This window comes from Ammospiza nelsoni, chromosome 16, assembly GCF_027579445.1.
Source record: "Ammospiza nelsoni isolate bAmmNel1 chromosome 16, bAmmNel1.pri, whole genome shotgun sequence".
Lineage (NCBI taxonomy): Eukaryota > Metazoa > Chordata > Aves > Passeriformes > Passerellidae > Ammospiza > Ammospiza nelsoni.
Window position 1 is genome coordinate 2,741,839 of NC_080648.1, and position 70,042 is coordinate 2,811,880.

A 70,042-nucleotide genomic window follows, 5' to 3' on the forward strand; every position below is an offset into this window, starting at 1 on the left:
GGGATGGCAGCAAAGGGCACGGGGCTGCCGAGGGTTCCTGGGGACACATCCCTGCTCCCAGGGAGGGGCAGCTGAGAGACCCCCAGGCCCCAGCACGAGGGGAACCCCTCAGGAATGGGGGCTTGGATCCCCTCTGAGGGCCCTGCAGAGCCCTCCTCCTCAAAAGGAGTCCCTGCAAGGGGAGGGGAAGCTGGGAAGGAGTTCCCACAAGGGAACTCCAAGTTGGGAAGGAGCCTTGACCTGGTGGTCCAAGCACAGCGAGCCCAGAGTTGAGCAGGATGAGGTGCAAGGCTGTGTGTGAGCCCAGCACAGCCCAGATGTGCCACAGCTGTATGGAACCCACCAGAGAGGGGAACAGCCCTACCCTGAGCCAGGAAACCTCCTGGGATCATCGGGATCCTGTGCAAAGGCAGGCAGGGAAACCCCACAGCCAGGGCTGGAGGAGCTGGGCTGGGAACAGCCACAAATGTGCCTGGCTTGGAGTGACCCAGGTGCTCCCTAAGGGTCTGAAATACCACAAAACCCCCGGCCATGCCTGGGAAAGGAGCTGGTGAAATGGAGCAAGTCTTCAAGGAGTGGTGGTGGAGATGGGAGGGGGTCCAGAGAACTTTGATGGGATTTTCCCTGATTCCCATCTTGGCTGGTGAGAGGTGCAGGCAGCCTTGGAGCTGGAGGTGTTTCTTCACTGAAATATTTGGGTTTAATAATAGAATCAATCACAGAATCATGGAGTGGCTTGGGTTGGAAGGGGCCTGGAAGCTCCTCCAGCTCCAACCCCCTGCCATGGGCAGGGACACCTTCCACTGGAGCAGGATGATCCAAACTCCATCCAACCTGGCCTTGCAGGAGTCTGGTCTGGGGGGAAGTGCTTTGGGGGCTTATCCCCCTTGTCCTTGTGCAGGAACATCCTCAGGCTGGCAAACAGGGAGCCAAGAGCAGGGCAGGGAGGCAGGCAGATCCCAAAGCCTCCCCAGATCTTTCTTCCCCTGAGGGCGCTCAGGGGGAGGCGTGGGAAGGAGCAGCCAGGCCCAGAAGCAGCCGGGTTTTCACACTTTTATTGTAAAGCTTTAGGAAGGGCTAATTACAATGGAATTGGTCATCTTGACAGCTCAGCAAACGAACGGAACAGGGGAGAACGGAAAGAAAGGGGCATCACGACGGTGTCATGCTCACGGCTCCGAACAGAAAGGGTTACAAGGGAATCAATTGTGCTCACAGCGCCCGGGGAAAACCAAGCCCAAGGCCCAAAGGCTTCCCCGCACAGGGAAATGCATCACACATTGAGCAGTACAACCTTAGCAAGAGGCGTCGCCTTAGACATAGGGCACCATCTGAAAAATAGTGGGGGGACTTTACTCTGCCATAGGATTTCTCCTTTAGAAAAGCTACACCTGCATGTACATAAAACTGTACAAAAAACAAGGCATCACAAGCAAGGAAATGAAATCTCGTATAAATAGAACCAACACTGAAGAGCTACAAAGGGGTCGCTTAGATCCTTCCCACGCAGCCCGCCTGCTCCCTGGCTCCCACCTTTGGTTTTCCCCCTGGCTTGTCCTAGTGCAGTGTGAGATACAGTGAACCCTCCTCCTCCTCCTCCTCCCTGTGCTTGTCTGGACTGGAGCCCGTGGGGAGCTGTCCTCCCCCCACGCGCACAGAGGCTTTATCCTTCTGGCTTATAATTGTGCAAATGAGCTTCTTCCCACAGCACCTCTTCCTCGCCCTCCCCCAGGACTGATCCCCAGCCACACTGGCAGCTTCCCCCCGGGATGAATCCCCTCAGACCCCTCTCCCAGGACTGATGGCCGGCACCCTCTCCTCCCCAGGCACCCATCCCCTGCACCCCTGGCACCCCATTGAGGCCCTGCTCCCATTGCCCCCCTCACACCCACCCAGTGCCTTGAGACCCTCAAGCCCTCTGCACCCGCAGACACCCAACTCTTACCCCACCGTGCTCCCCTTAAACCCCCCCAGCCCTCTGTGCACCCCCACAGGACTCAGCCACCCCCAAACCCACTCCCAGCCCCATCCCCGGGGACCCCCTGCGCTCCCCCCTCCCTCCCTCCACACCGTGCTCGCACTGAGGACCTCGCCAGGTGCTCCAGGAGACAGCACAGCAATTCCAGCCACAGGAATTCCAGCCTAGGGATCCCTCTGGAGACCCCAGCACAGGGCAGGGACCCCCCCCGCCGGGATGAGGTGGTCTTGGACAAGCCCCCCTCGGATGTGGCTCTGCCGGGGGTCCCCGAGAGGGGCACTGGACACTGCCACTGCCTGGGCCCAGGGGAGGCGTGAGCAGCTGAGTTGGCAGTGGAGTCTAAGATCGTGGCCAGCGCGGCCAAATTGCACATTCTGCCCAGTTTGGCCCTGAAACTACAGAGCTACAATAAAAACAAGGTCAGGAGCGGCACCTGCTCCGGCAGCCAGAGCGGGGGAGCGCGGCCCCGCAGGGCAGAGCAGGAATCCCGGCCGGGCCGGGCGGGGCAGGCCACCGGATCCCACCGGGAAAATCCCGGCCAGGCCGGGCAGGCCGCTGGATCCCACCGGGAGCACCCCGGGCCGTGCGGGCCGCTGGATCCCCACCCGGAGCAGCAGCTGGAGGAGGGTCCTGCCTCCTCCCAGCCGGGGCCGGGGCCGTGCGGGGTGTGTGGCAGCGGTGCCACCCGGGGAAGGCAGGGCATGAGGGAAATGAGGGACACGAGGGACACGAGGCAGCGGTGCGAGCAGGCCCCTTTTGCCACCCTTCCTCTGTGCCCCGGGCTCGGCTGGCACCGTGTGCCCTCAGGGAGCCGTGAGGGGAGGTGGCTGTGTGTGCCACCGCCCCATGGGGGAGAGGAGCTGCTCAGAGCTGGGGGAGAGGCTGGGCAGGGGGTCCCGGCAGGCACTACAGCTATGGCAGGGCATAGCCCCAGCCCTGCGGGGTCCCTGTGCCCCCGGAGCCCCGTGCCAGCCACAGGAGAGCCGCCCTGCCGGCCTCGCTCCCTCGGGAAGGTGCCAGAGCTGGAAGCACAAGGGTGCAGCACGGCCCCTCCCGCGGCCCGGAGGGGAAGGGCTACCCAGGAATGAGGCGCGAGTCGCCCGGACCCCTCTGGCCAGGGGTGCACCCCAAAACCAGGGCTGTGCCCCGCTGCCAAGGGAGCAGCGGCAGAGCCAGGGGTGCCCCTCAGGAAGCCCTGTGAGGGGCAGGGGCTCCTCTGACCCTGCACGGGAGCTGAGGACGCCGGGGCAGCAGGAACCTGCCGGGAGATCGGTGGACCTTTGACAATGGAAGAGAAAGCTGGACCCCGTGAGAGTGGCCCTGGGGCCTAAGGGCAGCGGAGTCCAGTGGGCAGGGGCTCGGCGGCCCCCAGTGTGACCCTGAGACAAAGCTCCTCCTCACAAAGGCAATGGTGGCTTTACAGGCGGATGGGACGGAGGTCGAGGGCACGGCACAGCCTGGCCTCGTGGGCATCCCCTGCCCCGGAGGAGGCCCGAGGCGATGGGCTGAGAGCCGGGGCCGCTGGCGACCTCCCTGCCAGCAGAGGCGGACTGAGGGCTTCTCCGGACCCAGCCGGTCCCTTCCTGGGGTCATCCCCTCCCCGGACCCAGCCGGTCCCCTGTCTGGGGGCTTCCCCACCCCTCCTCCACCCGCCAGGCGCAGGGCCACCACCGGGACCCCCCACCCCCAAAGCAGCCCCCACCTATGGCACCGGGCAGTCCCTAGGGACCCTGCAGCTTGTGGGCACAGTGACAATGTTCAGAAAGAGATCCAGGCTGAAAAACAGCAAAGTCCCTACAGTCCGGCCAGGATGCTGCCCCTCTCCTCCAGCTCCCCAGCTGCTGTTTCAGGGACTGATCACATCTCTATTTACAATATAGAACACGAGTGCGGGCCGGACGCTGCGCTCCCAGGGGCTCTTCCACGCAGGAAACCATTCAAAGCTGGAACTTGCTTCCTGTGGTTTGTTTTTTTTTTTTTTCTCTTTTTTTTGTTTTGTTTTTCCTCTTTTTTTTTGTCTGCTTTTTTTTTTTTCCTCATTTTGTTTTGTTTTGTTTTCTCTTTAAATGTCTTTTTGTTTGTTTCAAGGACAATAAAAAGTTGCGATCAGGCAGGACTTCAATGTCATTCCTATAAGATTCATATTTACAGGAGTCTACAGCAAAGAGACAGGCAGCTGGCTCCCCGTGCTCGGGGACACTCCTCGTCCTATGCCCCAGGAACTCCACCAGCTCTGCGTGGACCTTTGGTACGTAAGCCCTTCTCTCCCTTCTCCGTGCCCTCCGCACCAGGAGCCTGCCCAGCCCTCCCCGGCAGCAGTTTGGGATGCTCGGCAATGGGGTCGGGATGCTTTTCACCTTCCCACCCACCCCCAGCCCCGGGCAACAGGGGGTTAAAAAGGCGCTCCTCTCATCCCTGCCTCGCCCTGCCCTGCTCTCCGCAGAGCCCCCTGCCTGGAGAAGCCGCCGGAGCCATAAAGCATCGAAGTGGAAAATGTTCCTCTGGCCTCAGCTCCCTGCCCCTCATGCCCAGCCTCACAGGTAGATCTCCCTCTTGGTGGTCTGGGCTGAGGGGGTGGTGGCTGGCTGGAAGTCCGAGGTCTGGGTGAGAGGAATTTCCTCCATGGGAGAGTCCTTGCAGGGCTCATGGCTACTATTGGAGAAGGCACTGTACGTGGGGAGCAGGCGGAGGTTGGCCATTTTGGTGCTGCGCTCTTCCGACAGTCTGGGGCTGCCGTTCCCGACTTGCTCTTGACTCCCTCTGTCTTGGTAAGGCACAAAAGTGGAGAGTTTGAGGGCGTTCTTGGGCCTGCGGCTGGGGGAGGACTGGCCAGGCATCCAGCAGGTATCGGAGTGGCCGAACTCTGTGCACTCCCGGGTGCAGGTCCCAGTCATGGCTACATCGGGCAGAGGCCGGAGATCTGCGGGGAACAAGGGACAGTAATGTTAGCCCCAGGAACCTCCCTCAGGAACCTGCCTCAGGAACCTGACCTTGGGAACCCCACCCTGGGAATCCTGCCTTGGGAACCCTTCCTCAGGAACCCTTCCTCAGGAACTCTGCCTTGGGAACCTCACCTTGGGAACCCTGCCTTGGGAACCCTTCCTTGGGAACTCCACCTCAGGAACCCCACCTTGGGAACCCCGCCTTGGGAACCCTTCCTCAGGAACCCCGCCTTTGGAACCCCCTCTCGGGATGCAGGGATGAGCAGCAGAGACTGGACATCTCCGTCCTACCCGTGCTGGGACAGACAGATGGACTCACGGACACCCTGGGAGACAGACCCACAGACACCCCAGGAGCTGAACCCATGGATACCCTGGGAGCCAGACCCATGGACATCCAGGAGGTGGACCAATGGACACCCCAGGAACTGGACACATGGAGACCCAGGAGCTGGACCCACAGACAAAAAAACGGGAGCAAAGCAGAGCAGGGAGGGAAACCCAAAGCCACAGAGAAACAGGAGGCAGAGCACAGGGCAGAGCTCCCCGAGCCCCTCAGGAGACCAGGATTGCACAGGGAGGCTCCACAGCTTGGATTTGCAGAGCAGGATATGAGCTGCCATACCAGGCTTGTGATCCCAGAAGGTGAGGCACCACCTGGAACCTGCTAAACTCCAGGAATTCCCATTGGGCACCACCAATGGCATCCCATGGCATCACTGTGCAGAGACAGAATTGCCTTGGACTCAGCCCCGAGACACAGCCGTGTGTCCTGGGCAGCATCCTTGGGCATCCCTGCCCTGCTCCCACCAGGCATTCCAGGCCACATTCCAGCCTCCCCTGGCACCCTCCAGCCAGAAGTCCTGGTCTCCTGTGGAGCCTGCAACCCCCAAGCACACTGAGGCAAAGCCATGCCCACCCCGAGAGAGGCTGGAGATGCCGTGGGGTGCCCTGTGGAGATGCCGGGGTGCCCTGTGCACCAAATCCCTGCCCCTGAGGGAGCCCAGCACCCCAGGGCACCACAGGGCACCACAGCTCCCTGCTCCTGGCACAGCAGAACAATGAGCACCAGTTAGACCAGTTCACATACTGGTGTCCTCACACACCAGCCACCCCCTGCCCCAGGTGTCCCTGAGCCTTGGCCAGGTGTCCTTGGCACAGGCAGCACCTGTCACGAGGCTTCTGAGGTTGGAATTTGGCACTTCCATGCAGAGCTGAGTGTCCCTCCCAGAGCCATCCCAGTCACAAGCCATTCCTTGATTTCTGCCCAAATTTGGGACATCACAGAGTGCCCCAGGACACGTCACTGCCTGCTGCCACAAGCAGATCCAGCCTGGTGCTGATGCTGGGGTGGAAGTAGGTGATGCTCATGACCTTGAGGCTGCTCAGACTTCCAGATGTCTCTGTGGTTCCCAGAAATCCTCTCCATGTCTCCACCACTGTGGAGCTCTCTGCATTGACAGACTGATGGAGGGAGATGCTGAGGAGCTCTGGGGACTTGCAACATGTGGAGCACCCCCTTCACACGGGACACACATTGGTCCACACAATTCCCTCATCCCAAAAGCAGGGCGGGCCCACAGGCGCTCCCTCAGCCTGGGGAAAAAGCAAACCAGAGCACCACAGTGGGGTTTCTGCCCTGGCCAATGCTCCCTGCTGCCACCAGTTTGGGACTGCCACACACCCGAGTCACCCTGGCACAGCTTTCACACACAGGATGCAGGAGAAGGCTCCAGACAATGCTGGGAATGCTTGACACCGGCATGGACGAAGGGGCAAAGTCAGCAGCCAACCATGGTGTGAGCACATCTTGCCCTAAACCAGCCCCCAGTGACGCTCCCCAAACCCTCAGCTGGGGGCTGGGGCCTGTGCCCACACTGCATCCCTGGCACCCACTGGAGCTCCCCCTGGCAGCTGGGACATCCTGGCAGGAGGCACATGGACATACCTGATGGCAGCCCCCATTCACAGCCTGCTCCGCTCAGGGGACTCTGATGAGGGGCAGAAAAAGGACGACAGCGTCACATCAGTGCACAGCCCCGGCCTCCACACCCCCTGCAGCCTCTGACACCCCTGTCCCCTGGTCCCCACTGCCTCCTTGGCCTCTCCTGGCCCTGCTCCAGCCTCCTGAGGCCGCTCAGCCACTGCTGCTCCTCCCTCATTCCTGGCTCCAGCTTCATCCTGATCCTCCCTGGAGCCCAGCATCCCTGGGAAGACTCACACGGGGACACTGGGAGCCACCTGGGTGGTGACACCAGAAACTCGGGCACATGGAGGGGTTGGGGCTGTGCACACACACAGGGATACACACATGGATATACACATGGACATACATGGACACACACACATGGACACCTTCAGGGATACACACATGGACACACACATGGATATATACACATGGACACACACATGGACACACATACAGGGATACACACACCTGGATACACACAGAGATGCACACACATGGATACACACGCGTGGATACACATGTGGATGCACACAAATGGACGCACACACGGATACATACACAGGGATACACACACATGGACACACACACAGGGATACACACACATGGACACATACACATGGACACACACATACATGGATACAGACATGGACACACACATGGATACACACACATGGACACACACATGGGTACACACACACACATACACACATACATGGATACACACATGGACACACACACAGACCCACACATGGACACACACATGGATACACACACACGGATACACACATGGATACACATATGGATACACACACATGAATACACACACGGATACACACTCATGGACGCACACACGGGTACACACATGGACACGTACACACAGACACATACACATGGACACACAGACACCACACCCAGATCCATCCCTCAGGTTGCTGGCCCTGCTCGCGGCGTGGGGACAGCCATGCTCACACGGTGGGGACAAGAAGCAGCAGCAGCAGCACAAAAGCAGCCCAGGGGACACGGCAGGGCACGGGCAGCACAGGAGCGTAGCTTGGCAGGGCACGTCCTCGGGGCTGGTCATGCACCAGTGCCCTGTTTCCTGGGGAATCGCCTCAATTCTCTCTCCCACATGAGATACACAACCAGAGGCACAAGGGCTCTGTTTCCATCCCTACTCTGGGCAAGCAGAGAACGGAATCTGAACCCAAGAGAATCTATCAGGTTTTCCTGTCAGGACCACAGGATGCTCCAGTGGCCACGCAAAGCCTTGGGCACTTTGAGGTCATGTTCTGTGGTCTTTCCCTCATGTCCACATGGAATTATCGCCATCCTTTCCTCACCAGGTTTCCTCCTGGACGTCCTTTCCTCTCTCAGAGAGGCCCTGGTGCTCTGTGCTCCCAGGGGAGTGGATGGGAGCCATCCTCTCTTCCTGGGGCAGAGGGAGCTTTGCCGAGCCCACAGAGGGGACTGGCAGGACTGAAATAAAATCCACCTCTGCAGGGAACAAAGCTACGGAGATGTCCTGGTGCCAGCAGCAGCTTGGGAATGGCAGGATCAAGCAGGAACGCTGTGTTCAGGGTCTTTTATTCTGCTCTACCCATTGTCTGCTCCTGGCACTGGAGCCTTTTTCCAGCGTTGTCCCCTCGCTGGCAGAGCGGATTCTGTGCCATGAGCCCGGAACGGGGCAGGGTGCAGTTCCTGAATAGCTGGGACTGAGGGAAAACACGACCCCATGGCCTAATTCCCAGCACATGCTGGTGGCTCAGGGACTCCAGTGTGCCACCAGGCAAGCACAAATCCCTCCTCGGTGGGAATTCTGTCCATGGATTTTCCCCAGTTTTGTGGGGTGGAGAGGAGGCAGGCCCTCACCTCGGGGTGCACAAAGGGTGCTCGGGATTTCTGATCCCTCCTCCACTCATAATGCACTTTTGTGCCTCTGAGGCCCTGGAATGTGACAACATTCCCAGGGATGAAGAGGATGGCCACGTCCTCTCTGGTATCAGGGTGTCCTGGTCACACCCAGTAAAGCTCTGTGCAACTGCTGTGTTTTCCTGAGCTTTGGCCCATCCTGGTTATTCCAGGCCACCAGACTGTGCTTCCCAGGCAGGGAAGAGGTTGCCTGGGCATTCACAGCCCTCACATCCTCCTGACTCCCCCCTTTCCTGCAGCTTTGCCTCTCTCTGGCACCCCCTCATCAGCAGCCTCAGGGTGTTTTCCTCCTCAGTGAGGAACCCAGGGCAGGAAAAGTTGGATCCCTTTGGTTTCTTGGGGCGCACCATTGGGGTTTTACACCAGGACACCCTCAGAGATACCAGGTTGGCTCCTCTGGAAAGAGGCACAAATTGGTGCTGCTGCTAATTACTCCTGTCTCCCTCTCTCCCCACCTGGGGCAGGAGCTCATCCTGTCACAGAGCTCCTCCAAACCATACTGGGGGATCCCAGCACAGCTCTGGGGCGCTTTGGGGACAACACAAAAGCAGCAGCCTCAGCCAGCAGTGCTTCCATCTCCTGCAGGAGATGGGCGGAGGTTCCCTCACCCTCTGCAAGCCTGGGAGCTCCCAGCAGAGGCTGAGCCAGCCCCCAGCATGTTTTTTGTGCCAGCCTGGTTTTTATCCCCAGCCTGGTTTGGTCTTCCTGTGTCTTCCACTTGCGTCAGTGCAGGGAGAGCAGGGATGGATGATGCAGCACAGGAGAAGCCTTGGAAGGGAGGGGAAGTGCTGGAGCAGCTCTGGGAGGGGAGGCAGAGGGGCTGTGACAGAGCAGAGCAGGGCAGAGGATGCAGAGAAGCCCAGGAAAGGGAAGCACAGCATGCCAGGAGGGACTGGAAAGGCTCAGTGGTGTAGGGAAATGGGGAAGGGGAGTGTGGGGAGAGCAGCTGGGAGGAAAACCAGATGCTTTCACAGAGCTGGGATCAGAACAAGCCTTCTTCCCTCCCTGGGGAGAACTCATCTAGCCAGCTGCCCCAAAAGCAGAGCCCCAGAGCCCTGACCTGTGCTGGCCCTGGGGACAGAGGGACAGACAGGGCCCACGCTGCACCCCGGGCTGCCAGGGTTCCAGAGGTCTGTCCTGAGCCAGGGAAAGGGGCAGGGCTCCCAGGAGAGGCAGCCTGGCCACCTGGGAATGCCTCCTCTCCCATTCCTGGCCCTCAGGGCTCTGCAGACCCCTCTGGGGTGCCTGGCATCACCTCCCAGCAGCACTGTCCCCCCTCCCTGTGCAACAAGGACTCCCTTCCCACCCCACAGCTCCTGGCAGTCAGCACCATTACCATTCCCTATTTCACCATTCCTGGTGCTGTTCTCCTGCACCATGGCTCCTCCAGGAACCATTCCCAGGAATGCTGCTCCCTGCTGCCCATGGCAGAGCTGCTGGTGCCAACATTCTCCACAGGTGCCACTCTCCCACAGTGCCACTCCCCCCAGGTGTGTCCTCCCCAGGTGTGTTCCCCCAGGTGTGTTCCCCCAGGTGTGTATCCCCCACGGCGCACTCCCGAAGGCACAGCTCTCCTATGGTGCTGCTCCCTCCAGGTGCCATTCCCTGCAGTGCCATTCCTGGGAAATGCCATCCCCACGGCGCTGCTGCCTCCAGGTACGGGTCCCCCTGCAGGTGCCATGTTCTGTGCTGCTGCTGCCTCCAGGTGCTGCCCCCCCTGCTGCTGCCTTCCCTGCAGGCAGCCCTGCTGCAGTGAGCCATCTCCTCCAGGCTCCATGTTTTACACACTGCTCCCTCCAGACACCACTTCCCTGCTGAGCTGCTTCCTCCAGGCACCGGTGCTGCTGCTCCCTGCTCAGACAACCTTAGAAACAGCTGGGATTGTGCAGCCCAACATGCCATGTTCTTACACTGGCTAGCCCCATTGCTATGCTATCCTGTTCCATCCCATGAATAGAATCCCATCCTATCCTATCCCATTGCTATCCCATCCTATTCCATCCCATCCTATTATTATCCTATGCTATGCTATGCTATGCTATGCTATGCTATGCTATGCTATGCTATGCTATGCTATGCTATCCTATCCTATCCTATCCCATTGATATCCTATCCTATCCTATCCCATCCCATCCCATCCCATCCCATCCCATCCCATCCCATCCCATCCCATCCCATCCCATCCCATCCCATCCCAGCAGGAGTTTCCTGCAGGGAACAGGCCTGTGGCAGCTCTGTGCCTCATTCCCAGCACGTTTTCCCCTTGCCAGGGCTGTAGGGAGAGGGGAGCTGTGCTGCAGGTGGCTCTGGAGCCAGGATCTCCTTCACAAGCTCACAGACAAGGTGCCCCTTCACAGTCTCCAAATCAGGGAGGCACAGCCAGTGCATTATCCCAGCAGGGAATCAGGGAATGTTCTGGGCTGAAGGGACCCAAAAGGATCATCAGTCCAGCTCCAGACCGCCCAGCAATCCATCCCCCTGTGCATCCCTGGTGCCCAAAGGCTCCTGGAGCTCTGGCAGCCTCGGGGCCGTGCCCATTCCCTGGGCAGCCTGAGCAGTGCCAGCACCCTCTGGGGCAGAACCTTTCCCTGGTGTCCATCCCAAAGCTCCCCTGCAGCCGTTCCCTCCTTCCCTGAGCTCTGCCCTGGGCTCCTTGTGCAGCTGAACCAGCCCAGTGCCCTCAGCCCTCCTCGGGTGGCCCCTGCAGAGCCTTCCCCAGCCCGGCCCCTCCTTTGGGCATCTGGAACAGCTTTGGGGCTCTGATGTTGTGGCACTCGAAGTGCCCCAGCCCTGGAGCGGGACAATCCCTCCCTGGCTGATCCCCATCACCTTTGGATGCAGAATCCCTCCCGCAGCTCCTCACCCATTTCTGGCCCATATTCCCGTGAAGACGAGCCCAGAGCTCAGCAATGTGCCCTGCAGAGCTGCTGGGGCGGGGATGTTTGGGCACGGAGGGCTCGGAGCCGGGAGCAGCTCCCGCAGCCCCGGGCTCCCCCCGCACCCTCCCCGGCTGCAGGACCGCTCCCAGCACCTCATCACCCAGGCAGACGGCTGCGGGACCGCTCCTAGCACTACAACACCCAGCCAGATGGCTGCCCAAGGTTCCCACCCTCGCTCCAGATGGCTCCCGCTATGGGAGCCCGACCCGGCACTGCCCACCGCGGGGTGACTGCGGCTCCGAGCCGCACCTCGAGCTCCCGGGGAGGGAACGAGCAGCACCCGCTGTTCCACACATCCCCGGAGCTGCCGGGCACGCACAGGCTTCTCATGGGCTCCAGGAGATGGAACAGCCCCGGCATCCCCCGGCCCCTCCGGCCCCGCTGCTCTGCCCCTGTGCTGGGCAGCACGCACAGCTCAGCTCGGCCCGAAGGGAACGGGCTCTGCACGCACGGATCAGCCCCAGCCCCTGTGGGACATCCCGGCACTCCGGAGCTGCAAACGCCTTCCCAGCCCCTGCCGAGGGCAGCCCAGCACGGCCAGGAAGGGATGGGAACAGATGGACCCACCCGGCTCGGTATTGCAGCACAGCTGGGGCTGGGGAGCTTTGCCTGGCTCCCAGGGGATGTTCTTCCTTTTCCCAGATCCCAGGGGATGTGTTCTTCCCTTGTCTGGCTCCCAGGGGATGTGTTCTTCCTTCTCCCCACTCCCAAGGAATGTGTTTCCCTTTTTCCGCATTCCCAGGGGATGTGTTTCCATTCCCCATTCGCAGGGGATGTGTTTTCCCTTTTCCCCATTCCCAGGGAATGTGTTATCCCTTTTTTCCCATTCCCAAGGGATGTGTTTCCCTGTTCCCAGGGAATGTGTTTTCCCTTTCCCCATTCCTAGGGGATGTGTTTTCCCTTTTCCCCATTCCCAGGGAAGGTGTTATCCCTTTTTCCCCATTCCCAAGGGATGTGCTTTCCCCTTTCCCAGGGGATGTGTTTTCCCTTTATCCCCACTCCCAGGGGATGTGTTTTCCCCTTTTTCCCTGTTCCCAGGGGATGTGTTTTCCCTTTATCCCCACTCCCAGGGGATGTGTTTTCCCCTTTTTCCCTGTTCCCAGGGGATGTGTTTCCCTTTCCCCACTCCCAGGGGATCTGTTCTTCCTTGTCCCCATTCCCAGGGAATGTGTTTTCCCTTTTCCCCATTCCCAGAGAATGTGTTTTCCCTTTTCTCCATTCCCAGGGAATGTGTTTTCCCCATTCCCAGAGGATGTATTTTCCCTTTTTCCCACTCCCAGGGAATGTGTTTTCCCCATTCCCAGAGGATGTATTTTCCCTTTTTTCCCCATTCCCAGGGGATGTATTTTCCCTTTTTGCCTGTTCCCAGGGGATCTGTTTCTCTTTTCCCCATTCCCAGGGATGTGTTTTCCCTTTTTTCCCATTCCCAGGGGATGTGTCCTTCCTTTTCCCCACTCCCAGGGGATCTGTTTCCATTCCCTCACTCCCAGGGGATGTGTTTTCCCCATTCCCAGGGATGTATTTTCCCTTTTTTCCCCATTCCCAGGGATGTGTTTTCCCTTTTTTCCCCATTCTCAGGGTTGTGTTTCCTATGTGTGCAGGAGGAGCCGCCTCCCTGCTGCAGTCACAGCGGCCACATCGCCACAGCAACGGCAGGCAGAGCACCCAGATGGATGTTCCCAGACACTGAGAATGTCCCTGCAGGGCTCAGAACACACTGAGGGCTCCCAAAATCCCCATCACCCCACAGCTTCCCTGTGACACCCAGCAAAACAAATTCAACCCCCCTGTAACAGATTTTGTGGTTGTGGTGCCACCCCCATGATCTCCTACCCCGGCACAGAGGGGCTTCAACCTTCACTGGACTATAAAAAGCAGAATTATTCCATTAAACTGCTGAATAATTATGTTAAGAAGCACCTAAATAGGATTACAGGGTCCAAAGGTTAGGAAATGCCAAAATTAGGATTGTCCAGGCAGCCTTAATTCTCCTCCTGCTTCCTGATGCAGAGCAGAGTCTCACTCTGGAGGGAAATATTTCCCCTGGGGTCCCTTTGTGGCTTCCAGGGAGAGCACAGAGCTCCTGGGAGGTTTAACAGGGAACGAGCTGATTTGCCACTGAGACTCTGCCCCAGAAACTGGGGAGGGTACAAGGAAAGGGTCAAGAGATCACAGAAAACTCCTCCTCTAAATAAAAAGGGGCTGGAGGATGGAGGGTGTTGCTCTCCTAATGAGAAGAAACAGCAATTTTCTCTTATCTTTCCAGAAATAAAATATCTGGGCACATTTCACTGGCACTTCTCAGAATATTTGGTACCTGACACACGCCCTCTATGAAAAATCAGGTCCCTGCAGCTAAAACTCACAGCAGCCAAAAGGAAAGGCACAGAATGAGCATTGCTGGGCAATCCCCTCACTCACTGTGCATAAAACAACACAACCCAGCTCCAGAGTGAAACCCTGGATCCATTCACATCCCAACCTACAGACCAGGGGCATTCCACAAATATCCACCAGAAATGCTGGGGAGTCCAAACCAATCCATGGAACAACCAAACCCTGTTCCAGCACTGGCTCCTGCAGCACCCAGGGGAACAACAGCACCTGAGGTTCCTTTAGGGGCACACAAAGGCCCTAAAACCATGGAATATGGGGCAGTGGAGCTCCTGCCCTCCCTGCCCCAGGAGCTGGGACAGGGGGAGCTCAGGGTTAATGATGTAAATCCCAGGGGAGGGAGCAGCACCTGCCACCCCCGGGGCTGCCAGCTCATGCATGCCTTGGATGCACATTCCTGCTGGCCAAATCCCTCCTGATTGCTCCTGCTTGCATTCCCCATCCCCACCTGCTCTGCTGATGGCGATTCTGCCCCTGGGAGGCTGGGGATGGCCTGTCCTCCTGCAGGCAGGGGCTCCCTGGGGACAGGGAATGGCTGTGACAGAGCTCTCTGGGGACACGGAATGGCCACCCCAGAGTTGCTTGGGGATATGGGAATGGCTGTCACAGAGCTCCTTGGGGAATGGCCACCCTAGAGCTCCCTGGGGACATGGGAGTGCCCACCCCAGAGCTCCTTGGGGACACAGGAATGGCTATCCCAAAATTCCTTGGGTACACAGGAATGACAGAGTTCCCAGGGGACAGGGAATGGCTCTCCCAAAGTTCCTTGGGGACACAGGAATGGCAGAGCTCCGTGGGGACATGAGATTGGCAGAGATCCCTATGGACACAGGAATGGCTACCCCAGAGTTCCCTATGGACACAGGAATGGCCACCTTGGGGACATGAGAATGGCTCTCCCAAAGTTCTTTAGGTACAGGGAATGGCCACCCTAGAGCTCCCTGGGGACATGGGAGCTGTCCCATGAGCTGTCCTCATGGGCTGTCCCAGAGCTCCTTGGGGACACAGGAATGGTTGTCCCAAAGTTCCTTGGGGACACAGGAGTGCCCATTCCAGAGCTCCCAGGGGACACAGGAGTGCCCACCCCAGAGCTCCCTGGCACACTGTGGGTGCCCTGTGCTGCCAGCCAGGGTGACCACAAGAGGCCATGCCAGCAGGAGCAGTGTCACCAGTGCCACTCTGAGCACTCACTGCCCTGGTGACACCGTGCCCACAGCCCAGGGGCCCTTCCCAGCCCTCTGGTGTGCTTCACTGTCAGCTGCACCTGGGTGAGGGACAGGGAGTGGCCCTGGTGGCACCAGGTCCTGGGGAGCTGCCAGTCCATTTTATCAGGGCTTGGTGACACACAATTGTTCTCTTACCCCATGTCCCCAGGTCACCAGTTCTCAGAGAATCCCTGGTCATGGTCCCAGAGGGGCTGGAGAGCTGAGCCATGGCAAGACTGTGCCCTGTGGGGCTGGGGACAGTCCCCCCACCCAGCAGGGACATGGCACAGCAGCAAATGCTCCTTCCAGGAGGAGCAAAGCACATAATCCCTGAGCTCTGAAAGTGCCTGAGTCTGTGAGAGGCCAGCTCTGATCCTCCCTGACCTGTCCCCTCTGCCCCGGGCTGGGGGCAGCACAGAGGGTCCCCTGCAGCCCCATCCCACCCAAACCATGGCATTCCACCCTGGCATCCCTGGGGCTGGCCTGGGCACCCTTCTCCTGCTGCATCCCAGCACCTGCAAGGGTTAATCTGCCTCTCCAGAGCTCCTCAAAGCTAATTAGAAAGAGCCTGGGCAAGTGTGGTGGCAGACACCAGTGCACTTATCTACCCACTTCCGGGGCTCTGCCCTTATCATTTAATTAAAGCTGCAGCCTGCTGCCCTGGCTGCCAGCAGCTCATCACCGAGGGCACTGGAGCTTGAGGCAGCTCTGCCAGCGCACCAGGAAGGGCAGGAGAAGGGAGAACAGGCCCTGGGAAGGACAATCAGAGGGAGAAGAGATAAAGGAAGAGTCCCTGTGTGCTGGCTGGGACTGGGGAGGCAGTGAGGGATCCCAAAGTGTGCCAGGCATGGGTGATGTGGGGACAGATCTGCTCCAGGGGGACCTGGGCACTGTCACAGCCTGGGAGTGAGACAAGGAAAGGCCTTGGGGGAGGCACTTCAGAGTGGTTCCATCTCACAGAACCCCCAGAGCAGGTCTCCCATGGAATCCCAGGATCACTGAGGTTGGAAAAGCCCTCCAGGATCAAAGAGTCCAAGCTGTGCCTGATCCCCTCTTTGTCCCCAGCCCAGAGCACTCAGTGCCACCTCCAGCCCTTCCTGGGACACCTCCAGGGATGGGCACTCCAAACCCCCCTGGGCAGCCCCTCCCAATCCCTGAGCCCCCTTTCCATGGGGAAATTCCTGCTGTGCCCACCCTGGGCCTGCCCTGGCCCAGCCTGAGGCCGTTCCCTCTGCTCCTGTCCCTGTTCCCTGGAGCACAGCCCGACCCCCCCGGCTGTCCCCTCCTGGCAGGAGCTGTGCAGAGCCACAAGGGCCCCCTGAGCCTCCTCTGCTCCAGGCTGAGCCCCTGCCCAGCTCCCTCAGCCTCTCCTGGGGCTCCAGCCCCTTCCCAGCTCCGTTCCCTGCCCTGGACACGCTCCAGCCCCTGCAGGGCTCTCTGGCCATGAGGGCCCAGAACAGGACACAGCCCTCGAGGTGCCCCAGCAGTGCCAGCACAGGGGACAGGCCCTGCCCTTGTCCTGCTGCCACACTGGTTTTGATCCAGGCCAGGTGCCCACGGCCTCCTTGGGCACCCCTGGGCACCTCTGGGCTCGTTTCCTCTCAAGTCTGATGCTGCTTTACCCACTCAGGCAGAGCTGGAATTTTGCTGGAATTAATGAACCAGCAGCGCACAGACCCTGCACTGTGTTCTCTCCCTGTCCCCCCATCCCTGGTGGGAGATGTGACCAGGACAGGGTGGCATTTTTGGGGTGGGGTGAAGGACGTCTTCCACTGTCCCAGGCTGCTCCATACCCTGTCCAACCTGGCCTTGGGCACTGCCAGGGATCCAGGGGCAGCCACAGCTGCTCTGGGCAAGCTCAGGGCATCACCACCTTCACAAGGAAAGATTTTTCCCTAATATCCAATCTAAATCTCCTGTGTCAGTTGGAATCCATTCCCCAATGGATAAACCCTGGGATTGCTGTTATGTGAAGGCCACACAGGGCAGTGTGGGCACAGCTCCCCAGGGATGTGTTCTGAGGTACATTCAGAGCACATTTTGGGACAAGCAGCCCCCAAACACCGCTGGCAGCTCCCATGCCAAATCCCAGCCCTCCCTCCCAAAGCGTGGTTAAGCTAATGGATCTTGAAAGGAAATTTTCATAATCACTTTGTTAGCAGGGCTGAGGCAGCACAGCTTGTTCTCCAAAACTAGCTGGAACAGCTTGGCTAAACCTCATGAAAAACAGAAAGAGAAATCAACCTGAGGGGAACCCAGCATGGAAAATTGAAGCTGTGGTGCTGGAAAGCAGCTAAGGCGATAAGGCATCAGAAAGGAGCCTGTGCAGCACAAAATGTCAGAGCTGAGGCTGTGCAGGGCAGGATCCTCACTGCAGAGCTGCTCCAGAGGCACAGCCTGGCTGGAGCCAGGGATCACATCCTGACCCCTTCCTCCTTTTCCTGCTGCTCCTTGTGTGTGCCCGGCACGCCCCGAGTGCCAGAGCTGTGCTGGGAACGGGAGCACCAGCCAGGGAGGGGCTGGGAAAGGGGCTCAGATGGGGAAAAGGAGGTTCAGGGGACACTTTGTGGCTCTGCACAACTCCCTGACACGAGAGGAAATCAGGAGCTGCTCCCAGGATGAGTGGGCTCAAGCTGCTGCAGGAGAGCTTTAAGCTGGACATCAGGGAACATTTCATCCCACAGGGATGGTCAGAGCTGTGCAGGGCAGTGGTGGAGCCACCCTGGAGGGATTTCAAAGCCATGTGTGTAGCTATGATATTTTGTGAAAAATCTTTTCTTTAAGAATTTTCCTCCTGAGAAGCTGAGAGGCTTCAGGAGCAAAATGCAAAAAAAAAAAAAAAAAAGCAAAATGCTGCTGTGGAATGCAACAGGTACATCTGTGATTGATCTCATAGACTTGTTTTTTATTAATGGCCAATCAGTCAGCTGGCTCGGACTCTCTGTCGAGCCACAAGCTTTTGTTATTATTTTTCTTTTTCTATTCTTATCTGGCCTTCTGATGAAACTCTTTCTTCTATTCTTTTAGTATAGTTTTAATGTAATATATATCATAAAATAATAAATCAAGCCTTCTGAAACATGGAGTCAGATCCTTGTCTCTTCCCTCATCCTCAGACCCCTGTGGACACTGTCTCACATGTGGATGTGGCACTTGGGGACAGGGGTTAGTGGTGGTCTTGGCACTGCTGGGGGAATAGTTGGACTTGATGATCTCAGATTTCCAACCTTAATTCCGTAATTCTGTGCAAAGGGTGGTCCTCTCCCACCCGCTGCTCATGTCCTAATCACACAAGCCAGAATTAACAGGCAATAATTGGATTATTTTTAATTAATTTTCAGCATGGCCAGGCCTCTCACCTCACCTACAGCACTCCAAGGAGCACCAGTTCATGCACACAGGGATTTGGGAATCCCAGCCTGGCTTTGTGAGTCCTCTCCAGTGTTTGCTCCTTGGTGGCTGCCTCTCATTGTTCCCGGGTATTAAAGCTCTTGTGTCAAGGAGAAAAGAAGTGGCGTTCGCATGTCTGCCTTTGAACAAAACCATTGTTCAGCTCCATCAACAATTTAATAATCCTTCCCTGGCAGGACAATGGATGGGGGGAAATGGTGGGCGCAGGGGGGCCGGGAGCCGCAGAGCCAAGTGCTGTTCCCGGCCTTTGAAGTCAGGGAGGTGTTTAAGTGACAAAAACCCCACAAGTTTATGAAAAGGGCTCCTCTCAAGGAGGGGATCTGCAAACAAAGGGAACCGAGACCACTCAGAGGGAAGCAGAGCAGGGAGAAGGAAGAGCCCTTGGAAGAGAGTCAAGCCAAACCCCAAGGAAACCGGCAGAGGAAATGACAGCGTGGATTTGCATGTGGACGCTTTGTTTCCTTGCCACGGATCTTTCCTGGAAAGGGGAGCACCCCCAGATCATTGCAGCTCCCTTACAGCCTGTCCTGAGCCTGTCCTGCAGACACCCAGGGGGAAGAGGCAGATCCCTGCTGGAATTTTTGGTGGCTGTGGGAAGGATCAGGGGATGGGTGCTCAGTGCAGGGTGAGGCTCTTGGGCTGTGCTGTCCCTGCTGGAGGCACACACAGCCCTGGATCCCAAACCCAGCCCGGGGGAGCCAAACCCACCTGAAATCCATCACACAGCACTCCTGGGAGTGTTAGAGCAGGGATACAGCCAGGGAATGATCCCACATCAAATGGGGCCGTTTCTCTGCCGATTGCTCTAAGATCCAGAGACCGAACCCCTGGGCTGCCCAGCCCCTTTTTCTGCAGTGCAGCCGTGCCACAAAGCAGCTAAAAACGCTCCTTATTGACGCCTCAAACGCCCACAGACTGTGAGGCTGAAAATCTGCAGTGGGAGCACCACGGGGAGAGGGTTTGTGGCTGGCACGTGGCACGAGCAGCACCGGTCACATCCTCCTGTGGTGCGGGCAAAATTCACCCCAAAGAATCAACCCCGGGCCTTGAATTGCAGCATTTGCCCTCCTAATGTGATTCCCCACCAAGCACTGAAAGGATCTGCTGCCCTTATGGCCAGGATAAGGGAGAAATCCCCTTCTCAGATGGCCAGGATTGAGGAGAAATCCCCCTCTCCTGGTAAAGCAAGAGGGATCAGCACCAAAGCACCAAAGCTTCCGGCTGAAGGAGCAAACACAGAATATGGGGATGTTTAGGAACAGGACAGCCTGGTGATGGCTCATTTGGGAAAAAACCCTGATCCTGATGAATTTTGCTGTGCCCTGTGTTTGTTTTTAGGATGGCAGCAAGAAGCCCTTGCGGGAAAGCAGGGAAAAGACAGAAAATCGCTTCCGATAGGGAATATCAACCTCCAGCTACCCCTGGGTGCTGCAGTTTACAGGCTGCTGGAGGAGAGATGCAATAAAGTTTGCACCACTCAAGGAAGGCCTGCCAGAGGCAGTCCTAAAGGCTGCCATGAATAAAACACGCTTTAAAGAGTCAGCGAGGATTACAAAATCCTGAAACCCAGGCAGGACAAGCGGGATACATCATCCCCCCCCCATGTCAGAGGGAGATGTGCCCAGAGCACAGCACCAGGGAGCAGCAGGATGAGCATGAGATGATTTGAGTTTCACAATAAAACAGAGATGGATGAAAATTTCCAGAATTGGTCCACGGGCATAATTTTTTGCAGTTATTTTTCCAAAGGGAGGAGACGGCAAGAGTGGGTCTGCTCCTCATGCAAGGAGGCATGGAGCAAAGCAGCATCTGTGCCCAGGTACACAGCTCCGAGGGATCTGCGATTGGAGAGGTCCTGGCCAGCAATTGACCCTTTGAAGGAAGCCGTACATCATCATTAAAGAGCTCCTCGTCCCGGGGGACCCGGAGGCGAAACAGCCCCAGCGCTGCTGTCCCGGTGCGGGAGCAAACAGGGCTCGGGGAATGACAAATGGGATGCGCGGGGGCGACTGGGTTTACCTGCAGCCCCAGCACGGGAAGGACTCGGGATCTGCTCCTCAGGGAGGCTGATAGGGGAACAATAGCCTGCAAGTGGCATTGTTTGCAGGAAAGGCAAGATATTTGCCTTTTCTCACTGATGTTGCTGCATCTCTGTGGAGGCCCCTTCCTGTGTGGCTAATAAGCAGCAAGACGCCAGACGTGGAATACAAAAATTCCTTTGGCTTTGATTCGTTTTCTTTCTGGATAGAGTCAGCCTTACTTTTGTCAAGATCCCTGTTGTCTGGGTAATTTCATCTAGAGATCCTCAAGGAGCACAGATCTCCACATCACTCTGAGTTTAATATCTCAGTTTGAGCTGGCATATATTCCAGCAATAATTTATACAGCTGAAGAAGGGAAAAAAAAAAAAGATTACTTCTGTCTAATTGGCATTACACTAATTACCAGCAAAATACATCAAGCAAATATCACATCTCCTCACTCTCTGTCATTTTGCATTCCCTGCTCCATTTTCTCTTTCCTCGGCAGCGATAAAACAACACGACAGCCATTCCGACATCCCTGAGCAGGGATCACATCCTGACCCCCTCCTCCTCCTCCTTGTTTCCTCACGTCCAGGCAGGTTGTACCAACCCAGACACACACAGCTGACTGAGAACTGCTGTTCTCAGGAACCTGTGCATTCCAGCACCCTGCTCTTCCCTGCTGCATCCCTTACCCAGCCTCTTGTCCAGAGGGTTCATCCCTGGAAGAACATTTTATACCTGAGTGATACAGAACACAGACTACAGGAGAGTCACAGGTTTCACCCATGGGCCACCTGAGCTGATTTATTCCTGATTCACAGCCAGTCTCCCCCAAATTATTGGAAAAATGATATTATTTTAGCCCAACACCAGTATCACACCAGAGTAAAGGCGCCAAGTGTAAATCCAAGCATGTCCAAGAGCTACCACGAGCAGAGTCCTCATCATCCAGCTCATTCTGACGTGAGCTCCCTGCCAGACAAGAGCCCTGGAACAGAGCACTTTGGGGGGATCCTTCCCTGTTCTTGTCCCCCAAGACCAGGAAAGAGGTCTGGATGTTTGTTTTTGGGGAAGGAGTATCCAGGTAGGACTCGGTGTCCATGACACCCTGTGAGGTTCCATTCTTCCACCAGTGAGGTTCAGCCCTCCTTTTCCATGAGGATTGAGGCTGAAATGCCTCACAGGGATCATTTGGGAGCTTTGTACCCCGTTCAGAGGCACAAGCCCCTCTTCACCCCGTTGGGGACAACACACACAGACAATGTCCCTGCATGTCTCTGCTGGGAAAATGGAGCCTTCTGGCCACCCACACATAAATTCCCCCATTCCTACTCATTGGAAGCTTCTTGTCCTGCTCAGAGGAGCTGGAAAGGGAGCCCAGCTCCAGCCACACTGGCCAGGGAACAAGGGCAGAGCCCCACGTGGCCGCTGTGGTGTCCCTGAGCAAAGCGTGGCCGCCTCAGCTCCCGGGAAATGAGCCCTGGATGCTGGCAGGGAACGGAGCCCTGGGGAAGGAGAGGCAAACGCAGGGGCTGCCACGGTTTGATAACCTCTGAGGCACAGCAGCCTGGCCCTGGATGGCTCAGCACATCCATGACTAATGGCAGATTTATGGAGTGTCCTCTCTGCCGGGCAAGCGGAGCGCAGGCGTTCCAGCCACTTAACGGAGGGGACTTCAAACCAGGATGGATGAGAGCCCGTGGGAAGAGACAGGAAGAGAGATTCTTTAATGGTGACAGCACAAAGGAGCAAATCCCAGGGAAGAGCCAGCAACTGAGACTGACACCTGACCTGTCTCAACAGCAAAGCTCCCATTGATTTCAGCAGGGACAGGGATGAATCCCTTATCCTCTATCTCCTGCCGGCGAGAGGGATTTTCCATGTGAGGGATCCACACCTGACCGATCCTTCAAACTCAGCCACCTGCTATTTTTATGAGAAAGAAACCGCAGTGTGGAGTCCACGAGAAGCTCAAATGGGAGAGTTTGTAAGCTCCTCTGGCATTAAGTTTAAATCCCACGCTAATGCAGGTGCCTTGCACGGGCAGAGGCAGTGCCAGGCAGGTTTATGGAGACATTACGGAGCATTGGGAGGCAGATAAAGGGGAATAACTGCGGTAGATCACACAGGAGCTGGAAATGGCACGTCAAATTACTTCAAAAGGAGCTTTCTAAGGAAGCAGGTCTTTGAAAACAACAAATAGTCTGGGGCTGCTGAGGGATCCTGCCTGTCTGTTGCTTTTACACTCAGTGGCTTTTTCTGGTTTAGACGTGTTCTAAAGCTGAATGCCAAGCTCAGAATCCCTGCCTCCCGCAGTATCCCAGCTTCCTGCAACTTCAGCTCTTTGTGGAGCCACAGAGCAGGCAGGGTGGGAAAACTGCTCTGTCTGGAGAGCAAAATTGACCAAAAAAATGTGACCCAGCAAAACCTCAGCCTGGTCACTCCCCTGTCCAGCTGACCATGGAGCCGTGCTGGGATAGCAGGATGGCCCAGGGACAGGGGTGAGCCAGCCAGGAGGGACAGGTGTGCTCCCAAAACACACAGAGCATTGTGGCTCAGGAGAAATCATCATTCCCATTTCCTGGCTGTCCTCACCTGTCCAAAGAAACGGCAGCCCAAGTTCAAGTGTTCATTTTAAAATGGTCTGGGAAACACAAAAGAAGAGCCTGAAGCAGCTTCACCCAACCCCTCACTTCGAGGAAATGTCCTCCCTGGAGAGGAACGTGGGACAAGCAAAGAAGGGCCCCACCCTCCCGTTCCCATTGCAGATCTAATTCGGAAAACTCTTCCTGGAGCCGGGTTTAACAAACTCGAGCTGAAGACATGAATAGTTGGAAGCTGACGTAAAGTATTTTTGGAAAATCTACTTTCTACCAAAGAAGGGATGTTGAGATTTGGCCCAGAGATAAGAATAGCTGTGCATGACCATTTGCATGGGCATTTGCATCGGAATTTGCAACCATTGCCAGGGAAAAGGAAAATACCAAGTCCTGTGTGGGTTGGGTTCCTGTTTGAATGCCACTGGGGTCATGTTCTGCCAGGTGAGAACCTTTTCCCAAGCCTGCTGAGGTGGAATGTGATGGAAAACGTTCCTGCCTTGGACTGGAGGAGTTCCATGACACAGTTTGGCCTCCCTTGGGAAGATGGGAAATCATCCCTTCCCTGGGACAGAAGAAGCCGCCTTCCCTCAGCGAGTTCATTTATAATTCTTAGCTAAAAACTTCCACATTCCCATCTGTGTGTAGCTTATTCCCTTAAGGAAAGTCTCAAAGTTTGCCATGGAGCTGACCAAGCCCAAGAGTGGTTCCAAGGAACAGGGTGAGCTTGGGGTCAGCAGCTCCCAGCTGCTCCCCAGGCCTGGGGTCTCTGCAGGATTGCCCAGAAAATCCACACAGTGAGGGCAGGCTCACCTTGCCACGCACAGGGACAGCAGCATCCTGGGGAGGGCATCCAGAGGGAAAGAGGAATAAAGAGCAGGAGAAAGGATGGAATTATCTCAGCCCAATAAATTCAGAGTAGGAGGAATGTGATGGACATAACACAAGCAAGAGGGCATTCATGGATTTCCACCAGCTTGCCACAGACTGCAAGGGGGGATGGAAGAAATCCCAGCCCAGCCCAGGATGGGAAGGACCAGCAAGAAACTCCCAAAATACAACCCTGAATGCAGCAGGTACACACAGAGCCATGGGGACCTGGGTATGCTCCAAGAGAAGGCACCTTCCCACTGAAATACAGAGTTTTTGTCTCTTGGACATTGACTCTGAGTGACTGCACTGCCTGGACCTTTCACAATCACACCATGTGGGCTCAGGGACAGAAAAGGGGTAAAAAGCAACCAGAATCCAACAGGGAAATTTGGGTTCTACAAATAACTCCTCTAAAGATGCCCAGGATCCGCCAAGGATCTTTGGAGAACTCGAGGACAGCCTTGTGTGTGTGCTACCACATAATCCTGTGAGGCAGGAGAGGCAGATAAATTATTGCAGCTATTTTGGACAACGTCTGAAGCGAGGAGCAGCCTTCTTAGAAGGTCTTGAGAGGATTAAAGGCAGTGTCTGGAGCTGGGAGCAATGTGCTTGCTCCTGGGGCAGGGGAGCAGCGTCCCCTGCTTACCCTGGGCTCTGGGGACAATTAAGGAAGGTCACCTGGCTGGCATGGCAGGACAAAGCCCTGCCCTGAGCAGCTCTGGCATCAGAGTCTGCCCAGACACAGCCACTGGAAAACAGGGAAAATAAGGAAATAGGGCTGGAATTACAGCTCAGGCAGAAATGTTGAAACTGGGATGGGGTAATCCAGGGCCATTTGCAATCTACTGGATGTTGTCTGTCCTGATAAAAATCTTTTCCCAGCAGTGATTAAGCAAACCAGGAGCTGGTTTTGGGGATGAACCGACATTAAGTATGGAAAGGAGAGAAGCCCCCGATTTCTTCTGCAGAAGAAGAGGATCACTGAGGGACACAGAAAGAATTTTCAGAGGCAGATGACGAGCAGAACATGGTCACAAAGAATGTGGACACCCTAAACCCAGGCAGCAGTGGGAACTGCTGGTCAGGAGAAAAGGAATTCCAGCCCTGAAGTGTTAAAAAGGGCCGAAGATCAGTAACAAAAACCCCAAACCCACAATGTCTCAGCTAGAGAGGAGCCCAAGCAGCAGCCAGACCCCAGCCCAGCTGTGTGACCTGATGGATCCTAGTCAGCAAAGACCAGGAATGGCACGGATCTAGCTGGAATCCCACATCCCAGACAAAGCCCACCCCAAGGCATCCCTCAGCCTCTTCAAAAAAGCAGAAGTGCTGCATGGTACATTTGAGAAAAAACCCAACTCCACAGACTGCAAATGTGCCTGGAACTCTTTCTGCAAGACAAAAGGGACATTTAGAGATAATGTAGGAAAAAGAGAATAGATTTTAAGATCTAGAGGAGTCTCTGTGCCAGGGAAGGAGACAGAATGTAATTTTTTGTCCCATCTGTTGGCTGCGAGGAACTGAACAACAATCGCAGTGAGAACCTTAAAAAGCAGCTCATGACTGGTACTAAAGCAGAGGCAGGAGGCAGCGACTGCCCAGGGCTGCAAATCCATCCTTGTGGTGAGCAGGAAAAGAGGATGGTTGGCTCGGGAGTACTCTGTGCCATCCACCTTCTCAAGGAGCTCAAAATTGGGGGTGCCCAGCATTGAGAAAACTCCAGGGAGAGCTCAGAGCCCTTCCAGGGCCTGAAGGAGAGCTGGACAGGGATTGGAGATAAGGGATGGAGGGACAGGGCACAGGGAATGGCTCCCACTGCCAGGGGCAGGGATTGATGGGATATTGGGAATTAGGAATTGTTCCCTGTGAGGGTGGGCAGGCCCTGGCACAGGGTGCCCAGAGCAGCTGTGGCTGCCCCTGGATCCCTGGCAGTGCCCAAGGCTGGGCTGGAGCACTCTGGGGTAGGGAAAGGTGTCCTTGCCCATGGCAGGTGGGACTGGATGGGCTTTAAGGTCCTCTCCATCCAAACCATTCCCTGATCCCTGGCACTGCAGGGTGCACACACAGCCAGGTGCAGCCACGATTCTATGCCATGGTCACACTGTGAACACAAACACTCCCAGACACATCATCCCTGCACCTGGAGCTGCTGTGGATATCTCCAAGTGCTGCTGGGGGGCTGTGGGACATCACCTGGACACATCCAGCCTACCAAAAGCTTGTGGACAAACTGGAGACCATGCAGAGAGGAAAATGAACTGGAGGAAAGGAAGGATTGAACTATAATCAGAAATTAGTAGAGAGGAGGAGGGAAACTTCTCCCCAGGCTGCCTCTGCAAGGGTTGCCAAAAAGCACCGCACACATGCAAGATGTGCCAGATGTTGCTGCTGCCCAGGAAGGAGGCTGCAGGTCTGTGGTGGTGGCAGGAGCAGATGGCAATGGCTGGGAGGAGCGCGAGGAAGGGTGGGAGGGAGGAAGAGACACCCAGCTGCCAAAATCCCTTGCCTTGGCTCTGCTTACAGGGAGGGACTTGACTCAGTTTTCTCTCAAAGACATCTTTAAATGTTGAGTTGCCTGAATGGGATCTCCAAGTACGCACCAGGAGAGGGAATTCTGGTGTTGTGGGACTCAGTGGGAAGAGATGGGAGGAGCTGAGGCAGAGTTTAAGTGTAGACTGGTAAAACTGGGGGCAGAGAGGACCTTCCTCTGGGAGGGCTCACCTGGGGTCTCACACACTGTGCTAAACAAGTGGGCAATTCCTAAAAGGGATGCTTCCAGCAGAATCACAGGCTGGGATTTCATGACCATGCCACACACAGGTAAGACAAGCTGCTTCTTCTTCCTTTGCGGTGCATCCCTTAAATCTTCCCTGAAACAAAGCAAAACCTGGACGGGGGTGGGGGTTTTATTGAGCCCAGCAGCCAAACCTGGATAGTGGAATCTCCATCCATCCACTCCAGCAGTGCCGGGGTGTTGGGAGGGGCTCAGACAGCACCAGGACAAGGCTGGGCTTAGCAAAGCCTGAACCAGGCAGGAGGGCTTGAAACCTGCTCTGCCACAAAGTCCCAAAGCCAAGCTCTGCTCCCACCTCGGATGCCAGCAGCAGCCTGGGCTCTGGCACCTGGGAGCAGCCAGATTCCTGCCCCGTGCCTCTGGAACACCAGGATCCCAACAGCAAAGGAAGGAGCTGCCAGCTCATCCAGGGTGACCCAGAGCGAGCAGACACCTCAGAAAAATGCAAATTGCAATTTCCTATTTCATTCCCCACCTATGGCGGAGTTTCTTCCCTGGAACTGTGAGGATAAACTCATGAACATCTGGGAAGAGCAGATCCTACGGCACTGAGAGTGTTGGGAAAGCTCATGAGGTGGTTTTTTATTCCATACTCAGAGCACAGTTGTAACTGCATGCATTAAAAATGGCATGGGGTCGTCACTTTAAATAACAGCCATAAAACAGATTTTGGGGGTGGAAAAACATGAATCAGAAATGCCTCATCCAATAAAACACAATCTCAGATACACTTGCACCACACAGGGATGGAAGGAAAACAAGCTCCGTGTAACAACTCCCAAATTTCTCATATTTGGTCCTGAAATCCTGTTAAATTCCCTTGATGGCTGATTGAGAGTGACTGGCACTGTCCCCATCCAAGCCCTCCGTGCATTATGGCAGGGCAGAGCCCCCATGGAGCACCAGCATTCCCAGGCTCCTTCCAGCCAAAGCAAATCTGGGATCCGGGGGGAACAGATGTCTTTGGGAAAAGCACCGGGTGGCCAAGTGGGAGCCTGAGCTTCATTCCCAGCTCAGCAGGCCCCACCAAGGTGGGGAACAGCACAGGGAAATGTTGGGGAGGAAACAGTGGGCAGAGAGGGAAAATAGCAGGGATGACAAACGCCTGGGATGACTGAGGAGCTGCCACGTCAGTGCCAAGCTCCCGGAGAAGTCTTCACCAGAACCAGCGTAATTCCTCCTGCAAAGGGCCTGGCTCAGCCCCTGCAATACAGCATTTCACTGCAGTCTGCACAGCAGAAAGGGTCCAAAAAAGGAGGACACTGAGATGTGTGTTAATCAAGTGAAGAACCATCTACAAAGAAAAGGCATGGAACTGTCTTCAGTTGAAACGCTATAAATAGCCTTGCATACTTGCTTATCAGATTGGTTCGGCTGCAGGGATAATCTCCTGGAGAAAGCAATGGAAGCCCTGTTATGTTGGATATTTATAACCAGATGAAAGCTGAGAAAATGCACAGTGGTGTCAGCCTGCCGCTCGTGCCACGGGATGGGGGTGCGGGATCAGCGCGGCTCTGTGGTTTAACAGAAGGTCAGGAACAGCTCAGTCTGCCCAAAAACCCAACATCTGAGCTCTCTGAGGGGCTGGGGCTGCTGATGCAGCCAAGGCAAGGACATGGTGGGACGGTCCCCAAAAGGTCACAATGGTCCCACATCACTGGAGAACCTTTGCAGGAACAAGCCATGATGCTTCTCGGGACTAACAAGGTCTGGCTGGAAGCACAGATGTGAATGTGCCACACCTCAGGCAGGGGACAGAGCAAACACAACTCTGGTGAGCTGCTCTAACACCCCAGTGCCTCCTAATCCCCAAACTGCCTGTCCCAGTGCCAGGATGCCCTCACAGTCTGCTTAGAGGATCACGACCCTGAGCCCAGCTCCTCAGGTCCCCCCTGAACTGCTGTGCCAGATTATCTGCACAGCACCAGGACCAGCTCGCGATAATGCTGGGGGATCCCAAGAGCCTTGCCCTGCCATGGCCTCTGCACCCAGCACAGGATGTCCTCTGGCATCAGGACAGATGCTGGAGCCACTGGAGCCTGATTCCCAACCCCTGCCATGGGAAGGGAGACAAGGCAGGACATTCTGGGGGATGGAGAGCGGAGCAGGGTTGTGGTTATTCCTGGGAATAACTCCGCAGGGTCTGTACCACACAGGGATCTGGGTGTGGGGTGATTCCTGCTCTCCTGGCAGGTGAGCACCCACAGGGCACCCTGTGCCAAGACAGGGAGCTGGTTTGCAGGGCAGGTTTGTGATGCTGTGGGCAGGGAGCCATCCCTGGCATCTCCAGGCCATGTCCCCTGGCCTTGCTCACCTCTGCCCATCCAGCCGGGCACACAACGAACATTCCAAGGAAAATCCCAAGACAACCCTCTCTGCCCTCCACCTCCCAGGTGCTCCTCTCTCTCCCCTGTTTCTACTTTTAGCCCTGCTCCTCCCTCATCATCCCTGAGTTTCCTGTCACATTCCAGGGCTCAACCTTTCCTCTTCCAGAACCATCACCCCCACTACCTCACTGTGTCCCTCAGCTCATCCATGGGGCATCTCCTTGCTCACCACCCTTCCAGCCTCTCTTCCGAGTACTGCTACCATGTGCCAGGGCTCCAGGAACTGCTCCAAACTGCTCTTCCCAGGTGACTGACTGGCACTTTTGGGGAGAAAGTCATCTGCACAACACTCATGGACAGGAGGGTGCAACAGATGGATTTGGGAACCCCACCATGCCTCACTCCAATGGTTGTAACACAGAGAACTCGAGGTTACTCCAGGAATAACCTGGGAATTGGGAAGGGATGTTCCACTAGACCTGTCCATTTCCAGAACAGAGGGACCCAGCAGGTTTGCAGCTCCCTAAAAACCATCTGAACACACACTCAGCCTCTTCCCACCACACACACACCTGTCCCAAAGCAAAGGATGCTTCCAGAAACAGGAGGAGACTTCAGCAGAACCCTCTGCTCCCTGCTCCTCTTCTCTCCCAGAAGTTTCTTTGACCCTGCCACCTCCACAGCCACCTCCCCTGGGGACATGAGCACAGAAGGCAGCAGGTACAGGAGAGAAGATGTTATGTGCACAGCCAGAGCCAAATCCAAGGAAGCAACGGGAGCTGGCCAGAGAAGACAGCCGGGGGGTGGGTGGGCTGCAGCCAGGGGGCAGCACAGGGGCAGCATGAGCAGCACGACTGCGGGGAAGCAGCTCTCTGGTGGTGACACCACAGACACCCCCAGGGTACCCAGGGAAAGCTGGACCCCGCGGGGAGGTGACCTGAGGGGCAAGGTGAAGGCAAATGTCTCTCTGGGGTTTGCCACCATCACCACCACACTCGATGAGCCTCCGCTCCACGGATCTCCTGAGCCCAGCCAGTGCCACTAAACCTGCTCTGCCCCCTGGAACCTCCCATAGCTCCGACCCCAAACACACACGGGGAGCTCCAGCACACCCCAATCCCCCTGAGGTGGGGACGGGCAACCAGGGGACCCCTGAGTGCAGCACACGAGCTCCCCATGGGCTGGCATACAGCCCCTCTGCTCAATGGTGGTGCTGCCATCTCAGACCACCATTCTGGGCCAAATCCATCTGCCCCACCACACCCATCTCCTGCCACACCCATCTCCAGCCACACCCACCTGCTTCCTGCCACACCCATCTCCTGCCCCACCCACCTGTCCTCTGCCCCACCCACCTGTCTCCTTGACTCCTCCCTTCCCCCAGCACGACCAGACCTCCCCTCCCTCACCCACCTGTCCCCTCCTCACCCCTCTTGCTGCTCCCTTGCTCTGAGCCTTCCCTCTTCTCCATCCTCATCCCCACCAAGCCGAGCGTGTCCCAGCCAAGCTCCCACGTCACCCACACTGGGGACAGGGATCATGGAGGGCCAGAAGCCTCGGGGACAGTGCCAGGGAGGGGACAGGCGCGCGGGCGGGCACGTACCGTTCTCGGGGTGCTCCATCTCCCCGATGCTGCCATCGGGCGTGGTGCGCTCGTAGTGGTCCTCGGGCAGGGCCAGGGGCCCGATGCGGGGCCCTGATGAAGATTTGCTGCTGGGGGTCTCGGATTCCTCCAGCCCGCTGTCGTAGTAGCTGTGCTGGGAGGGGTCCTGCAGGTCCTGAGCCTGGCTGGCTGCAGAGAACGTCACTCGGCGATGAGGTAACTGCAGGCAAGAGAGAAGATGTTGCATCACCCACCTGACAGGTGAAAGCAAAGGGTGGGGACATCCAACCTGACCCCATCCTCAGCCCCCAGAGCCGTCCTGGCACACTCAACAGCAGGGTCCATCCCAGCCAAGAGCTCCCCATCACATGTAGGGAGCACACTTTGCACGGTCCCTGTGCTGCCCCAACCCATCACTCCCCCCACAGCTCTGTCCCAGCCTCGTCTGCCACCCAGGTGTCCCCTCCCATGTCAGGACACCTCTGGAAAAGTCCCGCCCATCAGCACAGCCTCCTGAATCACTGTTCCCACCCTTGACCAGGGATCCCCACTTGGCAGGTTCCCAACACAGCCCCAGAGTCTCGCGTGGCCAAGGCCACCCCAAAGCCTCTCTGATGGCATCCCTGCCCAGCACAGAGCCACATCCTCCCTCCCTTGCCAGCCCCTGGCCTGACCCCAGCTCCCATCCTCAGGATTCACCTCGTTAAGCCTTTCCAAGACCCCAGTTCACACTCTCCCTCCCCAGCTCTGCCTCAGCTCAGAGCAGCTCCCTGCCAGCAGCCATTAAGCCACATCATTATCCCGCTCCAAATCCTTCCACCAAATCCTTCTTTGGTGTGATTACCGAGGAGTGGAGTGGAGAGTTCAAGGGGCAAGAGAGGGGAATGAAACACAACCACCAAGAGCAAGAAAAAACCACCACAATATTTCCCCACCAGAAACATGGGGAAAAGCCCAAGACAGGAATTATTTGATGGGGATCTGAAGGTGATGAGGTGAGAGAGGAGCCAACACAACGTTTAGGCTGAATACCTTTTTCTGTGCTGGTGTCTTTCCTACAAATCAGTGGCAATCAGGCGTCCCACACAGAGCCAGCACTGGCCAGGAAGGGGAAGGAATTGAGACGAACAGAGGGAAGGAACACAGAGGGAGCATTTAGATGAGCTGCTTTAAGGTTGGTTGGACCTGATTAAATTCACCACAGATGCTTAGAGACCTGATTTAAGTAACTTCAGAGCTGTTAGGGCTGCTTTTTTTTTTTTTTCCCAAGACTTTTTTTTTTTTCCTGAGGAATTTGTAGAGAATCAGGGAGCTTCCAGAAGACTGGAAGGGAGCTAAAATAGCGCCTGTCTTTAATGATGAGAAAAAAGAAGAGCTGGAGAATTATAAAACAGTTAGCTTAATTTCAGTTCCTGGAAAAATACTGAAGCAGATAAAAGAACTCTTTGTAAGTACCTACAAGATAACAAGGAAATGAGTAACAGCCACTGTAGGTTTGTCACAAACAAACATGTCAAGCCATTGAACTCCTTCCTTTGAAAAGACAGCAGGCCTCGTGGAGGGAGGAGGAGCAGTAAATGTTCTAGCTCGACTTGAGGAAGTTTTTTTTGACACTGTTTTAGCTGATTTTCTCATAAGTAATGCAAGCAAACAGCAGAGATGCAGCACGGTACATCCCTGTCTGGGTAATGTGGGTGCAAATCATTTGGAAAGTGTTATTCCCAAAGGAATTACTGCAGACAGCCTTTTCTGCTGGGATCATGGATCACATTAAAGCTCTGGGTTGTGTCCCAAATCCGTGGCTGGGCTGTGCTTTCATGAGCTGCTGGCATGACAGATGTGGGATGGGTCTGTCACATCTGCACCCTCATGAGGAGCACTCACAGCTGGCTGAGGATCACTGCACATCATGGGGATCCACCCCTGCTGCCAGCCTCCCACCCAAAAATGCATCAATATTGGGATGTGTGAATGGGCTGGGATGTGCCAGCTCTGCTGGGTGCCAGGAGGCTGAGCTGGGAGAGTGCCCCACTTCAGCAGAGAAGAACAGACAAGCAGTCATTAGAATCCATGATGAAATATTTCAAAAAAAGAGAGAAATTGGTTCAGGGAAGAGAAGGTTAAGGCTGGAAAGGAAAAGCCTCTGCTTGGGACCACTGGCAGATGAGAAGGAGTGACCTCTACCTGCAGTGGGGAACACCGGGTTAATCACTGTGGCAAAAACCCCACAGTGGAGGCTTTGGCCAGTAGTAATCACAGGATCATGGCAGGGTTTGAGCTGGAAGGGCCTTAAAGCTCATCTCATCCCACCCCTGCCATGGGCAGGCACCTTCCACCAGCCCAGGTGGCTCCGAGTCCTGTCCAGCCCAACTTGGACACTGCCAGGATGGGCACAGCACAGGGGGCACAGCACAGGGGGCACAGAATGGGGCACAGCACAGGGGGCAGAGCACAGGGGGCACAGAATGGGGCAGAGCACAGGGGGCACAGAATGGGGCACAGCACAGGGGGCACAGCACAGGGGGCACAGAATGGGGCAGAGCACAGGGGGCACAGAATGGGGCACAGCACAGGGGGCACAGCACAGGGGGCACAGAATGGGGCACAGCATGGGGCACAGCAAAGGGGGCACAGCAAAGGGGGCACTGGATGGGGCACAGCAGAGGGGGCACAGGATGGGGCTGCCAGAGCAGAGGGTGCACCCCCTGCCATTGAGGCACAAGTGAGCTCCTCCCGGGAGGGCTCTGGAGGAGCTGAGGACAAGGCAGCACTGCCCAGGTGACAATGACACTCTGGAGTCCCCTCCCAGCCTACAGGCATCGTGTACAGCCTGGCACTGCCCTACCCCTGGCCCTGCCCACCCAGCTGAAACCAATTTCCTGCCTTGCCTGGCCCATCCCTAGCTCCTGCTTTCCCTCCTGCTTTCCCTCCTGCTTGCACCAGCCCCGCTCCTTGGGGTGCTGAGATAACACAAATCAACAACGTCCCACAGCCAGCCTGTGACAGCCACCATCCCCCCAGCCCGGGGGGCTGCATCCCAACAGCAGCGCTTGTACCTGAAAAACACCTCCTGTAAATGTCACCAGGCAGCCCTGGAAAGGGCTCCTCTCACTGCAGGGCTCTGAGCCCTGTCCCTGCAGCCCACAGGGCAGCGTGGCACTGGCACGGGCAGTGCCCCCTCCCTCTGTGCCCAGCCCCACCAGCAGGTCCCTGGGATGCTCTCCACCCCCCTCAGCCCGGCTCTGGAATCATGGAAAAGCACGGAATTGATTTGTCTGGCCCTGACTCACAGAAATTGGGTTTGGTGTGACCTTTCTGGGGAGGGTAAAGAGCCTTGGAGCAGGCAGTGCCCTCTGCACAAGGAGCTGCCTGTGCAGGGCAGTCCAGGCACAGCAGAGCCTTCTGTGTGAGGAGTCAAACACAGCAGCTCCGAGTCACAACCTGCAAACAGCAAATCTGTTTTGGGGCCCTCATCTCTGCTTGCCCCAGTTTTTCCCCGTTCCTCATCAGAGGTGACCTTTGCAGGTGCCATCTCACCAGGGCTTCCTGCAGCGCCTTCCTGCCCTTCCAACCTCACAGGTTTTTCCACCTGAGGTCTGTGCCAGCCTCTTAACCCTGAGCTACTCATGCAGCATGACCCTTGAATCCATTTTACAGCCAGCACTTCCCAGGATATCAGCCAGAGCTCCGTTCCTCCGTGCGCAGCTCCGCGTTAAAATGCACTTTGTTTAAATGGGCCCAGTTTACCAGGCAATCTGGATTGCTCTGCATGGCTGCTCCGTCCCCAGCACCATCTCCCACTCCACCAATCTCTGTGGCAGCCACGGGTTTATCAGCAGTGATTTCAGATTTCCTTCCAGACCATTGATTGCAGTGGTGAATGGCAGCAAGTGCTGAGGAGCAGCTCCAGGAGAACCTGGCTCCACAAGGGATCCCAGCCAAGCCTCCCTTCCCTTCCCTAAGCTCTGGATAAACCAGATCTGCCTCACTATGCCGTGCTCAGAATCCCAGAATCCCAGGCTGGAAAAGCCCTCCAAGGTCATGGAGTCCAAGCCATGCCTGATCCCCAGCCCCGAGTGCCAAACACCATATCCAGGTGTTCCTTGGGCACTCCAAACCTCCCTGGGCAGCTCCTCCCAATGCCTGACCTCCCTCTCCATGGAGAAATTCCTGCTGATGTCCAACCTCAGAGCAGTGTTCATGCAAAACAATAAAAACAATAATAATGATAGTGATAAAATCCCCATTATCAGCTGGGAGCATCCATCAGTCTCCAGCTGCTCTGTGCCCAACACAAACCAGCTCTGCCTCTGCAGCCCTGTGGGAATGCCTGCAGCAGCCCTTGTTCCTCACAGAGGCCAGGACCATGCCTAAGGAGAGGTTTAAAAGCCAGACCTGTCACGTAATGCCAGTGCCCAGTGTCCCCTGCCATCAGGCACAGTGACTGACGTCAGTGCTATTTCCATCAGCCCTTCCCTGCTTTAGCCATTAATCCAGCTGTTCCCTGGGGCTGCCCAGGGCAGGGAGCACTGCACAGCTCCTCCAGCTGCTCGTGGCATCGCTGCCCTGCCAGTCCTGCCCTCCCCAGGCTCCCAAGCCCCATGGACATCTCCAGAGCAGAGAGATCCCACTCTTTACTGCAAATTATTCCATTCCATTATGCCAGATATTTCTATTTTGAATGCTTTTCCTGGTTCCCAACACATGGGCAGGTCCCACATCCTACGTTGTTATGTCTCAGCCCAAATTACTCCACCTATTTAGTCAATACTTCTGCATTTTTCTCCATAATTAACAATTTTGCAATCTCCACTTGGAATTGACAGTTCCTGAATTCCACCTCTTCCCGGCGCATTTTTTAAAGTACTTATTGTGTTGACTTTGTAATAATTGATTTTCCCCCAATGTCTTTGGCTTTGCTTGTTAATTTTCTACACTCCAGAACGACTCATTTCTCCTAATTGCTGTAACTCCCTCCTTTTACCCCCAGTATTTATTGGTTTCCAACTGCTGCCACTGTGCTGGAATGAGATTTGGGGCAGAGCTGTCTATTTTCTCAGCTGAGAAATTGCGGCTTTGGATAAAAAAACCTGCATTTTCAGGGTTCCCCAGTGCTCACTGTGATATTTTTGATGGGGACACCAGTACCAGCACCAGGGACAAACTGAGCCCCTGTCCCCCTCTTCCTGCAGGGATGCTCTGATGGGGATGTTCATGAAAATCCTGCATGTTCCGTGCTGCCACAGCTCAGGGATTTTTCCTGAGGAGGAATCCTTGGCAGCTCTCCCTCTGCTGACCCCATCCATCCTCTGTGAAGTGCTCTCCTGCCTTTTTGAGGCCGTGCCTTCTCCGGCCTCTGCAGATTCCGGCAGCAGTGAACTCCAGCCCATGTGCTCTCTGGAAAAGCTCTTCCCTTTGCTCCTGCCTCTGCTGCCTGCTCGTTCTGCCTTGAACTTCTCCTACCTGCAGGGCTGTGAGGAACGGCAGTAATTACTCCTCGCTCTGCCCCCCTTCCAATTCCACAAATCCAGGCTGCATCTGGCTCTGCCAGGTCCTGCTGCAGACACAAGGCAGCTCTGGCCAGCCCTGCTGCCCTTCCCTGTGCTCCTTCCATCCCATCTGCCTGTCCTGTGCCCCTTCCAGCCCTGCTGCCCTTCCCTGTGCTCCTTCCATCCCATCTGCCCATCCCTGTGCCCCTTCCAGCCCTGCTGCCCTTCCCTGTGCTCCTTCCATCCCATCTGCCCATCCCTGTGCCCCTTCCAGCCGTGCTGCCTGTCTCTGTGCCCATTCCATCCCATCTGCCCTTCCCTGTGCCCCTTCCAGCCGTGCTGCCTGTCTCTGTGCCCATTCCATCCCATCTGCCCTTCCCTGTGCCCCTTCCAGCCGTGCTGCCTGTCTCTGTGCCCCTTCCATCCCATTTGCCCTTCCCTGTGCCCCTTCCAGCCCTTCCCCAGTTTTCCAGCCAAGGGAAGCCAGCCCCAAACCCACAGCTCCAGCTTTGGGGCTCATCTGGCAGTAGCAGGAGCTTTGTTTTTGGTGAGGAATTTCTATGGGCTGCCCCGACCTGCCTGGTCCTGGCTGCACATCCCAAACCCCCCAGCACTAATCCCTGACTTTGCTGATTCCTTCTGCCAGGAGGGCACACTAGGAAAAATCATACTGGGAGACATTTCTTCCAATATTTCTTCATGGAAAGGGTGGTCAGGCATCAGAAGGAGGGTGGTGGAATCACCATCCTGGAGGTGTTCAGGGAATAACTGGAGGTGACACTCAGTGCTCTGGGCTGGGTGACATCAAATCTAGATGATCTTGGAGGGCTTTTTCCCAACCCTAATGATTCTGTGAGGATTCCCACTCATGGATTCTGGACGGGGGTCAGGGGATCCTGCGCTCCTCAGCCCCTCTGCTCCCTCATTTAAACATCCCCAGCTCCCAGCATGACCAGCATCAGGATGATTCTGCTTGCTAAACCCAGCAAAAATAAAATCAGCCCAAGTGGCAGCAGTGCCAGGAGGCAACAGGAATTTGGGATGTCACCATGTCCCCACAGCATCATTGCCTGTGCAGAGGGCAGGGACTGAGCAGCAGGAATTCAGGATGTCACCATGTCCCCACAAACCCACTGGCACCGCTGCCTGTGCAGAGGGAGAGGGCAGGGACTGAGCAGCAGGAGGAATTCCATTGTTCACAAAGGAAACCACCAAATCCGCCCCGGGCACCCTTTTCCTGCTGGCAGGGACGGAGGGGAGCCACCCTGAGCACAGGGGGAAAATCCAGCCCCTGTTAACTGGCTCACTGCTGATCCCAAAGCAGCATCCACGCTGCCCTGGCCTCCTGCGCCTCCCCACAGGCCAGAAGCTCCTTTCAGGCAGCTGCCAAGGGAGCTGCTTCCCCTGCAGCCGCCACAATGCAGCAACTCACAGGGCCGGGAGTGAAAGGCAATGTCAGAGCCAGCGCCCGGAATATCAAACTGAGCCACAAGGGAGCCATTGTGGCACTGGAGTCACCCAACTCCACATGGATTCATCAGCCCCTCTCCCTCACACACCAACCTGGAGCCATCCCTGGATATGGAGAGAAGAGAGAAGGATAAGCCCAGGGATTGTGCTTTGAGTGACCCAGAGCCAGCTCTCCCTGGGTGGAGGCTTGGGAATTGTTTGCTTTGCCTGGCGAGGAGCAGGGCTCCAGTGCAGCTCAGCCTTGGGAGCAGGAGGCTGAGGGGAATTTTATGTCCACGGAAACCAGGGCAGGCCTCGAGGAAAGCTGGAGCTGAATTGCCAAAACCACCCAGGGCAACGCTCGAGCTCCAGGAAACAGGACACAGCTCGTCCCTGAGCCGACCATTTTACAGCTCCTCTGAGCCACCAGAGCTTCTGCTGCCCTGCTGGGGTGAGAATGGAGCTGAGACAGCTCTTCCCATCCTTCCATGACCCTCCAGCAGCACATTGTGTGCTCACTGCACTGATTTGTGGAGGAGAAGCCTCCAAGAGCCCTCCCTGCTTGTTCTGCACTCACCCTGCAGGTGACGGGAAGAGCTCAGGGCATCTCCTGCACAGCAGCACCCTGAGGGACAGGGACAGGGGACAGGGGACAAAGGACAAGGCAAGCACTGCCCTGGCTTGGTGTCACCTCCTGCTCCTGCCCTCGGTGGCCTGGGGCTCCTGTTTGCCCCAAGAGCCCCTCCCTGCCCTGGCACAGCATCTCCAGGGGTTCAGTTGGTAGAGCAGACCCAGCTGCATTCCCAGGATTGCTCGCTGTGTGCCCAACATGAAGGAATTGAGGGAAGGGCTGGGATCAGGTCCCAGGGGCTGCTTTGGACAAGAGAGGGACATGGATGGACCCATCTCTAAGCCAAGATCTGTGGTCTCACACCTGTGAGACCCATCCTTTTATTCAAAACACTCCTTCAGGACCTCCCAAGATTCTGTCCCTCCCAAAGAACCCTGACAATTCTGGAGCACAGATAGAGGCCCAGATCTGTGATCTGCCAGCCTGGCTTTACTGGGATCACCCCCACCACAGCCACTGGGGTCCCACAGGGCACATCAGCCATGGGTTGACCGCTCTGGTCCATGATGCTCACGGGGTCTTGTGTGGTGGCTGTGTCTGCCCACAAATCCCTGTGTCCATAACCAGCTCTCAACACCCCTTCAGCTCTTCCACTGCTGACAAACCAGAGAAGGAACCCACAACCAGAGGAAAAAAAGCACAGGAACCCATGGAATCTCAGCTCCCAAACCCAGGTATCATCCCAAAAAGCACCTGCTCCCCTCCTGAGTGGCTGCTCCACTGACAATTAGCGAGTGCTGACCTTGCAGTCAGCAGAGGCAGTCTCCAAGTCCTGCGCAAATAATGATAGCAGAGCAGCCAGCCTCAAATGGACATCAGCTCCCGAGGCACTATTTAATGAATAAATCCAGGAAAATGCGGGCTGACTCCACATAGGTGCCCTGAAGCCTCCTGAAATTTGCATGATGCTCAAAGAAGCCGCCAAAGCCCGGTGCCAACCTGCCTGGTCAGATCGAATTTATCTAACACAGAGCAAGATCTAACGCAATTAGAGACCCATTTAGGCAGCCTGGGGACAGAGCCTGCCTAACCCTCAGCCTATCCCAGCTCTGAGTCCATCCAGGAGGTGCCATTTGGCTTTTCTTTGGGTGAAAATGAAGACGGCCAAGGAAAATACGGAAATAAATCAACGGAAGGGCGAACGGTAAAATGGAAAGGGGTCATAATCTTTATGGAATGATGTCTAAATTGGCCTGGCTGTGCTGCCCTGGAATGTCTGTCACCATCCAGCTGATAATGGAGCTATTCTGGAGATGGTTGGTGTGGAGTGGAAATTGCCCTGGACGCGGCAGGAGGCCTCATAATCACGTTAAAACCATCTTAAGATCCCAGGGAGAAAAAGCTTTCCGGGACTGGGAGCAACACTTGAATGAAACCCTCGAGGAATCCAACAGCTGCAGAGTGGAGAAATGATGCTGGGAAAGTAATGAGCTAATCTGGCTCCCAGTTGCAGCCAGTGGAGCTGACAGGGAGCACTGAAGGCTCTGGGGAGAGCAGGGGGTCCGAAGCTGTAGACTCAGGACTCCATAAAAAAAAAATGGAGATAACCAGGAATGCTTCCATGGAAGCCTTTCCACAGAAAAGCTGTCAATTTGCTGGAATCAGATCATTATTCAAGCGCGCTCCCTGTTTCAGGGCTGGGGCGTGGGGGGAGATCTTTGCTGACACGTGAAAATGAAAAAATGATGCTCTTGCAAAGGTACCTATCACTTCAGGACTCCAGCCAAGTATTAATTATGGAGCTCAACTCAAAAAGGTCAGGCAAAATCATGCCTTTAGACATTACTAGGAAAAAAAAATATTTATATATCATATATATTCTGATTGACCTGGGAAACAGGGGGGAAAACTGTCAGTTCTTCCTGATTTGCTTTCAAATTGAAAATTTTCCTCTGAGGGCAAACCTGTTTTGCAAGCAGCTCTATTTCCACAGGCAAAGGGCAGCAGCTTTTCCTGTCTGCCCAAGGAATTGTGCCTGCTCCAGAGGTCTGGGCACCCACACGCTGCAGAGATGGGCAGAGCCCTCACTTTAGTGGTCTGCACCTCCTGATGAGTGGAGATACCAGGTGAGACAAACCTTCCTTTGGAGACATCAAACAGGTAGGACAAGTCATAGGGAGGTTTCTTAGGGCCACTTATCTTGCCTACACTGCCCCAATTCCCATTCCCACTGGCACAGGACCCCTGGGATGGATGAGCTCCTCAAATCCCAGGATTGCTATCACATCCTTGGCCAAACCAGCTCCTGGGTCCAGACAAATTTCCAGCACATTAGCAAAGGTTTCTGAGCTCTCTGGGCAAGAGACGCCCCAATAGTCCCTAATAAACTGTGATCCACTGGAAATCCTTGGGAAAAAATCCCACCCAATCTCCTCCAGGTGCTTACAGAGCCTGGAATCACACCACCTCAGAAGGTCTCAATGGGAACATCTAAAACATGAGTTTTGCCTACAACGGGGCTCAAGAGCTTCTGATGAACAAGCAGGGAGATGAATGGAGGAGTGTGAGGGGAACATCACACATGGCTCCAGCAGGACCCTTCCAGCAGGATCTCAGTGCAGAGATCCCCATCACACATGGCTCCAGCAGGACCCTTCCAGTAGGATCTCAGTGCAGAGATCCCCATCACACATGGCTCCAGCAGGATCTCAGTGCAGAGATCCCCATCACACATGGCTCCAGCAGGATCTCAGTGCAGAGAGATCCCCATCACACATGGCTCCAGCAGGATCTCAGTGCAGAGATCCCCATCACACATGGCTCCAGCAGGATCTCAGTGCAGAGAGATCCCCATCACACATGGCTCCAGCAGGATCTCAGTGCAGAGATCCCCATCACACATGGCTCCAGCAGGATCTCAGTGCAGAGAGATCCCCATCACACATGGCTCCAGCAGGATCTCAGTGCAGAGAGATCCCCATCACACATGGCTCCAGCAGGATCTCAGTGCAGAGCTGAGCCACGAGGAGCCCCCCCAGCAGCTGCTGCTGAGCACAGGGGAGCTGGCAGGATGTGAAAACCAGGCCATGTGGGAGCAAAATAGCTGCAGGCTCTCAGGTTGCTGGGGCCTTTCAAGATGTCTCTGAGGAGCTGAATCAGGGCAGGCTGCTCTGACAGCTCCCAGGGAGGGAGGTGGGACGGCTGCCCTCCCCAAAGGATGGCTCCAGCTTTGATGGAGCGTGCCAGGATCCCTGTGCCATGTGCAGACAGATCACAGGGGTGTTTTGCAAGGCAGGAGGAGCTCAGCAGGATGTTTACATCCCAGGAAAGGGGCATCTTCAGGGATCTCTGGGCAGGAGCCACAGGGCCTGGCTGTGAGTGCCACGAGGATGGAAATAATGAGGTGGTGGAGCTTTCGCTGCTCTCCTGGCAGGTCACAGCCCACGCTCCCACCACAAACCCACCCACGCTTCCCTGCCAGCAGCTCAAGGGCTGAGGCAGTAAACAGCTCCCACCACACCAGGCATTGATGCAAAACAACCAGGAATGTTTCTACAGGGATCTGGGGGAGTTGTTTTCTTTCTGGTCCTCTGCCTGACCTCCTCTTCCTCTTGAGAGGGTTGGGTTGGGAATCACACTCGGAAAAGAAGCCTTTGCTACAGGTAGGATGTGGAAACCAGGTACTCAGGGGTGAGAGACCCCCAGAAAAGTTCAGAATGTCAGAGAATAGGATCATGGAGTGGTCTGAGTTGGGAGAAACCTTAAAGCCCATCTCATTCCACCCCTGCCATGGCAGGGACACCTCCCACTGTCCCAGGTGCTCCCAGCCCCAATGTCCAGCCTGGCCTTGGGCACTGCCAGGGATCCAGGGGCAGCCACAGCTGTGCCAGGGCCTGCCCACCCTCACAGGGAGGAATTCCCTCCCAATATCCCATCCAAATCTCTCCTCTTTTCATTTCAAAGAGTTCCCCTTGTCCTGTAACAATCTGCCTGTGTAAAATTTCTCTCCATCTATTTTGTAGCTCTCCTTGAAGTACAGAAAGGGCCAGGACAGAAGACAGTGAAGGACCTGTTGGGGGGAAGCTGAGTGAGGCTGAGCTGCAGGTCTAACTCCAGAGGTGGAGCCCAGGCTGAGCTTCACCCAGGCTGGGCTGGGGGATGCTGCAGCCACAGTCAGGGGTGACCAGAAAAGGGGCACCAGGATGCCAGGGGTGACCTCCTCACCCCTGCCCAACCCTCCTGTGCCCCAGCTGAGCTGTCTGTGCCTTCTGGAGTGCTGAAGGGTCAGGACAGTGCAGGAGGAGCCTCTTTTGGGATAATCTGCAGTGCCCATCTTGGTTTCTGCCGGGAGCAGGGCTGGGTTGTGCAACGGCAGCCCAGCCATGCCCTGGGGATGGGCCGTGCCCAGGGCTCCTGGCAGGGCTCTCACAGCACAGGGGTGTGTGGGCATGAGGGCGGAGGGCAGGAAGGTGATCTGGGCCTGGCACAGGGCTCAGCATTCCTAAGGATGTGCCAACCAGCGGGAGGTGTGCCAGGGCACCACGGGTGCTGAGTGCCCAACACCCACAAACCACCAAGGGGCTCTTTGGGACCTGCCCTGGCATGGCCCCACACGGGGAATTCACTCTGGGGGTCCCAGCTGTCCCCCAGAGCACAAAACACCCCTTTGCTGCTGTCCCAGGGCTGCCCTCCCCAGCCCTGACACAATCCCAGCCACTCTGTGCCCTTTGCTCCAGGCACTCCTCAGCCCTTGTTCCCTCCACAACAACCTCCCTGGCCTGTCCTACATCCTGCACCCTCTCATTACTGCAACCTCCTTCCATCCCATCCCAGAACAGCCCAGAACTGCCCAGCTCTGTCCTCACCTGGGAACACCCCACCCTCCACCCCCTCCAGCTTCTGTGCTTCACCCCGTCCACACCTCTGGGTGCTCTGTGGGCTGAGGGGCACCGAGTGCCTGGGGACACACAGGGACCATGGGGACACACAGGGACACACAGGGGCCATAGGGACACACAGGGACCACAGGAACATGCAGAGACCATGGGGACACTCAGGGACCATGGGGTCACACAGGGACCATGGGGACACACAGGGACCACGGGAACACACAGAGACCATGGGGACACTCAGGGACCATGGGGTCACACAGGGACCATGGGGACACACAGGGACCACGGGAACACACAGAGACCATGGGGACACTCAGGGACCATGGGGACAGTCAGGGATCATGGGGACACACAGGGACAGACAGGGGACACACAGAGACCACAGGGACACACAGAGACCAGGGGACACACAGGGACCATGGGACACACACAGAGACCATGGGAGAGACACAGGGACACACAGAGACCATGGGGTCACACACAGAGACCATGGGAACACACAGGGACCATGGGGACACACAGAAACCATGGGGACACACAGAGACCACGAGCACACGTCCTGTCCCAGCCCCAGGTTCTGCCCCAGGTTCTGGGGCTGGCTGTTGCAGCCTGCAGGGCTGGGCCCCGCTCCAGGGAGCAGCACTGCAGCTGAGAGCCCGAGCGGGCAGAGCAGTGCTGGGAATATCAATCAGGGAGCCTTGGAGCAGGAGGCTGCACACACAGCCAGGGCTTTCATCCCCCAGGATCCACAGCTCAGCCAGCCAGGGGCTCAGCCCTGCGCTGGGAGGGCTCAGCATCCCTCTGTACTGCAGCCAGCACGGTCAGCAGAGACTGGGGCGAGCCAGGGAGAAGGGAGAGATCAGGAGAGAGGGTGGAGAGGAGCAGACACAGCTGGGAAAGGAGCAGGAAGATCTGGGGGGCAAAGGAGGAGTTCCCCAGATCCAAGCTGGGAAAGGGCAATGCTGGCTCCAAGGGCATCAGGCAGGGGAGAGGCTGAGGCTGTGGGGAGGGAGAGGAAGAGGAGGGCAGGCAAGAGGGGAACTGGGCAGTGCTGTCACCCAGCCCCAGGAGCACAGGCTGGGGGAGCCTTCAGGGGAGAAAGGACGAGGTCCCCAGTGCTGGAGGGGCCAGGGACTGCCAGGCAGGAGAGACCTGATATGTGTTGGGGACAATCAGTGCCACTGTGTCCTTGTGGACACTGCCTACAGAGCTGTCACCTGGCCTAGCCTGCCCACCCTGCTGTCCCCTGCTGCCACTGTGCCCACCCCACTGCCATCCTGCACACAGCACAGCCTGTGCACCCCCTGTGCCCCTTTCCCTGGGGCTGTGCACCCCCTGTGCCACCTCCTGCCACAGCCCAGGCTGCACAGTCCCCACTGCCACCTCCTTGGGGACAGGCCTTGTACCCTGCCCTGTGCCAGCTGCATCCCCTGCATCCCCTGCCCCTGACACACAGCCTGTGCCTGTGTCCCTGTCCCCCTTGTCACCGAGACCACGCTGCCCTCTGTGCCACCTGCACAGGGTGCTGGCAGTGACACTCCCCTCTGTGCCACTTGCACAGGGTGCTGGCAGTGAGCATCCCCCTGTCACCTCCCCTATGTGGGGGCACGGGCTGGGTACACCCCGCTGTCACCTCCCCCTGCAGCACAGCCAGCACACATCCACGCTGGCTCTGCCTGCATATCCAGCTTGTACCAGGGGCTGCTCTTCTGTGGCTGAATCTCCTCATTTTGAGGTCCCAAATGCCCCACGGTGCTCTCACTCATCAACCCAAGTGCCCAGCACAGATGCACCAGGAGCCACCACCCGTTCCTGCTGGGCCCCTGGTGCCCTCAGCATCCTCAGCAATGCTCCAGCACAGTCACTGACTACTCCCCACCCTGTCCTGTGCCCCCCCAGGTGCCCCAGTGATGCTCACAAGCTGCTGTGCTTTGACACAGCCACTCTTCCCAGCAGATCCAGGGAGCTGCAGCCCCTCAATGACACTTCCTTCATTCCACCTCAGCCAGGCAGAGCCAAATCTGATCCAGGCCCAGTGGATCCCAGCAGCAGGAGCTGATTCACGGTGTGGAGGAGCTGCTCCCAGCACAGCTTGTCTCTGGAACTGGGGGAAAGCAGGGCAGGTCCCCCATGAACCCTCAGCTCCATCTGCAGCTCCTTGCTGGATCCATTTATCAGCTCATTCCACGTGAACGGCCTTGAGAAAACCCACTGACCCAGGACAGTGGGAGACTTTCCCAGACATCTGCCAGCACCTAAACCTGCAATTTATGGAGACTCTGAGCTAAATTCTCAAACAAGACGATTTCATTTCTGTCCATTACAGCTACAATATTCTCTCCTCCCCTCCCGCAGAGAGTAATTAATGCTGCACCGTGCTCCGAGCCCGCGGGCAGGTGCAGGAACCTCTGCTGAGCTCGCTCAAGTTCACACCACTCCAGCTGCCTTCCCGGGTGCTGGGGGGCTGCAAGGACCTAGGGCAGATCTTGGGAAAGGATGGAGAATTTCCCCTCCTGGTAAAACAGGGATGGAGCCTGGGAGCCAGGCAGAAGAAAGAGCCGCTCCCCACGCCAGCGCCTGAGTTCTCAGCCCAGGTTCATCAAAGAGCTGCCGAGGACGAGGAAGGGAGGGAAATTTCTCTCAGAAAGTTCCCAAAGGGAAGCAGATAGCAGGGCTGAGCCAAGCCCCCAGACTGCCCGGCCCAGCCCTGCGGGGAGCACTTATTGAGGTGGTTGCTGGTGTCTCCTTTCCTCCTCTGCAGCCATCGCATCTCCCTGCGGGTCCCAGCCCTGCCTGCCCAGGAGGCCCAGACACTTCCTGGATGGTTCAAGATAAAACCTTATGCTGTTAGCAAAACAAACGAGGAGGCTGTGAGAGCCGAGGCTGGCACAGGGCTCAAACCACCGAAGCCAGAACCACTGGTTTCCCTGGCTGATCTAATCTCTCCCAGCGCCAGAGCTCCTCAGCCCCAGCAGCCTGGTGAGGCCACTGGAGGCCCTGGGGAAGAGGTGAACTGGTGTGACAGGCGCAGGGATGGGTGCCCCAGTTTGGAAGAAAAACCAGGAGAAACAGGAACGGGTGGCCAGGGAGGAGGGCCCTGAGATGGGGTGGTGGCATGGTGGGAGAGGGGTCTTGGACTGTTCCTGCCTACCAGGGTCCATCTTTTCTCCAAACAGCTGGAGACAAGACCCCAAGCAAGCCCCATGGCACTGGCATCACCCCCATCCATCCTGCCAGGAGATCCCATTCAGGGCAGAGCCCTCTGCGTGGGGAGCAGGACCACCCAGCTCCAGCAAGCCTTCCTGAGAGGATCTCTCCTTCCCATCCCCTCCCAGGGTGGGGGAGCACCGGGATGTGACACGCCAAGGCTCCATCTGCAACCGCGTGCGCCCTCATTGCAGCACTGCGGCGCACGGAGCAGCACTGCCAGCCCGTGCCAGAGGGATTTGGGTCAGGCTAGCCAGGCACGGGGATCTGCTCCTCCATGCTCTGGCTGTGGGACATGGGTGTGGCTCAAGAGGATGTGGGGATCAACCAGGAGAAGCTTTGAGGGAGGATGTTGGTGTGAAACGAAATGGAAGCTGGGCTATGGCTCGGACTGCGTCCACATCCACACAGATGTGTGTGTGCAGGTGTTGGGAACCCTGTCCTGGAGGGACATCTTCAGAGGGCCAGGTAGTGACTAGACATGGGACATGTCAACCTGGGGATGAAGGGTCAGCACCATGAGGCCTCAGGACTGACCACGCTGGGGTTTGGTGGAGGGTTTGTGGAGATGGCCAGCTCACATGAGCATCACTTCTGGCCTCCAAGGGCCTGAGTGCTCCAGTGGCCAAGGACATGGAAAATATGCCTGGGAAATTGCTGGGAGAGCCTTCTCAGGGGCAGCAGGGAAAATAAGGCACAACCGGTCAAAAATAGAAAACTTTATTGAAGTCAAATCCAACAGGGCAGCTGAGCTCAGCCCCACGGCAGGAGCCCAGCCTGCCGCTCACTGGGGTACAAAGAGGAGGGCAGGGGTCTCATGGGGCACAGGGGGTACAGCACGAGGGAGAGTGGGTGGTCCTCACCCGTGGGGCCCCAGGAAGAAGACAAAGCCACAGGCACTCGCTCCCCCTCTCCCTCCCTGGCTGGTTAAAGACAGAAGTGCCAAAGCAGAAATGTGGTGCAAGCTCTTAAGTGGCCAGACAGCACGAGAAAGAGGGTCCCGCAAGCTCCACACTCAGCCCACGACCTCGTGGCTCAGCTCCAAGCTCCAGTGCACACCAGCGAGCAGCCAAGACCTGCCTCCACCCTTTCTGCACACAGAGACCCCCCCGGCAACACCAAGAGCAGTGACCCGACTGCAGCAGAGATCTCAGTGCCCCTGGACCCTGGCCCCAGCACAGCCCCAGCCCTGCCACATGGATGGGTCATTCCTGTGCCACCAGGATCTGCAGACCCTCTCCTGCTGAGCCACAGCTTCAGGCTCGGTGCTCGTGCTATGGGAAGCCCGGATTTCACCGTGCTGGCTGTGGCAGAGGGCCCGAGCCTGGGGGAAGCCGGGGCCTGAGCCTGGGAAAAAGGCAGAGCTGTGCTCCTCCGCCCAGCCCCACCTGCCCAGGCAGCCACAGCTCCCTTTGAGGCGCCCTGGTTGAGGGATGGTGGCAGGCTCAGCCGCACCAGCAGAGCCAGGCAGTGAGGCCAGAGCCTTCCCAACTGCTCCCTGGAGCAGGGCAGGGCTGGAACCCAGCTGTGGCAGGAGCAGGACCAGTCCCTCCTCCCCATGAGCCAGCCCAAGCGGAGGGAGGGATGGGAGGGTGGGCATCACCCTCCTTGGTGCTGTTAGAGTGGTCCCCAAAGGGGATGCGGGCAGATGGCATTCCCTGCCCGGAGCCCCACATGCAGAGCCACACACATGCAGCGCCCTTCGCATCACCGTCACCCAGGCAGCGCCACCAGGACCCAGCCCCGGGCGCTCGGACAAGGGCTCAGACAGTTTTGGCCTCCCCCACAGCATCCCCATCCCCTCCCTGCACCATGCCCAGGCTCTGTGGCTCAGCTCCGGGGTAGTCCAACGCCAGCCCCCTGGGCCACACATGCAGGGCTGGGGGCCAGTCCACGCTCACTCCCACACCTCTGTCCAGATGGCTCCCCGGTGCAGCGGGGGTGCCGCTGCTGGCCTCAGGATGAGCTCTCCTACCTGCTTGTTGGTGTATTTCTGGGGGTTGGTGCGGTAGCTGTAGTCCGAGTACTGCTCGGAGCCCGTCGAGTTGTTGTCCCCGGTGCCAACAAAGGTGTTGGTGGCTGGCAGGTCCTGCACCACTTGGTGCTTCTTGGAGGCGGAGGGTGACTGAGGCTGCAGCTGGATGGAGGGCAGCGGCGAGTTGGAGCGGTAGTGGCGGCCCAGGTCCGGGCTGCCTGGAGGGTAGTTCAGGGGCAGGTGGATCCGGGGACTGTCGCTGACAGAGTCATTCATGAGGTTGAACTTGAGTGATTTCTGCAGCCCCGTCTCCTCCTCATCCTCCGTGGGCTTAGGTGGCTTGGGAGACTTGCTCTTCTTCACCTTGTTCTTGCTCTTCCCACCCTTGCTGGCCTGCTTGGGTGCGTACAGGTCCTTGGTCTCCTTCTTGCCCGCCTGGTAGCCGCTCTTGGCCTCGCGCTGCCGGCAGTAGCGCACCAGGACCACCAGCACGATGACCAGGGTGACAGCCACGATGCCAGCGATGACCCCGAAGAGGATGTTGCTCCGCTGCTTACTGCGCTCGTACTCAGGGTCGCCGGCGATGTCAATGTCCAGCGGGGTGTCCAGGCTGTGCCCCACCAGCGTGTCCAGCAGCGTGCGGTTGGCCAGTGTCTCGTTGACGTAGAAGTGCACCAGGGCCGTGCCGTGCCGCGAGGGCTTGCCCTTGTCGTTGACGCGCACGACCAGGCGGTGCAGGCCGTGGTGCTTGCGCAGGATCTCCTTCTCCAGAGTGATGTCACCGCTCTGCGGGGAGATCTGGAAGAGCTCGAAGGGGTTTCCTCCTGTGATGCTGTAGATCAGCTCGGCATTGATGCCCGAGTCGATGTCCTCCGCCTTGACCTTGCTCACCTGCTGGCCGGGGCTGGTGTGGGGCAGGATGTGCTTGTAGGTGGCGTTGGAGGGGGAAGTGATGAAGGGGGCATTGTCATTCTCATCCAAGACATTGATGGTCACCCCCACGTAGGCAGACCTGGGGGGATCCCCACCGTCCACCGCCTTGAGTCGGAAGGTGTAGGTGCTCTGCTGCTCCCGGTCGAAAGAGATGCTGGAGAGGATGGTGCCAGTGCCATTTTGGATGACAAAATCCCCGTTGTCTTGCTCCACTGACAGCTGGATCCGGGCATTTTCTCCTTTGTCAGCATCGATGACCGTCACCATGCCCACAGGGCTGAGGGGCGGCATGTTCTCCATCACTGAGAAGTTGTAGCCGCTCAGCATGAACTTGGGGTCGTTGTCATTCCTGTCCATGACGTTGATGGCCACAGACGCTGTGCCCTGCTTGCTGGGGCTGCCCTTATCTTCTGCCACCACCGAGAACTCGTAGCGTTCCCGCTGCTCTCGGTCCAGCACCGCCTTCACCCGGATCTCCCCAGAGTCAGGGTCAATGGTGAAGGCGCCCTTGGAGGAGGGGTCTGTCACCAGGGAATAAACCAGCTTGGCGTTGGAGCCGCTGTCAGCATCAGTGGCACTCACCTCCATGACCAGCTCGTCGGGCTCGTTGTTCTCAGGGAAGGCCACCTCAGTGAAGCTCTGGCTGAAGACAGGGGCGTTGTCATTGACGTCCATCACCTGCACCTTCAAGGAGTTGGTGCTGGAGAGGGGCGGGTTCCCTGAGTCCACGGCCACAATCTCAATCGTGTAGTCCTTCACCGACTCGTAGTCCAGTGGCGTGGTGGTCTGCAGGAAGTATTTCTTCTTGCTGTCGCTCCCCGACTCACTGGCCTGGCGCAGCTGGAATGGGACATCACCGGCCACCACACAGGTCACCACAGCATTTTCACCCTCATCTCGGTCGGACACCTGCACCAGAGCCACTGCTGTCTCTACTGGCACGTCCTCCGAGATGTTGGCCATGCCATCCTGGTGGGTGACCAACCCTATGCCCCGGATCTCTATGGAGGGCGCGTTGTCATTCATGTCCTTGATGGTGACCACCACCTGCGTGCGGGCGCTCTTGGGGTTGGCGCCCTTGTCCTTGGCCATGACGGAGAACTTGAGGGTGCCGATGTCCTCGCGGTCGATGGGGCCCTGCACGGTGATGAGCCCCGTGGCACGGTCCAGGCGCAGCAGCCGCCGCACCATGTCCGAGGCCTGGTGGAAGGAGTAGTCGATCTCTGCGTTGGCGCCCTGGTCCGAATCGTTGGCTTTCACCTGGGGTACAGAGGGACAAGCGGTGAGCAGGACAAGGGCACGGCGGAGCGAGCCCCTCCGCAAACCACTGCGGCCTTCCCTGAGGACAGCCGGGGGGAAAAACCAGGATTTCCTCTTCTGGGGCCAAGGACTGTGGGGCAAAGAGCCTGGGACCGGCAGAGCAGCTGGGAGCCACCCTCGGGCATGGAGGCTCTGCCTCACTCTTCCGGAGAAACCGGCTGGACCGGTCGACTGTGCTCCCCTCCCAGCCGGCTCCGGCATGCAGGGAATCCTCCAGAACCATGGAACCGTGCCGCTGAGACCCAGCCAGCAGCAGGGAGGGATTGCTCCAGCTGTGCCCCCGAGGAGGGGCTGGAGCAGCTGCCTGGCTCAGGTGAGGGCGAGGAGGGAGGTAACCCTGTGCAGAGCTGCAGCAGCTCCATCGCGGCACCTGGGGATGCAGGCACGCAGGGGCTGGGGCTGCCTGAGCCCCACACAGCACCGTCCATCCCTGCCAGGAGCCCTGCATCCCCATAAACCTGCCTCTACGCCTATTATTTGCTTTCTAAAGAAGATGAGGTTTGTCTAACATTTGCCTCCCTAATCGGCTCTCTGAGCAGCCTCTTCTCTGCACCATTTGCTGCTCCGCCGTTATCTTGCTCAGCAGATTTGGATGGAGAACGAAAGTTGTTAAATGTAAATTCCACCTTTTACCTCCACTCACAAAACAGGCAGAAGTCATTTTCCCCCTGAAAGATAAAAGCTGAGCAATGGCAGCAGCGGCATCTCAGCCCATTCTCCTCCCGGCCATGCAGCTCCCTTATCTGCTTCCAACTCCCATTCTCTTAACAGTGAAAAATGAATTCTTAAAAAATTCACATCAGAATTAGCAGGCAGATGAGAGCTGGCCGTGCTCCGCTTATTAAGATGGCAGCTGTAGATAAACAGATGTCGACTACTATCATCTCAATGCCCCCTCCAAGCCAAATCCACCAAGATCCAGGCCCCTGGGCTCTCTGGGCCAGTTTGCAGTGCTGCCCAAGACGAGGCAGAGCCCCCGCTCCCTGCAGACAGCAGGGCACCTCCGGAGCGTGGCCAGCCCCGCGCACGGGCAGCAGGGATGCTCCCTGTCCCCACCTCCTGAGTTTCCATGGAGCAGCCAAGGGAATGCAACTTATGAAAGGCTCTATGTCTTGTCTGCGGGCAGCACTGAGACCGCGCTGGCCCCAAGCCAGGCTCCCGGTGGCCCTCAGGTCCCACCCTCCCAGTAACCCAGAACCCTGCTCCCTGCAGCTCTGCTGCTGCCCCTCAGCCGTGTCCTGCAGCCCCACTCCAGCTGTGCCTTCCTGTGCATCCTCTCCAACCTCCCTTGAGCAGATGTGATATCCCAGGGACCTGCCTGCCCACTGGCCCTGGGTGACACTGTGAGCTCCTCCATCCAACCCTCCCTCCTCCCTGCAGGAACCACAGCCGTGTCAGTGCTCCTGGGTTGTCCCTGCAGCCAGGCAGGAGGGGAAACAGTGAGGAGAAGAGTCCTGTGCACTCACCTGAAGGACGGAGTGCCCCACAGGGCTGTTTTCGGAGAGCTCTGCCTCGTACAGGGCCTTCTCAAACTTGGGTGCGTTGTCGTTCATGTCCAGGATGGTGATGCGGAGCAGGGCACTGCTCGCCCGAGGGGGGTTCCCCCCATCCTGCACCTTGATGGTCAGATCGTAGGAGTCCCACTGCTCCCGGTCCAGGTTCCCCATGACGATCAGCTGGGGCTGCTTCTCATCCTGGTCCTCGGCCACCTGCAGCCCAAAGAGCTCCTGCGCCTCCGGACCAGCCATCAGCTCATAGGAGGCAACGCCGTTGGGGCCCGAGTCCCGGTCCATGGCCAGTGGGATGGGGAAGAGCGTCCCGACGTTGGTGTTCTCGGGGATGGAGAGGGTGAGGACGGGCGAGGCGAAGTTGGGGGTGTTGTCATTGATATCGAGCACCTCAATCTGCCCCTCGAGCAGGCGCGGGCTGCTGTTGGCGTTCAGGTTGGTGATGGACACCTCGAACTCCAGGAAGCAGGGCTCTCCGGGCAGGAGGTGCTGGCACTCCCGCAGGCTCTCCCGGTCGATGGAGGTCTCTGTGGTGTAGATGTCCCCAGTCTTGCCATCCACACGCAGGTACGGGGCCCCCACTTCCAGCTTGTAGAGGTGCCCCATGTCCGGTAAGCCATAGTCAGAGGCCAGGCTCCCTATGAGGGTGTTGGGGGGCTGTTCCTCCTGCACTTTGTAGACCGCACGTGTCCCCGAGGCCAGGGCAGGGAGCTGGCACAGGAGCCACAGGCCCAGGCAGGACGCCAGCGGGTTCATCCTGCGCTGCAGGGGAGCTGGAGGAGACACAGACACCGGAGGTTAGCGACCAGCCCCCTTCCCTGGCTCACCCCTGCACCATGCTTGGCCGCACACGGTCCTGGCACGGCTCCCCAAGGGAAGGGGCTGCTGGGGCCGGCAACCAGCAGCCTCCAGTGCCCTGAAGGACCCGTCCCAGCTTGCAATGTTCCTGCAACGCCCTGCTGGAGTGAGTAACCCTGTCATTGAAACCTCAGCCCTGCCACTTGCAGGAAGCCACTCCTGCCACTGTCCACCCTCTTCGTCACCACACCAACTGTAATTAGACCCAACGAGGCACACTAACAGGGTGGACTACAGGCAGCCTGCTGCCAACAACCCGATGGGAGCCGGCCAGACTCTGAGACAGCTTCTCACCACCCAAACACAGGAGCATTGTGTGCCACCAGTGCAGGGGCACTGCCTGCCATGCACAGCAGGGACACGCGGGCACTGCACGCAGCTGCCAACACTGCAGAAACGGGAGCACCAAACGGGGAATTCTGCCTGCTCTGCAGGGATGTGGGGCTGACACCGTCCAGCACTGCAGAGATGTGGGGCTGACACCCATTTGGCACTGCAGAGATGTGGGGCTGACACCCATCCAGCACTGCAGGGATGTGGGGCTGACCCCCTTTCAGAACTGCAGGGATGTGGGGCTGACACCCATCTGGCACCGCAGGGATGTAGGGCTGACATCCACACGGTACTGCAGGACCATGGGACATTGAAGGGATACAGGACTGACACACACCCAGCACTGCAGGGACACGGGGCACTGCCAGCATACAGCTCCCTGCCATCCATCACTGCCTGCACTGCAGGAACAGCAGCAGCCATCAATTTGGGGACACGGGACACTGCAGGAGTGCAGGACTGCCGCACATCCAGCACTGCAGGAACATGAGGCGCTCCAGGGATGCTGCCTGTCCAGCACTGCAGGGCTGCAGGGCACTGCAGGGCCATGGGGTGATGATGCAGGGCTGCCACCCCTCCAGCACTGCAGGGCACCGGTGTGGCAGGAACAGAGCAGCGCTGCCCTCACTGCACTGCCAGCACAGTGGCACTGCCAGCCTCGCACTGCCAGGTACAGAGGCACCACCCACCCGGCACTGCAGGGATGCAGGGCCCTGAGCCCCATCCCTCCTGCACGGCCTGTGGAGCACTGCCACCCCCGGTGTCCCGGCAGTCAGAGGGACACGGGGTCCCTGCCCAGGCTGCGCTGCAGTGCAGGAGCCCCCGGGCAGCCCCCGGCAGTGCCCAGCCCTGGCTCACTGCAATGGCAGCACAGCATCCCCCTCGCTGCACAGTCACTAGGCAACCCCACACCCTGCGCCAGCAGCTCCTGTTCCCTTCCTCACTGCAGACACACTGTTCCTTCCTTCCCTCCCACTCCAGTCTGGGACACGGCACGCACTGGATGCCCACCCGTGACAGTGCCCACCCCGCTGCTGCAGCACAGTGCAGGGAGTGCTGCCCCCCTGCATTGCAGAGACACCCCTGCACTGCTGCACCCTTGCACCACTGCACCCCTGCACTGCTGCACCCCTGCACCACTGCCCCCGCCACGGGTACCTCTTCTCCGTGCCCACACACTGCCCAGGCCATGCCAGCCCCACAGGCTGTCCCCTCCTGTGCCAAGCCACATGCCCTGCCACCAAGCCCCTGTCTGGTGATGTGCTTGGCCACCAGCTTTCCTGTTCCATTCTGGGAACACATTTTCCGCCTCCAGGGTCCAGGAGCTTCTGCTGAGCTGTGAGCATAAAGTGGTTCAACACAGCTCACTGGCACCCAAAAACCCAGGGACTGGGTGCCCTAAAATGAATAGCCACAAACATCTGGCAAGGCCCCACAGCATCACCCTGCTCTCGCCACTCTGCTCCCTCTCTCCACACTCTGCACCCAAGGACAAGTGAATGCTCCATGGGCAAGCGCTCCATCACCATCACGATCCCCCTCCGTGGTGCCACATTGCAAGTGCTTCATTCCTGGTTAGCCTAGCATGGCACAGATTATCAGCAAGCGGAACATGCTGCACTGTGCTCCTTGGTACTTCCCAAGCCAACAGCTCCCGGTCCCTCCACCCCTCTGCTTCCCCATGGACATGGAGACAGGGGCGAGATGAGCTCTGCCTCTGCAGTGGAAATACATCTCCGTGCCTGGAGAGGAGCCTGTGGCCCTGGAGCCAAGCTTGCCTCTGCTCCCTTGTCCTGCCCCTTCCTTTGTGCAGAGCAGAGCCATCCCCAGCTGGCTGAGGCCGTGTAGAGCTGCCCTGACCAGCAAGGGATGTGTGACTCCAGGAGGAAGGGATGAGGAAAGAGAGCAGGACATCTTCCATCCCTGGAGCAGGCTGAGGATGGAGGAGGTCAGGAGCCAGGCAGAAACACAACAGATTTTTGCATTAGCACGGGCAGTCTGTGCACACACGTGTGTGTCCGTGCTGAGTGTGCACTGTGAGCGTTCCAGAGTGTGCCCCTGCCTGGAGCACGGCCCTGTGTCCATAGCTAAAGGCACGCTGTCCCACCTGTGCCCTGGCAGGGTGTGCAGCTGTGTCCCACGGGGCAAGGAGCACATCCCTGCCCGCTCCGGGCCCGTGCCCCAGGTGTGAGCTCGCGCTCCTGCACGTGTGTGCGCCCCACACAGCGCGTGTGCCCGCGTGTGCCCGCGTGTGCGCATGCCCCAGTGCATGTGTGTGATGTCACCCGTGCGGGGGCACCGGCACCTGGGTCACGCTCGTGTCTGCCACCGCCCAGCTGTGCTCACACCAGACCCCCCTCACCCAGCTGCCTCCATGGGGTGAACCTGCCCCGAGATCCACCAGGTCTGTGCTCCTGTGAGTGAGGACAGGGAACATGGGCAGCTCCAGCTGTTGGGAAAGGGCTCCTGGAGGATGCCCGGGCTGGGAGACGCACCGTGCCTGCCGCTGGGCTGTTTGCACTGGGCTGGGCCTGGTGCTGGTGACGTAGCCACATCCTGACTAAGCCCTGGTGCGAGGTGAAAGATCGCCAGGAAAGGGGAAAGTCTCAAGGCAATGCTGGTGCCTCACACAGCTGAGGGAGCTGGGAGGGAAAGCCCAGCAGCTGGAAACGCCAGGAGCCCTGTGCCAGCCTGGAGGAGGAAGGGTGTCACCCAAAGGTGCCCAGCACCCAGGATTTCTGCTCCAAAACCAGGGCTGGACTCTGAGCCCAAGCCCCATTCCTGCAGGTGAAGGGAGGCACTCTGCAGAGCAGAGGGCCTGAGAGCCTGAGGGGCGCTGCTGGAAGGCACGAGGGGCCCTGGACTGGGCAGGATAAGGAATCAGCAGGGTCAGGAATCCTGCTCGGCACCCAGGGGTGTGAATGACACGGTGAAGACGTGAGAGCCCAGAGCTGGGCGTGAGGAGGAGGAGGAGTAGGAGGAAGCCTCCACAAGCACGTCTGTGCAGGAGACACAGGCTTCCCAGGGGCCAGTCCAAGGCACCAGGCTATTTTCCCATGGGATCTAAGGACCATCCCACACTTTCTTCTCTGGTGCCAGGCACCTTTTTCCAACCTGCTGGCAAAGCACAGAGCACTTAAAAATAAAAGCCCCTCCCAAAACAACTATTCCTCCGCACACACAATTCTCCCTACGGGGAGTGTGTGAGAGAGACTGAACCACATGAGAGAGGCGTTAGTCACGCTGCTTAATGCATGACTGGGAAGCTCTCGGAGGACAGTGGCATGCAAAATCCGACAGAATTCAGCCATCCCCACCAAAAAAAAAACAAGCCTTAATGAGAGAGAGGTTATAAAGCGCCGCGAATTTAAGCAACTGCTTGAACAAGCCTGTGCTCCCTGTGATTCCCACAGCCTGCTGGCCCCGTTCCACGGGAGGCAGCGCCGCTTCGGCAATGGGCACCAAAGTCCAGCCTCTCCTCTCTCCCAGCCACTGATTGCGTGGCTCGGAGCCACGGCTCACAAGTCTGTCCAAAGCCTGCACTGAGCACACAAGTGCTAATCCCCCCTCCACGCTCCCCCCAGCCCGGCTCCGACACCCGGAGCTGGAGCGAGCAGCGAACAGCTCATCGCAGCTCCACGCGGAGCTCAGGGACCGTGCGAGCCGAGAACGCCGCCGCTGATAGTCAGTCCTGCGCCGAAGGCACGGCTGGGCTGAATCCTGGGTATTCCGTAGCACGTCCCCGGGTTTGCTCCAGCTCCGGCCGCCACTGCGGCTGCTCGGCGATTCTGCAGGCTGGGCCCGAGCGCCGGGAGCCGGAGCACCCCGCGAGCAGGAACCCCGCTGGCCTGGCAACAGCGTCACCCCAAAACCATCCCTGAGGAACTGGGCGGCGATGAAAAGCCGGCAAAGCCCAGGGCCCTCTCTCCTCTTGCTGCCTTCTCCACATCCCTTCCAAGTCTGGCAGCCGGCGAGGCAGAGACCTGTCAGAGCCTCCCTGGAGCGGCACCCTCATCCTCCAGCCGTGGGTTCCCCACAGCCACTCCGGGCTCTGTCCCCTCCCGCCACCATCCCACCCTCCACCCCGGTTGGAGACCGGCCCTGGGGCAAGACAGAAATGTCGCGGGCCTGGAACAGGCCGGCAGGGCCACTGGGAGCCGGGCACAGCGGGAGCGACTCCGCTCGGGGGATGCAGCCGAGAGGGTCGGGGGAACCTTGGGGAAGGGGCACAGGGTCCCCCCCGGCCTCGCAGCGCTCCGCGGAGCCGCTGGTGCCGCTGCGGGGCCGGGAGGGAGGATGGAGGCCGGGTGCGCTGCCGGCCCCGCGGCCGAGGCTCCCCCGCTCCCCGCGGCGCTGCCCGGGCTGAGGCTCCGGCTGCGGGCACGGAGCGAGCGGAGCCCCCGCTCCCCCAGGCGGCTCCCCCAGGCAGCCCCGAGCACACGCACAGAGGCACGCACGGACACACGGACACACGCACGGACACACGCACGCAGACACCCGTGACAAAACCACGGGAGCCGCTCTGCCGGCACCGGCTCCGCGCTCAGCCCCGCGTACCGGGAAACAGGGATCCTCCGCGGCGCGGGCAAACACAGCCCGCTGACACACTGGGAGCTCGCTGACACACTGGGAGCTCGCTGACACACTCAGAGCCGGCTGACACACTCAGAGCTGGCTCACACACTCAGAGCCCGCTGACACACTCGAAACCCGCTAACACACTCAGAGCTCGCTGAGACACTCGAAACCCACTGACACACTCGGAGCTCGCTGACACACTCAGAGCCCTCTGACACACTCGGAGCCTGCTGACACACTCGAAACCCGCTAACACGGTCGGAGCCGGCTGACACACTCGGAGCTGGCTGACACACTCGGAGCCCGCTGACACACTCAGAGCCCGCTGACACACTCACCGCACGCACACCCGTCACACACACACAGCTACGCACACAGACACACGCACCCCACTCGCGTCCCCGCACCCCGGTGTCACACGCACCCCACGCGGACACCCCGACACCCCTCCTCACCCCGGAGCCTCTCGCTCGCCGCCGCTCCGGCTCCCGCACAGCCCCGCTCCCAGCCGGCTCCCGGCTCACCCGCAACTTGTGCGGCTCCCACGCAGCCGCGCACCCCGCGGGCGCACACACCCAGGGCTGGACGAGGGGCACACACCCAGGGCCACCCCCACGCGGAAAAACAAACACCCCGAAACACGCGCGCACCGCCCTCCACAGCCGCCCTCCCGCACCCCCCGCCCGCCCTGCGCTGTGCGGGGCTGGCCGCGCTCCGCTCCGCGCCGCACAACAAGTGGCAGAGCCGGGCGGGACCGGAGACGAGCGGGAGCCGCCCCGCTGTGTGCGGAGCCCCGCGCAGCCCGGCGCGGAGCGGAGGGATGCGGGATGCTCGGGAGCGGGATGCTCGCCAGCGCCGCTCCCGCCGCCGCCCGGCCCCGCGCTCCCGCACAGCGCCGAGCTCCGGCGCGGGGCATCCCGCACCCCCCCGCGGCTGTGCCTGGCTGCGGGCGGGGGTCCCGGCCTCTCCGCATCTCTTACTTGGATGGTGCCGGCGCTGCGCTCCGTGCCGAGCCCCTGCGCGCTGGTCCCGCGGCGTCTCCATCGCCTCCTTCCCGCCGGGACCGCGCTCCCCCCACCCCCCCGGCTCCTCTCGAGCGTTATCCACGGATGAAATCAAACGGAAAAAAAATACTGGGGGGGGAAAAAAAGGGGAAAAAAAAAGAAAAAAAGAAAAAAATGGGGAGGGGGGGCAAAAAATATATAAATGTCCCGTGGGAACCGCCCCCCTCCCCGGGCCGGGGCTGCGGCTCCTCCGGCGGAGCGGCGGCTCAGGCTGGAGGCAGCCCCGGTGGGCAGCTCGGTCCGTGCCCGCCTCCGTCCCTCGGTGTGTGTGAGGATGTGCAGGGGAAGCGCAGCGCAGGCACGGCCCCTTCCCCCCCCCGCCCGCCGCTGCCTCCGCCTCTCGCCGCCGCCACCACGGGGAGGTGGAGCTCCGGCTCCTTATCAGATCCCGAGCCCGGCCGGGCTGCCGGGACCAGCGGGCAGCGGCTGCCGGGCAGAGCTGCCCGGCCCGGGGCTGCCGGCACCGCGCCCAGCGCCGTGCCCAGAGAGAGCGGGGGTCCCCGCGGTCCCCCGGATTCCCTCACCCCGAGGACCCCTCCGCTCCGCGCCCCCACACGTGCGGCTCGGGTCTCCCTCCTCACTCCCCTCTCGGTGCTCTTAATAATTAATTCGCTCGTTTATTCTTCCAGCCGGCGCCCTTCACAGCCCCGCAACCCCGTGCACAGGGCGAGGGACCGGGCCAGCGCAGCCGGGAGGGTCCCTCCGTGTGGCACCGAGCTCGGCGGGGGCTGTGCCCACCCTCCCCGGCCCCCCAGCCCAGCAGGGCTGCGGGCAGGCTGCAGAGCCGCCCTGCTGGCTGCGGGGCCGGGGCCGGAGCCGGCACACCTCGGTGAATCACGGCTTTATTTATCGCGGGGTGTCGGGGCGCAGCCGGCACGGAGCACCTGCGGCTCCCAAAGCACCGAGAGCTCCCAGCGCCCCTGCGATGCTTTCACAAGCTGCTCTCCCTCAGCTGGCTCCTCACCCGGCACCTCGGCTGGCCCAGCCAGGTCCCCGGGGCCTGAGGACAGCGCGTTCCATCCAGGGCTGCCTCTTCCCGTGCTGCCTCCGCCGCCTCCGCGCTTCTGCAAGGAGCGGCCGCGCTCCGTGCCGGGGGCTGCAGCTGCAGCCCGACCCTGCCAGAACCCTCAGCACCCTCCGAGGGTCTCGCAGCCCGTGGCGCTGCCCCTCACCCGCTTTCCGGGCCAGCTGCGGCGCGGATTTCTCGCCAGGATGCTGGAAAGTCCTTCCCGCTCCGCCGCAGCGAGGATGGGAGCGCGTCTCCCCGCTGAGCTACGCCAACCTGTTGCGCAGCGCCCTTCGCTGCACACATGCTCAGCTCGGCTGCATGACTGCACCATCTAGAGGCTGCGCCTGCCTGCTCGGAGCAGCCCGGCTCTATCGCACCCCTTAAATCGCTCCGTTTCCCCCCCAAAATTGCCGTGCTTTTCTCCCAAATCTCCCCGCTTTTCCCCGGCAACAAGCGGGTTCAGGCCGTGGCAGGGCTGCATCCCGCTGGGCAGGAAAAGGGGGCTGGCGAGTCAAGCCCAGCTCTCCTCCCAGACTTTCTGCTCCTCCAGAGATGTCGGCTCCTCCGTGTGTATGTGCAGGGCTTTTTTTCCGAGTGTCAATTCACATGAAGCCAATTTAGCAGGAGATGTGAATTGAGAAGCCGGGGAAGGTCACAGCCCACCTTTGGGGCAGGGAGAGGAGCTGTGGGGTTTGTCAGGCTGTGCCCTGCTGATCCAGCGTGAGCTGGGCAGGGAGAGGGAAGGAAATTCTCCGGAGACACGGGGAGATTTGATGGATCAGTAACTGGCAGCCCTCCTCGGAGGAACAGAGAGCTGGAGAGAAGGGAGAAACCGAGAGAATGACCCCGTGGATCTGAGGCTGCCCGTGGAACAGGGACAGCAAACTTTAGAGATTGCTGGGGACCAAAGGTTTGCATTTCACAAGAGTCACGGGGCAGTGAAGGAGTCAATGGGCAGCAGCACAGGGAGTGCCGGGGAGCTGGGCACGTACAGGGATCACTGGATGCCGCTGGTTTGTGGGACACCCGTGACTGTCACCTCAGCCTCTGATCACACATGTTACTGAGGGACAGGTCCAGGCTCTAGGAATGCAGGGGAAATGTGGCCTGGCATCAGGAGCCACCTCTGTGCAGCCCAGGGGAGCAGCCTGGCAGAGCCTCTGCAGTGGCCTGGGGAGCCGGGGGGACACCGTGTCCAGGCCCCTGCTGGCCTGGTATCCCAGGGCTGCCTCATCCATCTCTGCTTTCCTCCTCCACCCCAGTGCCTTTGAATGCCCCTCCCAAAGTGCTCCTTGCCCTCTGACAACACAGGAAGCTTGCTTTTCCCTGTACTTCCTTCTCCTGAGCGTTATTGTAGAATCCCAGAATGGTTTGGGCTGGAAAGGAGCTCAAAGACCATCTCATTCTACCCTTGTCTGGCAGGGGCACCTTGCACTATCCCAAGGTGCTCTGAGCCCCATCCAACCTTACCCTAAACACTTCCAGGGATGGAGCATCCGCAGCTTCTCTGGGCAACCTGAGTCTCACCACCCTACCGGGGAAGAATTCCACCCCGTGTATGTAGCAGCTCCAGATGAGTCACCCATCCTCACCTTGTCTTCACCATTCCCAGAAAGCAGAGCCAGTCTGAGCAACAAGAAGCCCTGAGGCTGCAGCTCTGTCTGCAGAGTTACTCGGTGAGCCCCTGCAGGGCTGGCAGCGCCACCACCCCCGGAGCTGCTGCTGGAGGCTCTGCCTTGCCCCCAGCTCCGGGTCCCCCGTGCTGGGCTGCCCTGGCATCACACAGAGGCAGCTGCTCCCTGCTGCCGGTGGGGCCTTGTCAGAAGAACAAAGCCTGCGAGGGAAGAGCATCCAGCTAAATCTCTGGGAAAGCGAGAAGAAAGGGAAACACGGAGAGCAAATGAACCTTACAAGAGAATAAATACCCCCTCCCCAACACGCACACGCAGCAACCTGGCTGCCGTCTGCTGCAAGGAGTTCAAAGGCTCCTCTGTTCTCTCTCTCATCAGCTCTGGGCTCCGCAGGAGAAGCAGCAGCTCGGATTTGGGCAGCAAATGCTAATAACACAGATGTTCTGACAATCCGCTTGTTTCTACAATTAAAAACAAAAAGATCCTCAAAACCCAAATGCGAGGAAATGAGCACATTAAAGAACTTCTCCTCCGCTCGCCTCCTGCGTCACCGAGGGCTGCAGGTTTGCGGGGGAAGGAGCTGGGTGGGCGCAGCCCCATCCGGAGCGTCGGTGGGATGGAGTGGGAGCAGCACGGCCCTGGGATGGCGGCGATGCTCCGGTCAGGGCTGGGATCTGGTGGTCCCTGGGATCACAGTGATGCTCCGGCCAAGGCTGGGATCTGGTGTGTCCCTGGGATCACAGTGATGCTCCGGCCACAGGCCAGGATCCAGAGCATCCCTGGAACTGCAGTGGTGCTCAGGCCATGGGATGGGATCCAAAGCATCCTTGGGATCACAGCGATGCTCCGGCCATGGGCCAGGATCTGGTGTGTCCCTGGGACTACAGTGATGCTCTGGCCACGGGCTGGGATCCAGAGTGTCCCTGGGATCACAGTGATGCTCCGGCCATGGGCTGCGATCCAGAGCACCTCTGAGACTGTGGCGATGCATTGGCCATGGGATGGGATGTGGAGCATTCCCTGGGACCATGGTGATGCTCTGGCCATGGGGTTGGGATCCAGTGCAGCCCTAGGAGTGTGGCGATGCTCTGGCCATAATCTGGGATCTGGTGTGTCCCTGGGATCACAGCAATGCTCTGGGATCCAGCATGGCCCTGGGACCACAGCGATGCTCCGGCAAGAGGCTGGGATCTGGAGCATCCCTGGGACTGCAGTGGTGCTCCTACTAGGGGCTGGGATCCAGCATGGCCCTGGGATCACGGCGGTGCTCCGGCCATGGGCTGGGATCCAGGGCATCCCTAGGAGCATGATGAAGTTCTGGCCATGGGCTGGGATCTGGAGCATCCCTGGGACTGCAGTGATTCTCATGCCACACAGGCTGGGATCCAGCATGTCCCTGGGAGCATGGCCATGCTGTGGCCAGGGACTGGGATCTGGTGTGTCCCTGGGACTGTGGTGATGCTCCAGCCATGGGCTGGGATCCAGGGCATCCTTGGGAGCACGGCGATGCTCCGGCCAAGGCTGCGATCCTGAGCATCCCTGGGACTGCAGCAATGCTCTGGCCACGGGCTGGGATCCAGCACGGCCCTCAGACAGCAGCAGTGCTCTGGCCATGGGCTGTAGTGCTCTGGTCATGGGCTGCGGGCAGCCAGCCCCAGCTGGGATCCAGCGAGGAGCCGCGGGGCTCCCGTGTTCGCCGCCTGTCTTGCCTGTGGGATGCTCGCTGCCAAATTATTGGGAGATTGTTTTTATTACTGTTTTAACTCTTTTTTTAACCTTGTTTTTCTCTTGGCTGCTCTTTCACTCACTCATTAATTTTGGTATTTTTCTCACGGTATATAACCCCTGTCACGGCTGCCATGGCAACAGGAGGGAATGTGCTCAGCGCTAAAATATCCTCTCAAAAATAACAAAAATAAGACAACAGAGGCAGCTTCTGTGGGCTGCTGCAAATGCAGATCTGGCCTGGCTTTGTGGTGACGAAAGATGAAAGATCCTGCAAGCTGGGGAAGCCCCTGAGCCCTGGTTCTCCCACAGTGCTCGGCCCACCCCACATCCCAGGGCACAGGGCTGGGAGCTCCTCCTGGAATTGACATTGGGGATGAGCATGTCCACTCTCCTCATCCAGCCCTGAAAGCTCTTCCCAGCCTCAGGACCACTGTCCCTTGTCCCTCAAGGTGACATGAGCTCCACCATTGCCACACTGGGATCTTCTCCTGGGATGGACATTGGGGCTGAGCATCTCCAATCTCCTCATCCAGCCCTGAAAGCTCATCCCCTTCCTCAGGGACCTTCCCTTAGGGACCCTTCCTCAGGGATCACTGTCCCCTGTCCCTCAGGGCCACATGAGCTGCTCCACCATTGCCACACTGGAAGCTCCTCCTGGGATGGACACGGGGGCTGAGCATCACAGGCAGCTCCTCCCCTCCTCAGGGAGCAGCATTCCCTGGATAAGGAGGGAGACATGTGGGTCTAGGCCTGGAGAAGGTGGTGAGGGCATTGTTCAGGGGGGGTTGCTGGTGTCCCATGGGTTTCCATCCCTGGGACAGGTCCCACCTGGTGATGTCATGTCCCCAGCCTCAGGAGCTGCAGGCAGCGTTGGTGGCAGGGCCAGCAGGGCTGTCACCCAGACCTGTCTGTGTGTGACACTGCTGGGGAAGAGAGGCACTTGTGTTGATAGAGCACACTCGGATCTCTCCGAGGCATTTGACTTCCTTCCACCTGACATTTTGATTAAAACTTGCATTAGAAGGAATTAACAGGGCACAGATGAGATGGATTCAAACTGCTTCCCTGGCAGATCTCCGAGGGGGCTGCTAATGGGGAGAGAGCAGAAAGGAGCATTATTCCCACCTCCCTCCCCCGGGGCCCCGCGCTTTGGCCGCTGCTATGAAACATTTTTATCAATGATGGAGATGAAGAGATGAAATCTTTGCTGGGAAAGCTGGAAAATGACACCCAGAGCGATGAGACAGAAAGGCAAGAGGATGTTTTCAGCTGGTTAAATGGTCAGGGGGTGTTTGACTGCAGATATCCGGAATAGATCTGTGGCTGAAGGTTGGATTTGAAGCCCTCAGGCTGGATCTTGGAAAGCAGCGACTCTGGACATGCCCGTACAGGCTGGGGAGAGGAACCCTGGCTTTTAACCAGCAACCAAGCCAGCTTTAAGCCCTCCCAGGAATATCTGCCTGGTCCAGCGATGCAGATTTGTCTGTGAAAGGGTAATTAGGGATCATTGTGTGCTGATGTGTGGGGGCTGCAAATCAGTGAACAGCGCCCTGCTGGAGCTCTTTGTCTGCACCCACACTCGGGGATGGCAGGAGAACACCAGAGAGCCGGGAGGAGCACACAGACCCGACCACAGGCTGGGAAAGCCAGGCCTGGGGGTGTGATGCTGCTAAAACTCTGTTATCAGGTGATCTGAGCACCTGGCCCGTGGGCTCCCACATGGAAAACAGAGCGGGGAGCCCTCAAATCCCACAGCAAGGAGGAACAAGAGCAGGGCTGGAGCTGAAGAGAGGCAGATTCAGCCTTGGATTGAAATCCAGCATCCAAGTGGTGAGAGCATTTGAAGGCTGGAGGAGCTTTTCTTGGGGAGATGATGGGCTCAGCGCTGCTGCAGCTTTTGTCACCAGATTAGATCTCACTTTTAAAAAGAAACCATTTAATCCTGGGAGCAGCCCTGAGGCTGAGGCGAGGATGGGCCGGGGTGAGTGACCTGCCTGGCCCTATCCTCCACCTCATCCCTTCCCTCCACAGGGAGCACAATGTCTGCAATGCCCTGCAATTATTCAAGCACTGATTAATCAATGCCCTGCTCCAGGGTTCAGGAAGGTTTCTCCAGTCCCCACCCATCCTCTGCGGCATCAGAGAGCTCCTCAAGAAGCAGCAGCAGAGCCCCAAAATGAAACCCTGGGTGCTGATGGAGCTTTGGTGCTCAGTGCCTGAGCTGATCCTGGGGTTCAGACTGGAGAGGAGCTTCCCTGGCACTCCCAGGCCGTTGGAAACCCGTGGGATGCTCCAACAGCTTCCCCATTTTGGGAGCCACCCCCAAGGGCAGCTCCTGCTGTTCCCAGCACTGTGCCCATGCCAGTGGGCTGGGCTGTGCTGGCCTCCCTCCCACCCCTGCCCCTGATGCTCTCTTTATTCCCAAACCACTCAAATTCCTGCTCCTGGGTATAAGGAAGGAGTGAGTGGGGCTGTACAGAGGTGTGGGGTCACAGAGTCATGGAATCACAGCATGGTTTGGGTTGGAAATGGCCTTCAAACTCATCTCAATCCAAAACAGGGATGTCACCCACTGAATCACATCGTTCATGTCCCCTGTCCCCTTGGGCTGTCCCCATGCTGGGCTGCCCATGGCCTGGCAGCAGCAGGTTTGGGAGCAGGCACCTGGCCAGCACTCTGGTGCTTCCTGCCCTGCTGCTGGGGCTGCTGAGGCTCTGGCAGAGCTGGGGAGAGGCTGGAGAGCAGCAGGAAGGGGGAAGCTCTCAGGAAGTGCAGCCTTAGGAGGAATGAGCCGAGTTTCTCACGTCCTGCTGCTGAGCTGGCCTCGCCTCCCCTCCTCCGGGGATCTGCTATTCATTCCTCCTCCGAAGGAGAATTACACCCATTTCCTGCTTTTGTTAGGGTCCAACGGTCTCCTGCCTGAAATCCCACCTCCAGCTGCTGCTGGGAGGTGGGCCAGCCCTGGAGACAAGCAAGCAGGCACCGGGGAAGGGAAGTTTCCACATCCTCCAACAGGAGCTGTCGGGGAGCCCTGACCTCCCTGCACAGGATCTTGCGGCCCAAGGGAGCAGGAGCAGACTCAGGGAGGGGAGACCAGACCAGACCTGCCCTGCCCGTGACTGGCACGGGGATGGGACACACAGAAACCTCTGCTCAGGCTGGGACTTGCCCCTGAAGCCTGGGCTGGGCGGGAGAGGAGCAGCTCTGGGCATGGAGAGAGGGAGAGGCTCATCCCCAGAGAGGAGGGACCCACGGCCAGCAGGGCTCTGTGGGGTTTGGGGACAGATGGGGGCCATGGGAGGGTGCTGGGTGACAACAGCAGGGCAGGGATTGTGGTGGGGACAGCAGGGTGAGGGTGGATTTGGCAGCAGGGACACACTGAGGCAGGGTTAGGGCATGGGGACAGCAGAGGAGACAAGGGGCACAGGGAGCCAAGCTGCCACAAGCACCAGCAGGGCAGGAACAGATCCCTGTGGGCATGGAGGGCAGGAATGGGCAGCCTGGCACTGGGAAGGGGAGAGCAGGGCTGGGAATGGGGAATGGAGATGGGGAATGGGAATGGGAATGGGTAATGGGCAATGGGAATGCACTGAGGGCAGGCTCTGGGTCAGGTCATTGTCCCTCTGGAGCTGGCAGTGGCAGGAGCACAGGGGCTGGGGAGGGGAGCGTGGCAGCCCTGATGGACCTGAGTGACCCCTGCAGGGCTGGGGCTGTGTTTGCTCCCAGGGGTGATGCTGCCCCTTTATCTCTGCTCGGTGTTTGCTCTGCAATATCCTGGAGCCAGCACTTCTGGGGTCAAAATCCAGAGGCCCTGGGGTGAGCATGGACGGGGAATGCAGGGCTAAACAAGTGTCAGACAGACTGGAATCCACAGGAAAGGCCAGCCAAGATCAGATACAGCCCATCCTGAGGGACAGAAGAGCCTCAGAGGGACGGCGCAGTGGGGGATCCTGGTGGGGACCTTCTCTTGGGGTTAGGGCACAGTGGCTGTGCTGGAATGGGATGCAGTGGGGATGGGACATCACTCCCAGCTGTGCCCAGGTGCCAGGGAGATGGCACAGAGCTCACAGCACATCCTGCCTCCCCCTGGGCCTGAGCATCACCACCCCAGGCTGGCACCCAGCGTGGACCTTCACTCCTGTGGGGGGACAAAGTCTGTCTGTCCAGTCTGTCTGTCCCCAGAGACAGAAACATTGCTGGTGCCATGAGGCCTGCGTGCCCTGCCCAGGGTGGGAAGACTGTGGGAGCAGGAAAGGGTGGCAAGGCTGGGCAGGGAAGGGGTGAGGCAGCTTTGGGGATGGATCCTGAGGAATTAGGAGTGAGCAGGGAAGGGTGGCAGGGCTGAGCAGGGAAGGAGGTGAGGCAGCTTTGGGGAAGGATCACTGGGAGCAAGCAGGGAGAGCAGACTTTGCCCATGCTGGTAAACAAACAGCATGGATCACTCCAAAACAATCCCTGACTCCACCATCCCTAACAGACACAACCTGCAGGGCCCTGAACTTTTGTGTGTTTATTTTAGGACAAAAGCATTGAAGGGAAAATATCAAACAACAAATAATCTCCCTGCACAGGGGCCTGCCAGGCGTTCTGTGCTCCCCAGGGCAGGCTGGCAGTACAGCCTGTGTTGCTGAGTGCCACATCACATGTCCACATCTGCCTGCTTGGCCCCTCCACATCCAGCACCTCAAATCAGGCCAGCCTGGGTGGGTTCCTCAAGAGGGGCAGTTTTTCTCCAGGCTCATTTGCTGCATTGGCCCTTGAATTCCCTTTTCCCTTGCAAAGGGGCCCTGGGGGATTTGAGCAGCCCCTGGCAGTGCAGGGTGTGTTTGAACATCTCCAGCACCTCCACATAATCCTCTCTCCATCCCTTTGTTTCATGGCACACAGTTCCAGCCTGGGAATGATCCAGAACAGCTGTGTGGGTGGGCTCTGCACCAGGGGCACCCTCCAGCCTGGGGGCAGCTCCTGTGCCACGGTGCCAGGCCAGGGCACCCCCAGGCTGGGCACTGCCCAGCAGCCCCGTGGCCCCAGGAGCTGCAGCTCAGATTGCTGGCGCTCACAAACAGCCTTGTTTCATCTCCAGAGGAAACTCTTCAAAGCCACCCAAGCACTTTGATTTCAGAAAGGTTTTCATTCCTGTGAAGATAAGAAAAGCTCCCTTGGCACGGTGCAAGGGCCCCCAGGAGGGACTGCAGCCCACATGCCTGCGAGCCTGGCAGCCACGGGCTGAGAGCTGAGCAGGCAAACGAGTCTGTGGCCACCAGCAGCATCTCTGGTGGCCTGGCATGGGACAGGAGCTGGCCCTGCTGCCATGGGACTGGGCACTGCCCTCTGCCAGGGCCAGGATGTGCTGGGCTGACCTGGAGAGAGGCTGTGACACCTGGGCATGGGCTGGGCACCTCCTGGGCACAGGGAGGAGCCTCCCTCCAGCACTGCTGGGACAATGGGTTGGTGGCCCAGGGACAGTCTGAATGATGGGGACAGTCTGGAATGATGGGGACACACAGAATGATGGGGACAGTCTGAATGATAGGGACAGACTGGAATGGTGGAGACAGTCAGAATGATGGGGACAGTCTGGGAATGATGGGGACACACAGAATTATGGGGACAGTCTGGAATGATGGGGACAGTGTAGGAATTATGGGGACAGTGTAGGAATTATGGGGACAGTGTAGGAATTATGGGGACAGTCTGGAATGATGGGGACAGTCTGGAATGATGGGGACAGTCTGGGAATGATGGGGACAGTCTGGAATGATGGGGACAGTCTGGGAATGATGGGGACAGTCTGGGAATGATGGGGACAGTCTGGGAATGATGGGGACAGCCTCACCATGGGGGGATGTTCTTCCTGTCACCCCTCCTGCAGTCAGAGCCTGGCCCTGACCCTCCAGCCTCATCCTGGCTCAGAGTCCTCAAGGCTTCAACCACAAAAGAGGCTTTGAGCTGCAGGATGTGGAGGTCAAGAGCAGAAGCTCTTCTGGTGTCTGGATCTTTACTCCAGCAAGGAGTAAAATGAATGAGACAATTTGGAGGGGAGATTTGGGTGATGAAATCCCATTGTCATGGGATAATGAGATCCCTGAGCCACCTCAGCTTGAGGTCCCTGGCAAAGCCACCATGAGCTGACCCAAAAGCCCTCAGGAAATCAGGATGAGCGTGGAGATGGCACAGGGGGATCACAGGGAAGTGCAGCCTTTGGGAGGAGCTGCAGGAAGCTGAACCCATGGTGCCCCCATCCAGCAAATTCCACTGAGCTGTGGCCCATGGAGGTGCCACCAGGGCTAGGGAGGGCTGTGCCAGGCACACCAAGGGAGGGGCAGAGGAGCAGAGGAAGGAAAATCACTGCAGAGTGTTGTCCTAGCTCACAGCAAGATGTTTGGAGTGGATCTGGTCACAATCTTGCTCACAAAATGAAACCTCTTGGTCTGATTGTAGCAGCACCACTCACACCTGGAGAGGGCTGAGGGCACATCCAAGGGCACTGTGGAGAGGGCAGGGAGCAACTC

At 58.2% G+C, this 70,042-nt stretch overlaps 1 protein-coding gene across 3 annotated transcripts; it reads right to left on the reverse strand.

The window, feature by feature from the left end:
- Positions 1-3,941: 3,941 nt before the first annotated feature.
- On the reverse strand, positions 3,942-60,433 carry PCDH1 (protocadherin 1). Of its 3 annotated transcripts, XM_059483775.1 has the most exons (6): positions 59,079-59,413; positions 52,288-53,102; positions 48,569-50,761; positions 30,986-31,205; positions 6,869-6,911; positions 4,689-4,898 (listed from the first exon to the last, which is right to left on the reverse strand). In XM_059483775.1, exons 1-5 carry the CDS (start codon positions 59,140-59,142, stop codon positions 6,886-6,888), a joined length of 3,318 nt encoding a protein of 1,105 aa, XP_059339758.1. In that variant the 5' UTR covers positions 59,143-59,413; the 3' UTR covers positions 4,689-4,898; positions 6,869-6,885. The 3 variants fall into 3 exon arrangements, with proteins under 3 accessions (XP_059339757.1, XP_059339755.1, XP_059339758.1); XM_059483774.1 differs by lacking the exons at positions 6,869-6,911; positions 59,079-59,413 and adding an exon at positions 60,335-60,433 and having other exon boundaries at positions 3,942-4,898; XM_059483772.1 differs by lacking the exon at positions 6,869-6,911 and having other exon boundaries at positions 3,942-4,898.
- Between the last annotated feature and the right edge of the window lie 9,609 nt (positions 60,434-70,042).

Excerpts from the sequence above, each read along its gene's own strand:
- PCDH1 (XM_059483772.1), bottom strand. The coding sequence starts at position 59,142 with ATGGAGACGCCGCGGGACCAGCGCGCAGGGGCTCGGCACGGAGCGCAG. Across the intron at positions 31,206-48,568 it reads AGAAATACACCAACAAGCAG|TTACCTCATCGCCGAGTGAC; the intron begins GTAGGAGAGCTC and ends TCTTGCCTGCAG. Across the intron at positions 4,899-30,985 it reads GATGGAGCACCCCGAGAACG|ATCTCCGGCCTCTGCCCGAT; the intron begins GTACGTGCCCGC and ends TGTTCCCCGCAG.